Raw genomic sequence first — 70,997 nt, 5'->3', positions numbered from 1 at the left:
ATCTAGAAATATTAAAATTCCACCTCCAAAGTCCAACCTCCTATTATGGCCGATTAGAAATGACTGAATCTCAATTAGACAAAAGACTTTTACTTAATTGCGCAGCCCTAAATAAGTCAATACTATTGTTTTTGTTTATTTGGTCGGATTGCATGATGGATGAGTCCACATGATGCTGATGTAAACACGCTGGATGGATACAGTCGGCATCGGACGACACGCCCATTAACGTACCTTTGTTTGGGAAGCAATTCATTAAAATGTAGAAGAGCTGCTCTATCACCCACCGTTCAACAACTGCAGGAGCAAACGCAGACTATTTGAGCTATAGTGTGCCAAATACAGACATAAAAACATGGATGGGATAATTTGGATAGTTATCTACAGTACTATGAATGCTAATTGTAGCTAAGGGCTAAATGCTACCGCGATGCTAGTGTTTCAACATCTACAGAATAGTTAGTTAACTTTTTTTGCAGTAACATCAGGTCAACAATCTCCATTAAGATGCAATTTTGACTCAACTTGTTATAATTGTGCTTAAAATACACGTAATCCAACAGGAAACGTCTCAAAGAGAGTTTTCAGTCGACTTTTAGAAGACGTGCTGTAGCTCAACATTTCTACTTGTTAACTTTTGACAGTTCATGTTTAATTGTTTAACACAACCATGACAATTCTCAGCTCTCACGTCAAATTTCTAAAGTGGCACATTGCTCAACCACTGGACCTAAAAATGTAAAGGAAAAGGGCAAACCAAAAACAACTCTGGCGGAACATGTCATGAGACCGTCGCACGATGTTATCAGCTGGCACATGCAGACACGCACAGAAGAGCCTGTCTCTTATCTCCACAGCCCGTAGACGCCTAGACAATACTTGTATGTGAGCAGGTGTGCGCCGCTCTGTTTAGCACACACTGTACAGGAGATATGCCATCAGGATGTGCCATGAATGTGTACATACCAAGGCGTCTCGTGACATTAAAGCTGCCGGGTTAACCATTATCTGCACTATTAAATCTAATGGACCTTACACTCATTTTCTTTAACCTTGCAGTCTGCACTAAAAGCCGCGGTCTTACGGTCTTAAATATGAAAAGCAGAATTATCTATTATTTTATTTAACGGTTTGCAGCGGTCCAGAGTTATTCTTCAGTTAATAGGCGCGTATCACAGCTTTCATTGGCTAGTGTGAGTATCGGTAAAGCTAAAAACAAACAACTAGCATGCTAAGAGCGCACTTCCTCATTCTCGGACAATAAAATATCTTGTGTTGGCTTAAGTAGATGCAGACAGCACACAACGGTCTCATTTTGATCACTTTTTTACAATCCATCTGTGCCTCTATAGATCTTCTGTAGTATTTGGGAATGTTTTAGTATTTTTTTTATCACTTTAAGAACAGATATGCTATACTTTTTTAATGTTATTGGTGTTTAAGCTTGCTCTTCAATACCTTTGCTATACTAAAAGCACACATGACTTTATATCACTCAGGCGCTTCCCATGTCAGGAAGTGAATTTGAGCTTCATCTACAGGCAGCAGAGGGAATTTTTAAAAAGCTAGCTTGCCCCTGACATGCTAATACAGACATACAATTGTAAATAACGTGATCTGAGGCAGAAATGCACAGAACGATGATAAAGACAGTGATGATCTGACTTAAAAACAGCAGACGATCTTGGAGCTCCATGACGACTCATATCTGGACACGTCTGAATGTTTTTTGAGGCTCAGACGGGAGAGGACTTACTAAACAGGATGAATCAAACAAGTGTGTATGAAGCTACAACTGCAGGTGTGTTTTGGATGGGGGAACAATGTTATTACAATGTTTGAAAGCTCAAAAAGGACAATTTTGCATAATATGTCCTAAGTCCTAAGGTTTACACACCCGTTTCCGCATAATAAATGAGATCATTATTAAGTAAGGTACATTCTGTCGACAGCTAGGTTCCCAAACGTTGGAGTTGCTGTTATCTATGCAATGTATATTAATATTAACAAATTGACTAAAAATGTGAATTGATTTTATTTATTTTCTATTTTAATTTTGTTCATATGTGGACAAATGTTTTAGAGGGCAATGGCATAACATTTATGATTTTTTGAGTTATGATTCTGTCAATTTTTATCATTATGTCACTTTACATAGTTACATTTAAAGGGAATTATAAATACAACTAACATTTAATCATCTATATATTATACAACAATGTTGAGTTGCACACTCCAAACTATCAGTAAAAATACACAATGTGCTTGATATATTTTATGGGTTTAAGTTACGCTTCCACCTTCGCTTTGGTTCGCCCCAATTTTAAACATTATCTATTCTATCACCAAAATGTCACTCTTGTAGTAAACTCAATAGCAATATATATCTCTTTGAATTTGAATGTTTGGAAGTGAACTGGTCTATCCACATTCTGCAAAGCACCTGCATGCTGCCCTCAGGCAACAATAGAACTGCAAAGAGATGAGCCATGAAATTATTCACTTTGGACATGTTTATGTGAATGTATTAAGCGAGAATGAAATGTTAAATATCAATATACATGGAATCCTATTTAGTAATAATACATGGGAGAAGTAAATGTCTACTTAAGTAAAACAAATATTGAAATGCACTTAAGTAGTTTTTCACACATACTTTAGAATTTAAAGCTTAGTGATTAAAAACAAAATAATAATAATACTTTAATAAAATGCAGAAGAAGAACATGCAGCAGAGTATAAAGTGTCCACTGTAAAATGTACTTATGTAGTTCAGCACCATGTGTATTCCCCCAGCAGGTTGTAAAAGCCGCTCTTAGGGTCAAAGAGAGTCGGCTAAGTGCTGTCTGCATTTGAGTATAAAGCGTTTTTTTGTATTAACCAAAAACCAGGAAGTGTGCTGTTAGCATACTAGTTTTTGCTAGCTTTATCCAATACATCCATGGCTTTATCACACTGGCAAAACCGTGCTCTGGCCTCTGAATAAGTGTGTGGAATGGACTGCTGCAAACAGTTTTAAATGAACTACTTCTGTTTCTAAGACAAAATCAGAGACAAGCACTTTAAGTACTTTACTTTGTACTTTTGTACTTTACTGTACTTTCTCTCCACCACCGTACGTGGGTTTGTTCGGGACACTGAGGACTGGTTGTCTTACCCTCTAATAAAAGACTATTTAGAAAAGCAGATGGATGCGGGGCCATGTTTTCCATACAAATTGAATGGAGCGTTTCCCCAGATTGTTCCCGGGGCAGAGGGGTTCACACGAATGATCTGCTTATGTAATGAGTGCAGGCCGGTCAAGCTTACAGAGCCAGGATCACACCGGGACATTTAGAACGGGATGGATGGTGGTGGTACGTGTTAATTAGGTTATGCTAGGCTAAAGCATTTTCAATTCTGTTAATTGTAACCGGCACTATTGATCTAAAACAGCTTAGTAATAGAATCAGAATCATTGTCTTCCAGTCCAAAACTGCAGAACTGATAAGCCCCGCCTCTTCATATGTGACAGTTATATATTTCACTGTAACAAGCAGCAGATTGCAATATACATGATTTTTTATTTTTGAAAAGTGGCTACAGGACATTTTAGAACCCTACATGTGTCATTCAGAATTGTGGGCGGGGATAGGGGTGGGTGAAAACAGGAATTTTCAGAGCCTCTGTTGCAGGACAATACAGGATTGCTAAACATGTAAGGATCAATCAAAACACAACTTTGGATAAACCAATGGTGAGGGAACACTGCTGTAACCAGGCTAAACGCTTATTAAAGTTCATTTTCCCCTTAAAGAACCACAATTTACTAATAAATTACCCATGGGTTTCAGAATGTTGAAAAATATGAACCATTTCCACAGTGATTAACAATTTAAAACAAAATATTAGATATTTTAAGAAAATGTATAAAACAGGAAGCTGAAACATGAACTGACCTAACAGGGACCTGGGCCCCTGTCTCATGTTTGGGTCGAATTGATTGTATTAAAATGGTGCACGCTGCTTGGTCTGATTACACAGTCACTCCTAATAAAACAATTTCGACCTCATGTAGTTTGAGATGTATGTGGGCTTTCCCCTCGCCTGAGATGCAGTTCAAGTGCAATATGTTTTTTTTATTTTTTTTTTACAACTCACCACAACAATGAGTTACTACAGTATATTAAAATACTACACTACACAACAATATGAGTTACAGTAGTTGCTCATACACAAATACAGGGGATTCTGTAATAGAAGAGTTCTCTATACCATGCTATGTAAAGTTTAACTACACTTCAATAGGTAAAATCCTCCAGCTAAGGTAGTTTTGATCAAGCCTTAGCTTAAGCCCATGTACCTTACCATCCAATACAGGACGATCAGATACATATCCTGATACTCAGAGCTTAAGACAATACCTGTCCTGATTCTGATACAGAGATTCCTTGAAACTTTGCTAAAATTCTGTTTTGATTATGTAGAATACCAACTTCCATTTCACAATACTCTCAATATCAGATCTCTAATTGTCTTATGAAAATGGCTTTGCAGCCCAGCAGATTAGTCTTAATACAGTAGTGCAAGTTAATAAGTGTAGCACTTGGCAATTTAGAATGAATTTATGAGGCTTAAAAGTATCACAAATCCATCATGATAAAACTTACCCAGCAAGGACCAAATTTCCCCAGAGCAAAATTAGTTCAAATTTAATAAAGTTTTAACACGTGTTGACAGTTGATGAAGTAGTTGTCTCTTTTACTATTATATACTTCTCAACACTATACTTAAAGGTTCACAATGTCATTTTAAACATACCTCTCTTGCGTTCATTAATTACAGGGATTTTATTGCTAAAATACTTTGAATTGACCTGAAATTTGTCATTAGCAGCTTGACTCAAAGAAGAAAGACAAGGCAAAGCAATACAAACATCTCCACCAGGAAAGTTACATAGTACATCTGTAACTTTTTGCTGTACTTTACTGCAATACTCTGTCTATGCTACACTGCATGGCTTGAGGTAAAACTTTTTCCTCTTGTTGACAGTGTTATTGCCACAGCACTCACTGGGGTAGCGGTAGTAGAAGTCGTTTTCAATGTCGCTGGAGCGGTTGTGGAGATGCTCGTGCCAGTGCTTTGCGTCCGTCTCATGGTCGTACTGCACCAGGGTCCCAAACAGGATCATGAGGATGATCTCCAGGATGAGGCAGGTGGCGGGCAGCTTCAGGCGCATGTTGGTGGCCGCGTCCGTCATGCTTCAGTCTGGGTAAAGTTCCGGTGGGGCAAACGGGACGGGACGGGGCACCAGTGACAGAGAGCAGCAGCAGCAGAAGCAGCAGTGTGAGGAGCCACGCGCAGGTTTTGTGCAGGAGTAGCAGGACACTCCCATCAGACCGTCCCCCTCCAGGAAGACCAAAGACAGTTAAGAGGAGTGGAACAGGTGGAGGAGTACCGACTTGTCTTTGCAACTACCGACTACACCAGTTTAATGACCTTTGACCTTTGGACTTTGGAGATAGAAGTTACAGCAGCACTTAGGTTTAAAGACCACATATTAGTCACTAACTGAATGGTAACTGATGTGTTTATCAGTGATGGTTGTGTTATTAGTTAGTATTTATCGAATACTTATTAATATTTATTGAGATTATAGTGAAAACAAAAGAATCTGTCACTTATTGGCCTTTATTCATCCAGGAAAGTTAATGAACAGCTTTTTAATGGAAAGAAAACAGTTTATGGCTAAATACTTGTAAAATGCGGTGTCACACACACACACGCACACACACACGCACACGCACACGCACACACACACACACACACACACACACACGCAGTAAATAAGTATTTATTATGCCTAGTTAACCGTTAATATGTGGACTTCTATCTAAAGTGTTACCATAATTATTTACTTGAACATTTGCCCAATATTTGATGCATTGCAGTTGATTTTTGTAATAAGAAAGAAGTAATAAGAAATTGTGTTTCCCTGGGATATAGAACAATTTGTGGCATGATTGAGTAAACATATCATATTAGACTAATTGCACTTTTGTTTCCATTGGGGACAAACTGGGAATGACAAATGGACAAATGGACGCACACTGGCCACAAAATATCGGCGCCAAATATCGACCGGTTCTGATTTTGCTGCAAATTGGTTGATTCATCCCTCTGAATCCCATATACTACTACTACTACTACTACTACTACTACTACCACTACTACTACTACTACTACTACTACTGTAAGTACTTATGTAAGGACCCAAAACCAGTTTGCATTTCAGTGAGTCATGTCACGGGCCTTTGCCAAAAATAACAGTTAATGAACCTTAATATAATAGTTTGTGATAGATTTATGAATGATGCTAGTAAAAGTAAAAGTGTATTTTGATATAGAGCTGCAACAAAAACTTTTTTTTTTTTTTTTTCATAACCGTAATCATTATCTGGACTACAGACCATAAAACATATACAAAAAGACCTTTATAACAAAGACAGTGACATAATTAAATAAAGAACGCATGTGTTATGTATTTAAAAAGTATCAATGTATAATAAAACGTATTGCTGACTAGTCGAACAATAAAATTTGCTAATAATGTGACGTTAAAATCCCTTTATTATGCATTTGATGTACAGTACACCATGTGAGAGCCACTGCTATGATTCACAGGTTTCATTCACAGGACGCCTTTTCCTGTTATTGGCTCCAAATTGAGGAGTTTGGACCATTCAACAGGTCGAACAATGTTTTTTGTTAAGTTTAATTCATGCATGCATCCATTACAACCCACAGGACACTATGAGACACCACTTACTAGAAACATTAAAGAAAAGCCAATAGTAATGTCTGTGTTTCAGCTCGTTCAGAAGATTCACGACACACCTGTCACTCAAGGATAATACTTTTTTGTACTGTTGACTTAAAGAGTTCCTAATTTAGGATGAGGTTTTTGTCTTCTGTCTCATAAGAAGCACAGACTGACAGGAGGAGGTGTAAAAAGTTGCGTAAAAGCAGAATTATAGGTTCGGACTTCCAAATAATATTCCGTGAAGCAAACTAAGCATGCTCTTTTGCATACTTCTCATGGTATGTTGTGGTTGCAATTAAAGGGTAAATGTGTTTTCTGTGGATTAGTCATGCTTAGGAGAGAATATTTATGAAGGAGATATAAAAAATGGGATTCAATTCAATAACTATGCTGTAGAATAAGCTATTTCAAGACTTTTAACATTTAGACATTAATGTTTTTACATATAGTAAACAATTCTTCACAGATGTTTGATTGGAGATTAACACATGGATTCAAATAAAGACTAAAATAATAATCACATTTTTCAAAATACAACTAAATTTTAAGCTATGTCGTCGATATATAAAGAAAATGTGAGCTTTATATCTCATTGTCCTTTCAAATGAAGTCTAAGCTAACTAATTCATGCGTTATGGTTGTATAGCATTTTCCTGTTATGGACGCATTTTTGGATGGAATAAAAAAACACAATATTTTGTTTTCAATTGTTAATTTCTATGGTTGAAAATGGCTATTTTGACATTTTGCAGCTCTAGCATTCTTTGTTTGAAATTAATAACTTTGCTGAACTTTTGACTGCTGCAATAGAAACACATAAATTCCGTGGTGACAGGCTTGTTTTCCTCCAGGAGCTGAGTGTGAGTGCAAAGTATTTAGGCGACTTCTGGTCCAATCAGCGCACGCTTCAGCTTTTGGAGGATAGTCAACAGCCACAGGGGGTTTATCTGATATCGCTTTAATTTGTATCCATAGTCAACACTTTAATATAATTTAACCACTCACTGCACTGTTCACTTTCTGCACTACATTTGTAAATTCAACTGTAAATGTGTGTACATTTGTATTCTTATTTCTTATCTTATAGTTTATTGTCATTCTTATCCAGAAGCAGATTTAAATTGTTTCTCTTTTTGACTTATTCATTGTACATTGTTTTATGTTGCACAGAATCACCAAGACAAGATCCTATGTTTGTGAATTCTGTTCATTGACAATGGGAATAAACCTTTTCTGATTCTGATTCTGACACTAGCATATGTCGAACATATTATACAAAATCAACTTAAATGACATTTGGAACTCATTACGACAGTGTTTCTTCTTCATTAGTTTATTTAAATTTGTAATTTGATTGATTCATGCATGTTTGAGTAATCCTGTATGGTCCTGTATTCACCTACCCCCTATCCCCACCCACATCCCTGCACTTAGTTGTGATTAAATTAAATTAAAAACGAAAGCTGAGTTATACGTGTAAGGTTCGAAAATGTCACGTAGCTACTTAAAAAACAAACAAACATATAAATGACCTGTTTCTATTACTAAGCCGTTTTAGATCAATAGTACAGTTTACAATGAACAACATGTTAAATGATGATCTCCTTGTGTTATAGTACAATACTAAGTACCTGAAAAAAGAACAATATGTCTCCTTTATTTTAAATTTTTTGCAAAAAAATCTAGAGCGTTATTTTACAATTACTTTACAGCTCTATTTTAAAGGTTTGTCTGAGTTTAAGGTACATTATGTAAGGGATCTTCTCAAAATGGGTTGAAGCTGAAAAGACTTAATATTTTTCGTCTCTCTCTGGACCCCCTCCCCCCTCAAAAGACTTAAGTCTGGCTTCACATAAAATTTTACGCGTTGATTTAACGATAGTAGCTTGATAGACCCTGCTCACCTCTAGTGAACATCCCTGAACATCCTTTGGTAAGTTTATCAGTAGAAGTTATGAACTCTCCTAATAATGTCACCTGTCGTTTGTTTACTCAACCCACACGGGCCATGGTGCGCTGTGATCCGCGCACGGGCCACGGTGCGCTGTGATCCCTACACAGGCCACGGTGCGCTGCGATCCGCTCACGGGCCACGGTGCGCTGTGATCCCCACACAGGCCACGGTGCGCTGCGATCCCCGCACGGGCCACGGTGCGCTGTGATCTCCCGCACGGGCGAACATGGCGCCCGTGCTCCCCCGTATGCACTCCCCGTGCTCCGCGCCCGCACTAATGTTGGCCTAATGCTCGTTGCTGAGAGAGTTTTTTAGCATTTCAAAACAATTACTGCCACAACGAAGTATTGAAGCTTCAAAGCAACAAAAAGACGAAATGTAGGTTAATTCCCATTTTGAGATGATCCCTAACTTTTCTGGTGACAGGATGTTCGACTGTCTGGGATATCCATGGTGACAAGCTGGGGACGCCACCATGTAGATTACAGACCAGATCTTTGGATCAGAATAGAATCAAAAATACACTTGTAATTGAATCAAGGCAAGACAGAGAAGTTTAATGCCGTTCATAATAGTCCAGGCAAAACATTTTACGTAGTTTAAGTAAAGAAATACTGTAAACCTTATTTTTGAGTGCATATACAATATATGTTCCAGACGTTTGTGTACAACAACAACATAACTAATTCATTTAAATAATTCCTTCCTAATTCCTAATTTTTTTGTAATGCCTAAAATCACAACAGCCGTTTTAATTCATTACAAAATACAAATGTCGCTCTAATTATTAAACTTTACATATCCATGTACGCAGCTTTCTTATGCAATATTTTACAGAAAATAATTGTGCAGTTTGGCATTTGTGGAAGCGCTTTATACTGCATGGTAGGATTACAGAACTGAGATGTCAATTTAGCAAACTACAGAAGTCAACTAAAGATTTAAGTGAATTATCAGCACATGTCGTCCTTAGACGCCCTGAGTTCAATCACAAGGTCAGTGTTATGACAAAGCTTTCCAACAATGTTCTCATGTGTTTCTGTGCAGAGGCTCAGTCTGAAGCCAAACTGGAGAGGATGTGGGACATGTTTTATTTCCAACTATTGTAGCAGTCGTTCTAAAACAGCCCTCTGCTCGACTGCAGCTATAACCTTGTGGCCTCTACTTTCCATTTTGTTAATATCAATAAATATATAAAGCAGGTGAACAGTACCATCAAATTCTGCCCCCCCCCACACGCTTTGGACACAGTGGCCTAACGATTCGGCTAATTTATAGATTTTTACGGTTTCTAAGAGGGTTTGGGCTGGTACTAAACAAAACGATCACATTTACGTGAAGTCAAGGCCTGCAACAAGCACACTTGAAGTGTAGTTTCAGTCAAATTTATTCTGTAACTGTAACAAGGGAAAACATTTCTTACTGTGCGAATCATGCTCTGTTTTTCCGTAGGAAAGTTTTCTACTTTGAGTAGACACCCTAGTTACGCAGGCGATAGAACTCCTGCCTGTGGTATGGCATAGGAACTACACTAATGCAATGTATTTTTTTAACAAAAAAAGTCATTACTGAGTGTGTAATCATTTTGGTGTTTCTACTGGCAACTGAGCTAAAGGCTAACTCATTTTAAGGTGAGACTCATTTTAAGGTTCTGAAGTTGCGCATCTTGTAGCAGCTAGTGACAACTGAACATCCTCTTTTATGTGTATTAAATACATAAAAATCATGAAATAAACATGTTATACTTTTATGGGGGTTGAATTCACCATTTATTTGTATGTGATGACACCCTGATATGATCTGGTTAGCATCAGCAGTATAAGGGTTAGTACCCACACATATTTATACGTTTTTGTAACGTTTGTGGTGAGTGTTCGCCTGCAATTTTGCACAGTGTGGCATTTTGGTAAGTAATAGTGCACCTTTAAAGGTGCCATAACATGCTTTTTTCACGTTTCGTAGTCTATCCTAAGTGTATAATTGATAATATTAAGGGTTGTGCAACACCCTTAACATAATAGTTAAGAAATATCACCCAGACCTTGGACCCCCTCACCAACCAGGAAATGCAGACGGCTTGGTTTGATATTCGCCCCCACCCTTGCGAAGAGCGATCTGGCTCCCCCGCCCACCCGTGACGTAGTCTCAGAGCGCGTGTGTGCCCCGCCCACCCGTGACGTAGTGTGTGCCCCACAGCTGTGTGCTGTAAGCTCCGCGCCAGTGAGTGAGAAACGATAGAACTTCAGATCAACACTACTTTGAGACTAAATAAATCTGGTGTTTATTCTACAGTGTGCGCAGAACAGATATATATATATATATATATATATATATATATATATATATATATATATATATATATATATATATATAAAAGTCTTATGTCCATCGCGCTCTGGTGACGCGTGCTTGCCCTTATGACGCGGTCTTGCAGCCACCGCCCGTCAGTTTGGAGATTCGCGGAAAGGAGATAGTTTGTAATATAGCTAAACACTGCGGGAATCAATAAAAAAAAACACTCTGGGTACATATATGAAGCACAAATAGCAATGTAAGAAGGTTAAAAGCTCTGAATAGTCGATTTTGCATGTTATGGGACCTTTAAGTACAAGCATCACACATGTTTACTGATCGTTTCCGCTAAAGAAAACCCCCGACACAGCTCATTTACTTTGTCCTATGAAAGTGTAGGACAAAACGCTAACAACATTTAGAGGAAAAGACACAATAGCAATGACTAATAAACTGCACAGTGGTTTTGGAGGAGGTGCGCCCTTGAGATAAGACTCAGCGCATTATCATCCCCCTTCATCTTAAAACGGCCTTTTTCACAATAGTTTTAGAATGCTGCTGTGATTTGGGGAATGTGAACTATGACCACTTGAGACAGGCATGAAAGGAGTCTGTGGGGCACACTGCGTGTTGTAACTAATGCTATGGCAACACTGACCGCCTGAAAACTGTGGACACTTGGTCTACAGCTTGTTTATCTTTCAAAGAATGTAACATAAGACAATTTCATATAAGATAGTGTTGTATGTTTACAGTGACTTAAATGTGCTTCGGACATTTCCAAGAAGAACATTTTCCGGGTGAGAGTTCTAATACAGAAGCCAGAACCATTTAAGAGTTGTATTGGAAAGGTTTTGATCTTTATTTAACCAAGAGAGTCCCATTGACATTAAAAACCTCTTTTCAAAGGGATTCCTGGCCAAGAAGCAGCAACGTTTATCACTGTTAGAACATACTGTACAAACCAATAACAATAAAATAATAATTGCACATACTAAGGCAGTTTGAATGCTTTTCAGATGGGTTTTAAAGGCATTTAAGGACAAGAACTCAGTCAATTTCCAGTCTTTCCGTCACATGTTCCAAGTTAAAGTTGAGTGGACAAAGTTCTTCTTCCTCAGCTCGGTGCGGGCGACAGGAACAGAGAGCAGCAGCAAGCATAGCCTTGTAAATAAAAATGTCCCAATGTCCCTGCCTCCTAGTGGCCAGACAAGGCCATTGTAAATACAAGTCACTGGTTTATCATAGAGCTACATTTAGAAATGAACCTCAGAGAAGATACACTATGTCCACCATTTGAAGGCATGAAGAAGAAGCTTTCATTTACAAAATAGATCACCATAATCAGCAGAGATAAAAAAGTACTTCAAAAAAACAAACTGGCCAAATTGTAATGTTCTATACACACGAAACAGAAACACAGGTAGTATATTAGGGGTAAATAACAATTTTTGTTCAATTTGAGTTATAATATCGCACTGCATTAGAACAAAACAATGATTTGTTTGCAAAAAAATACAAAACTGAAGTGTTAAACTTCTTGGCATTAAAAAACAGAAACACACAAGCACGGTTGTTCCAATTCGAAAGGACTTATATAACCACATGATGAATATGACAAATGTGGGAAGTCATATTCAGTTTCTAGTTGCCTTTTTAAAAATGCTTTCAATATTATTTTCCTAAACTTCTAATCAATGCCATTTAAAAGCTCACATTTCTTCCTCCAAAGACTGAACCCTGCTCGAAACCACAACAAATCAAAAATGTCATAATGAAACCTTTTGCCAAAACCAACAATCAAAGTGTCATCTTTAGGCATATAGCTTGTTTCAGTTCAGCTGCTGATATGGGATTCCATGTATTTTCATTTCAAACATGTCAAAGGCTTGGACTCATTTGCTCTTAAAGCTACGACGGACTTAGACTTAGGTTTTACTTTATGCCAAACTAAGAAGAGCCTTGTGTATATGAACTAATGCACTTAAGCATATTAAAACATCAATCAAGTGCTGTCATAGTATTAATGTGGGAAATAGATTAGTAATTTTCTCTTCTTTCGAGCGCAGAAGGCCCTTGGGCCCCTGCACATGGGCCAGTCCCATCATGCCTCTGCTCGGCTCTTTCTCAGAATTATTTTAAGTTACAACTCTCACCCACGACAACAAGCCTTTCTGCCAAACCGTTTCACTGGATTGGCCAATTAGCAAAGGCCTCTGGGTAAAGATGAGATGGGATACGACTGACGTGTGCAATGGGAAATGTAAACGTATATTTTTGTTTTTTTTAAAAGTCTGCTGGTTAAAAGTTGCAACTTTATCATGTTTCACAGCCGCAATTTTGTTATGGAAAAGTACAAATGCACAACTGGGGGAAAAATGCTGAAATAAAAGTGAAAGTAGCACATAGAAAAATCAACTTGAAGCAAAGTACCTGTTATTATACTTAGTAAAATGTATTTCACACAGATTTTGAAAATTGTTAATAATAGTTTTTTATTAGAATATTATGGTTATATATTTGTTGGCTCAAAGTTGTTTTCTGGAACTTTAGTCACCATGAATGTGCTAAAAAGAACGAACGAAATAAGTATTTTTATTTTTCAGTCCAGAAGGAAAATGCAAACGGGTTTAGCATTAAACAACATGTTTTCAGGAGCCTGTGATCACAGGGGCCCGTTCAGGGTCTGGATTTTGAACAGGAAGGGTTTTTGCACTTTTTCAGTTTCTGGTGCTATTTTGAGTTCCAGTTCCCATTTGATGCAGGAGTAGGAACTAGGAACTGGAGCCACACTTTGGGGATGTTTTAGGCTCCTCTGGGACAGTTTTTTTCCAGTCAGACCAGGAGCCTTTAAGTACACAACACTGCCTTTGTTGGAAACGATATTCATTCATTTTCAGACTTTGACAAACCGTTTTGATCCACAAGGGAAACTGCTTGGACGCATTAGTTTCTCCAAAAATACAATTTGTAATAAGTAGCATTCACATGACATCTCAACATTTTTAAATTCCTATCTTTTACATCTTAGCTGGAGGATGATTTAGACTTCTCTGGTGGAATTCACTGTTGAACTGTCAGATCGCAGATTTGTTGAGCTGATTAATGGTTCATATCTCTGTAATTACTCGCCCTGTCCACATGACACAAAGTTCTGACACAAAGTTTAACATATTCTTTATCAGCATACGTGAACACAAGTAAAATCATTTTTTCACAATAGCCTCAGAAAGTGGTGCCATTATTCAAAACCAAAAGTGTGATTATTGTCAGTTGAAAGGACTTTAAACCGTGACATTCATTTGGCAATATCAAACCAATAATGATAAGGTTCAACATCTGTGGGTTGCAATTTTGGATGTTTCTTTCTAAATCTCGGAAAGAATTACAAACTGCAGGCGTTTGCTCACCAGAACATGAACCTATCGCAAGTAATAACTCAAACTGCTGTCGCTGTATAAACGCAAAAGTGGGAGGTTCCTCTGAATAAATAGGGAGTTAGTTCCTGATACTGTTATGTGCGAAAACACCTAAAAACGGCGAGTGTGACTAACTGAAATAAACAAAACAAAAAAACTGTTAACTAATGCTAACTTGTGACTGTAATGTAATTTTAAACAAAGAAGGATTTTAACTGTCAGATTATGTTCAAACAAAAGGTCATATTAAAAAACAGGCTGTCAAAAAACAGCCCTGCGAGCAGGGCCTCATTTAATGCCAAACATAAGCATTAACATCTACACAGAAACTGAAGTGTAGCTTTACATTCTTTGTTGACAAAAAGGAGTCTGGTAAAACTGAAAATTATAACTGTTTGCTATATACTTAAGACGTATTGTGCAAAAGATGAAAATGACATAGTGTTTGGTGCCATATGCAGAGGCCCTCTAATTATTAGGAATCAAACTTACAAAAATGTCCGAAGTTTACAGCCTGTTCCTTTGTTGAGGAAGATAAATATCAACTGCTCAAATGTTTAAAATGACATTGCAAATGTAACTACTGCTTCATGGTGTAGTAGCAGTGATGATGAAACTACATTTTTAGAATTCATTCATTCACATCCTGTGGCTCATCTCCAGACTGGAGCCTAACCAAGGAACCTAGGGGCTTTTAGCTGATGCACTCGGGTCAATCACAGAAACAGATTCAACCATTTCAACCAACGCAAACGCGTCTGTGGTTTCAGCTTCATCATCCGTGTTATCACTGGCAGGTGACAATTTATGTTCAATAATCATAATTCAATCCATCATTTACAACCCAACGGATTTAGGATGAGGGTGGTTTGGTTCCGAGTTTTATTTCTGAAGTATTTATTGAATTCAAGTCCACTTTGACCTTTTAAGTGCACAAGAGCACCATGAGTAAGAATCAGTATGAGCGTGTCTTGAAAAACAACCACTATTTATGTAATGGAGTTTTGGTTTTGTGTCGGCGATGGCCCCTGGTGGTTGGACCAGGGGCATTAGTGACGTTCCACCGCCTGTGCCATCTGCTGTGTCCTCTGAGGTTAGTGTGGTAGCATCATGGGCCCGGCCTTTGTGTGTGTCTAAGTAGTATTTACTAAGTGTAAATACTAAGGTTCTAAATATTATAACTTTTGTGTTTTGTTTTAACTATCTTTAAATTTACTAACTTTTTAGAATAAAAAATAAAAAAATCATTCTCATTTTTGAAATCACGCCTGTCCTTTTATTGAAACCTGATGAGTGTCATTCTGTGTTTCTGTGACATTTATTCATGTGTTCATACTGAGCCCACTACTCCCACAACTCAGGGTCCAAATGTAAATGTAGAATGGCTACAGTGCCTTTTGCTGGCCAGTGTTACAGTTTAAAAAGACTGAAGTTGGATGCATGTTGTACTGAACAATGCTGTTTGTACAGAACAAACAGAAGGCAAACACCTGCCCGTTGACAGAAGCCCTGACACAGAGCAACCGCCTACACTACACTAAACAAATAACTCTCTAAGTTTAACAGAGTCATGACACATTCTGAACAACTAGCACGTCTAATTAAACTATGAATCCAAACACTTTAATAAAGTGCCGCGTGTCGGTGCTCATCAGGTGTGGGTGTGCATGCCACGGAGTCATGTGGAAGGGGATGTCTCTTGTCAGTGGCTGAGGGCAGACTGGCTCCAGGGCAGAGCCGATAACACAACTGTATCAGATGAAAGCACTGGAGGTTTGGCCAAAGATCTAATCGATGTGCACAAGTTTAGACCTGCTTCTTATGTAACCACATGCTCACAAACTGTATTCAAATGTGCACTCATTTATACATGACATATAGCCGTCTCTAAGGGGAAATCCTACGTGCCTGTATTCATTACATTAGAAGCATGTCTGTCCAAAGTGTATTTTGGCAGTTGTTTAAGTGCATAGTGAAGGAGCTGCAGAGTAAACACCACGAAGGGAATGTGAACTTATCACACTCCCATCTGCGCTCCGATGTGAATCTGCTGCGACTGTCACAAGACTGCACATGTGAACCAACACTACGCCTCCAGGTTCCAGTTACTTAAGTCAAGGTCAGAGGGTCATGCAGCCTACAGTTGCTTTGTGTGGATTATATATACTTATCTATAGAAGGCAATTTTGAATTAATTTATAGGAATGTTTACTTTTATGTTAACTTGAGAATTGTACAAAATAACACATCACCAGCTGGTTCAATGTGTGATAAACTTCAAAAAGGTTTTGGTCTGGTAAATATGACATGTTTTTCCATTGTATTTCCTACAGTCAAGATGAGTCCGCCTCCAATGGTCACCAATGGAACTACAGCTTAGTCACTAAACTTCATCCATTATTTTTGAAGGATTATTTTGAGGAAGCTAAACACTATTTTCTTTAAAAGTAGACTTTACAATTATTATGGTTATGGTTCCATTCTAAAATAGAAAACTGATAGCTACTTAATCTGCATGCTCTACATTCAAGATGTTTTGATTATAATACTATTATAATTATACAATTATATAAGCCTTTTATTGTCAACAAGCAAAAACAACTGACCGGTAACTCACTCCATACGTTCTCCTTCTTGCAGTTGTTCATAGAATTCCTTCAAATTGAAATAAAATGATCAGTGGACTCATAAACATCCACCAAACGGCAAAGGCCTACAGCCTTATTTGCAAATGTGCTTGTGAATACATCAATCTAACCTTTCAGACATTACAAAAAGTTGAACAGTTTTTTCTACAGACTCCATAGTTCAAACTCAAGTTCACAAAGTTCAAGTCCAAATCCATCATGTACAGGAACGCACCCGTATCTCTTCATCGTGGGGAAGCGGGTGAACCCTCACTTCGACAGGGGCCCCCTCCAGCCTGTCACGGAAAACCTACGAGAACGAATCAGTCACATTCAGCAACTGTCACTCCAGGACAAGGGTCACTGCTCGAATGTACATGTACATTCTCCACCAAGAATCTGAACAAATATAGTGAAAAAGTAGATCCTGTTTGCCTTCTTCACCCTGCCGTGTTTTCATCGGGAACGTCACGCGCTGCTGCATCACACTAACACGGGCATATCCAGCCGTCACAAGCGCAGATTCCAGTTGTTTTAAGACATATTTTAGATACCTGTGACAATAATAATGATTCTGCTAAATCAATGTACTCAAAGTTGTTTTGTATGTTTGAGTTAATCCTATATGTTTTTCAACTCTCCCCTATCCCCGCCCACATCCCTGTACTTAGTTGTGATTGTTTAAAAGAGTGATAGCTGTTTTAAAATGTCAGGTAGCTACTTTCTCAAAAATAAATACATATAAATGACAATCTGCTGCTTGTTACAGTGAAATGTCAACGTTTTAGATCAATATGGCGGTTTACAATGAACATGTAAAATGATAATCCGCGAATGTTGTCATTAAATGTCTCATTCCAAGTCCTTGAAAAAAAAAAAAAAAGCATTATCTGTCTCCTTTAATGCAAAAAGAAGTCATCCATCCTTCAGTTGTGTAGGGAAACACATGGAACAGCTCACCGGAAGAAATATGTTAACAAGATGAAATGGACAAGGAGGCATAAGGTAGGAGGCATAAAGAAGGGGAAGGATGCTAGTGCAGGGCGGTGGGGTGTGTCCATTTGTGTCGATTCACAGCAGAGGGCAATGTTTGTCCAGCCGCAGGATACAAGCTATTTGAACATAGAATCATTTGTTTTTTACTTGTAATTGTTGTTTGACAGTACTTCCAGCTTTCAAATCCACTTTAGTATTTTTTGATAAACAAAACACACACAAAAAATCAACTAACCACAAAATAAGTACCAAACAGTCAAAATAAATCAAAGCAAAAGCATGCAACCAGAAAATAGCAATAAATAAGTAAATTCATGAAATTACCGGTAAATTGAAAGCACAGAGAACAACAGAACTTAGATGGTAATAAAAGCCAGAGAATGCCAATCTTAAGGTGAGTGCTGCAGAATCCTTGACAAATACAAATGTTTGTACAAATGGTAAATGAACTCGCTCCACCACAGTTAAAATAATTTGTAAAAAATAAATAAATTGGCCAACAAGAGAAGGTTATAAACGTGATTTTTCTGTGCCGCTCAGAGAAACATGCTTCGGGACAACTGTTGTTTGCTTCTGGAGTTCGTATAAGAGAGCGTCAACACCAGCAGCATTTTCTAAGGCTCTAAAACAAACGGATTGCTGGAGGGTCAATTATGTCACCATGAGTCACATTTGAATATTGAGGAGTTGTCGGTTGAACTCCAAATGAACTGTTCCTTTATTTATATGTACACTGAATGTGCTGGTGTGAAACCTTTGCCTTTGTGTGACTGCAAGTGTTGTTTTGTCCTGAAGAGAGTTTGACATCAACCTACCAAGCAACTGAAGATGGAAATTAGCCATATTAGCGATCATTTTTACATATTTACATGCCTAAAGTTCATTCATATGTACCCTTTACAAACTACAAAATACAAAACACTCGAGGGCCGGGTCGTGGAGGCAGCAGTCTGAGTAGGGAGGCCCAAACTGCCCTCATCCCAGACACTTCCTCCAGCATTTCCAAGAGGGTCCCGGGGCATTCCCAGGCCCTGTGTCCTGGGTCTTCCCCCGGGCCTCCTCCTGGGACATGACCGGAAGAGGAGGAATCCAGAACAGATGCCCGAGACACCTGAGCTGGCTCCTTTCAATGTGGAGGAGCAGTGGCTCTACACCAAGTTCCTCCCATGTGACGAAGCAATCTTGTCTTTTAGGGCACTCCTGACTGAAGACGTAGATTGAACGATAAATCAAGAACTTTCGACCTTTCGACCCAGCTTTGAGCTGGGAAATAAAGTTTTATGACTGAAATTTAGCCGTTATTCCATGAAAATTATGTAGGAAATGTGGACATTTAGTGTATTTGATGAAAACACTCCAACAGCTTCAATTTACATCACAGATTAATCTGGGTCAAATTTAGTAACATGTATTTTCATTGCGTGACTTTTGCGTTCTAAACAACTAATCAATTAATCGAATAAGTAATTGCTAGACTAATCGATTAGCAAAATGATTGTGAGTTGCAGCTCTAATATGATGTACTTTCAGTTAGAGATCGACCGATATGAGTTTTTCCATGGCCGATTTTGATAATTTTCCCTGCATTCAAACTGACCACAGACGAACTCACAACCTTGTTATATCACAAACCTTCAAGAGTGCAGTGTAGTCCAGTTCTATGGTGCCCTCTTTGCTCTAACTGTGTTAAAGTAAAGCTTTATGCATATTCTTTAGGCAGCAGTTAATTTCAAAACTAAATATCAGACTTGTGAGAATGGAGACCAATATCCAAAACATGCAAATATCGCCTTGGTATATTGGATTATTTTTAGTGTCAGTGTCAACATAGAGAGATGATCAAGGATGTCTACAGTCGATGGCTTCTTTTACTCCAATACAAACTCCCTTTGCATCAAGATCAGAATACACAGTGAGAAAAAATAATATGCAAATGCCTGAAAACCTACAGTTGTCCAATCTCCTCTTATAGGACAGTTCTCCCGGGAGGACAGTTCGCCGTTGTCCCACATAGGTGTTTGGGTGAATGCTAATTGCAGAGCAGAAAGAGCCCCATTGATGTCTGTGGACAATGGGGAGGCGGCGCGGGCACAAGCTGAGCGCTGCTATTATTTCATGTTTATTCCGCATTGGCCGCTGTTTGTGTGACCGCTGGCTCTTGTCACCGCTCACAGTACGGCCTTTGTCCCCCTGGAAACTAGAGCTTCCTCTCCCCAATGCCCCCCAGCGCGGTACGGGCGCAGCATGGGCATGGGCGGGCACGGCTGAATGCCCGCTTTGGTGCATATTGGCAATAGCGCTCCATGGGAAAGGCCAGCACACAGAGGCTTGTCACTGTATCGTACAATATGCTGAGTGAAAGTTATGTACTATTGTGGAATGTACAGACTTTAGGCAAAACAGGTTTGTGCAAGGTTGGATCTTGAGAAAAGAATATACTTGATGTCAGGGTAAATTATTTCACTTGACAAACAATATCATCAGCGGTTGATAACTTGAGACATGTAAAATGGACCAAGACTTAGGACTCGACTTGGACTTGATGCTTCACCTTTTAAAACAGTTTTGATACTTAGACGTAAGCAGGACTTTGTTTTAAGAAGAAATCGTATAAATTGCAAAAAATGTGAGCTCTTTTTTGAAATTTGATTCAATGACTTGAAAGGACTTGAAACTCGAAAGACAGGACTTAGACTTGACTTGGACTTGTGGTCGATTGACTTGGGATTTGACACCAAACACTTGAGACTTACTTGAGACTTGCGAATAGACCATGGCATGAACCACAATATATTCTAAAAAAGTGTGGGTGCTATGGTTTCATGTGCATATTTATGTTTCCACGTGTTTCCATCGTCTTTTAATGGTATTGCAGAGGGTTGGGAGAGTAGTCTGAGCATTTTCCATGTTGTTCACGAGCAGTGCACCATATGACCCAGGAGCAGGGGGAGTGAGCCGAGGGCGTGGGGCTTGTGCTTGTGCAGATGAACCCAGAATGACAGATGATGCTCCTGGATCAGGAGCCAGTGTGGTTTTCAAAATGAGGGCCCACTCAAGAAGATGTTATGGGGATTCTTCAAAAGACAAAAGCCTTCACTGAAAAGCGCAGGTAATACTTTAACAAAGTCAGCCAAGATGTGAATTGTAAATTGTCTTTCTTACAGTAGAACATCAGCTTCTATAATGTGGTCGGTTGGGGTGTTTCTCCTAATATCAAACTGGTCATGGGCCATATCTGCGCCTCTTCAAACAGGTACAGTTGTGTTCAATGATCACTCAGAAGCTACTGCTAATAAAACATATGTCATCTTTTCTACTGTATATCATATTTTGTGTTTGTTAGCACAGCTATTGTTAAATGCAATCAAAAGGAACAAAACAAAAGTATTACAGCTTAGCGTATTACAGCTTACACGAGTTTATCACGAAATCAGATATACATTGTACAGTACATATGTTTTGAAAGTGATGCATTTCAAAGTTCATATGGTCAGTTTTATAGTTGCTGAGAGATTGGATTGAACCAACCAACATATTGACTGTATTTATTATATGAAATAGAAAAACAAATGAGTTTTATCTTCTGTAGTTCTGCTCATGTCTTTGTGAGCTTTTAGCGTGTGTTTACTGCATTTTGTTTCATTGCTGTTATTTTCTAGCTGGTAAAGGTGCACTATGTTCTCTGCGTAAAGTTTCTGTCACATGCTTGTCCCAGTGAAAATGTTATTGCTTTGTCGGGAATGTTCAACAGTACCATATTCCAAGCAATGCAATAACATCTCACTGGAGAAAAGAAGGTTTTGGACCACCCTTCTAGTGTATGTGAAGTATTTTCACATTTCCTGACATTCTTTCAGAAACCAAAGAACTGCAGTACCTTATCGAGCCCCCTGTATTCGCTGAAGTAACAGGTCGCAGAGGAGACAACGTCACTTTGCCATGTTTACTGAGGAACAAGCCTAAACATTACAAAGTGAAATGGACTAAACTGGACTCGGAGCAGACAGGAGTACAAAATCTAGTCATGATGCTCAGCGCTCATGGCTTTAAACCTTACGGTCGCCTGGGAGAGCGCGCTTCACCCCGGAACGCTCACGCCATGGATGTGTCCTTACAGCTCAACCATCTGACCCTGGAGGACGGCGGCAGGTACAGCTGCGAGCTCATCGACGACATTGAGGACGAGCATGTGGTCATCACTTTAAGTATTGAAGGTATGTAGAGTTTAACAAGATGATACTGAGACTAAGATCAGAAAAGGACAAGGGGGTAGAGCAAATGCAAGACTAAGACTTTCAGGGAACACGTGGTCAAGAAAATCTAGACATTTAGGGGAAAGTTGGCGTAATCCCTCATTCGAATAATGCAAGGGTAGTCATCTGACTAATGTTTTCAAATCAAGATGTTGCAACTTCCATCTGAAAGTTTCCCCAGATTGAAAAGGACTTTCGCAGGGAAGTTGAAACATTTTGATTTTAAAACTTTGTCCAGATGACCTTTAAAATGTTTTGTACAAACGACAAGGGTTTTAGACCAAGTTTGAAGAGGTTTATGTTGTGTTTCCATGTACAATTTTATGTTAAGTTTCATAAAAGATTCAATTTAGCTGACCGATGAAACATTCTTGGGTCAAGGCTATAGAAATCATTAAGGATGTGTTTGTGCTTGCATAAACCCCCTATCAAAATTGGGACTAAACTCTGCTTAAATCCAAGACAAGATCAAGGTTAAGCTAGGACTGGAACAAGTCCAAACCAAGGACAAATCTGGACAGAAATGGGCGAGAGCCAGGACCGAATCAACATACTATGGGAGTCATAACAAAACTGAGACCAGGACTTTCAGGTGTAAAGAACAGATCAAAACAGTGATACTCAGTGATGAAGTTAGGATATTTTTGGGGATTGGACCAAAAGAGTACCAGGACGTTCAATGGTCAAGAGCTAGTCATATCCAAGACTTTCATGGATCAAGACAGAACTGAAAATGGTAAACTCTTAGAAACCATACATTTCAGGGGAAAAGACCAAGAACAAGCCATGAGGCCATGTCAAGAGCCAGACTTTTTGAGAACCAGAACAAGTTAGACCAATACGTTCATGGGTCAAGTCTACATGAAAACCAGAACTTTTAATGATGTTTTGACCATCCGGGGTCAAAACCGAATCAAGGCTTTTAAGAATGACAATCAAGTCACCAAGACTTCTAGGAAATACAAGCAAGATTTGGTAGGAGACAAAAAAGGGCTTGAAAAGCATGACTGACTTGCTGGTGCTGGTTTTAGGATTGGTGTTCCCATACCAGAGCAAGCTCGGCCGATACAGATTCACTTTCCATGAGGCAAAGGAAACGTGTGCCGAGAATGATGCCACGTTAGCTACGTTTGACCAGCTCTACAGAGGTAAGTCAACTCTATATCAATGCATGGGCTGCAAAGTACATCGTGATTGAATTGCAATTTGAAAAATAAGGTATATTCCAGGGTACTGGAGAGGATTCAGGAGTGGTTTTCATCCTGGTCGTGGAACACCAGACCAGCTCTATACCCTCCATCGGGTGCTGGAGGGTTCATGGGAGTTTGCCCAACCAGTCCACATGTGCTTTGTGGATCTGGAAAAGGCTTTTGACCGTGTCCCTCGGGGTGTCCTTTGGGGGGTGCTCCGGGAGTACGGGGTTCGGGGCCCTTTGCTCAGGGCTGTCCGGTCCCTGTATGACCGGAGCAGGAGCTGTGTTCGCATCGCCGGCAGTAAGTCAGACCTGTTCCCAGTGCATGTTGGACTCCGCCAGGGCTGCTCTTTGTCACTGGTTCTGTTCATAGTTTTTATGGACAGAATTTCTAGGCGCAGTCAGGGGTCGGAGGGTGTCCGGTTTGGGGACCACAGGATTCCATCTCTGCTGTTTGTAGACGATGTTGTCCTGATGGCTCCATCAAACCTGAACCTGCAGCTGCTCTGGGACAGTTTGCAGCCGAGTGTGAAGCGGCTGGGATGAGAATCAGCACCTCCAAATCCGAGTCCATGGTTCTCAACCGGAAAAAGGTGGCTTGCCTCCTCCATGTGGGTGGGGAGTTCTTGCCCCAAGAGGAGGAGTACAAGTATATCAGGGTCTTGTGCATGTATGAGGGAAGGATGTGACATAAGATTGACAGGCGAATCACTGCATCGGACTGTTGTGGTGAAGAAGGAGCTGAGTCGAAAGGCAAAGCTCTCGATTTACCGCTCAATCTACGTTCCTACCCTCACCTATGGTCATGAGCTTTGGGTAATGACCAAAAAGACAAGATCGCGGATAGAAGCTGTCGAAATTAGTTTCGTCCGCCGGGTGGCTGGGCGCTCCCTTAGAGATAGGGTGAGAAGCTCAGTCACATGGGAGGAGCTTGAAGTAGAGCCGCTGCTCCTCCACGTCGAGAGGAGCTAGCTGAGGTGGCTCTGGCATCTGTTCCGGATGCCTCTGGGGCGCCTCCCTGGGGAGGTGTTGAAGGGAACTATGGGGGGACTATGTCTCACGGCTGGCCTGGGAACGCCTCGAGATCCCCCCAGAGGAGTTGGAGTGTCTGGGGAGGGGGAAGTCTGGGAGTCCCTGCTTAGACTGCTGCCCCGCGACCCGGCCCCAGATAAGAGGATGAAAATTGATGGATGGAAATAGTAAATCACAAAGACTTGACTTAATAAAGTAACACAATGTATTCTGCAACAACAAAAGAATCCACTTTTATTCAATGTAAAAGCTGCTAAATATGCAATTTAGACCTCTACAAACATACATTACATACATACGTACATACAATACATTAGGATTAGTATTTTTTAGCACTTTACTCATTTAGTCATTTAATTTATCTTTTTTAGGGGGGAGTTTTGAAGGATTTATATTCACAAAACAGAAAGAAGAAGAGTTCTTTATCTTGAGATTTAGGAGTGATTTGGGATTTTGTTCTTGCTTTTTACTGATAAATTCAGTGGTTGCTTGTAATTGCGTGATCTCTTGTAGTCTCGTGGCCTTGACGATGCAGTCTGGGTTAGCTACACAGTCAAATCTTTGCAACAAGAATGTCTTTGATCAACTGCAGCTTCACATATTTCTCTCTTCTCTCATGTCAATACCCCTGAACGTATTTAAAATGTAAACTTTGAACCGAATTCTATATTTAAAACACAAAAAAATTCCAATTAGATAGTTTTCCAAAATTGTGCAACTCTAATAATGCTACTAACTTTCTTGAATAAACACTTGAAGTAACGGTTCTGTTGTGCAGCCTGGACAGAGGGCTTGGACTGGTGTAATGCTGGTTGGCTCCACGATGGGACCGTGCACTACCCGATCATCCAGCCTCGAGCGGCCTGCGGAGGAGGGCTGCAGCCGGGCATCCGCAGCTATGGACCCAAGGACAGGAAGCGGGACCACTTCGATGCTTTCTGCTTCACCTCGTTCGCTGCTGGTGAGTTGTTTGTCAAATGTTAATTGTGGTTTGGTGGGTGCAAGTGGTGTATGTCTTAATCACCAGGGAGGCCACACATAGTCCATGAGTCAGACAAAAAAAGGTCTTTATCTTTTTGAGTTTTGGCGGTCTAACAGTTGTCGACCCAGTGGCAAAAAATGCAGGTTCATATTTTGATTTAGACCATGTCAGATCAGATAATAATGTAAAGGCTCTACTCCAAAAGCACAACAAACCTGACCAGAACTCTAATAGATGCTTATCATAACTGTTCTACTGTTGCCATAAATACCTTCATTCACACAATTCCCACAAGACGCGATTTTGAGTTTAGTTTACACTTTTGGCCTTATGTAATTCAAAGTAGCACCGTGTAACTTTCTAGAGGTGGAACGTCACCTGCATTCCATGGAATAATAGAATTAAAACCATGCAGCTTGATAGTTGTATTATTCCATACTGTAAGATATGCAGTACTCACAGGTGTTTATACATTATTTTATACAATAAAAACACAGATATTTAGCTTTTATTTTTGGTGTAGTACTCATTTACCCATGAGTGAGCCATTGTTGAAAAATGTATTCTATGATTTTTATTTTAGTCTTTTATTTGACTAAAAAGTTTTAATATTATTGCACTGCTTTTTATAACTGGAGTTTCTCAACATGTGTAACTCACCTCACTAACTTAAATCCTTGCTAAATTTAAACACTAATCTCACAAGATCATTTTCCACATTTGTGCACAATCAATTTTGTCTTCCGAGACCTTAATCCCATCCCTAATATACATTCTTGTAAGTTATAAGGTACACTTATTTTATACTCATTTTCTTTGTCAGGGTCTGTCATGTATGTGCGGGGCCCCTTCTCCTACGCGCAGGCAGAGCTGGCTTGTGCAGAGGAAGGGGCAGAGCTGGCTGTAGTTGGACAGTTATACTCTGCCTGGCATTTCCACCAGTACGACCAGTGTGACGGTGGGTGGCTGAGGGACGGCAGTGTGCGCTTCCCTATCAGCAACCCCAGGGGGCGCTGTGGAGGCATGTCAGAGGCTGGGGTGCGCTCATTTGGTTTCCCGGACAAAAAGGCTCACCTCTATGGAGCTTACTGTTATAGGTAACAACTGCACTTTTGAGTCTGCACTCCTGAATGTAAATCTTGATGCTTTCTTTTGATCAATATGCTTTGACTGTTGTATTCTGCCATCATTAAGTATGAAATAATGGGACTAAATCAAATCAAGATCATGTGATTATTTTCTGTCTTCTCTTGAAGATATATATATATTATATTTATATATACATATATATATATATATATGTGTGTGTGTGTATGAATGTATCTTATGTAATATAAGATATATAAATGTCATAGATGACAAATGGCATTCACTGTATCTTTATTTATTGCTAATAAATCAACTACTAGAACATTCAGTTGGGTCCTTCAATTATCTTGTCAGGAGTAAAGAAATATGGAAAGTTACTAGATTTCCTATGCATAGTTGTGTTTTTTTCACTTGTTTAATATCAGTTTAATATAAATGTTATTGAAAGTTTGACAATTGAACCTACTATATGCAATAATTATGTAATATGTGCCATTTGGTCAAAAAGTAAGCAGTTTCAGCAAACACTATGTCAGAGACAGCTCTAAATCGTATGAGCTAAAATCAACTATAAGTATAATCAGGTCTTGTTTTTTGTCAGTTCTCAGGAAGAGTCCAAATCTAGAGAAATACAACCAAAATGTTACCCATAACAAAACTGCATTTTATTTACCACATGATACACATGTAGATGAATGTACCAATGGCATTTTCCACAGATCAACAAACATGAAATGATTACAAATTATTATACTATTTAAATTAAAATCTCAAACGTTTGAATTTAACCTCCAAAGTGATGTGTAGCATCTTAAAGACACTTCAACTGATGCCAAACTAAGAAGTGAAAAGGACTTTGAAACTTATTCTCAAGTATCAAAGCTGATTCACATGATACAGATTATGCTTACAGTTTCTATGTGGTAATGTATGTACATTGTGCAACGTGCAAAAAATACAGTATAAGCTTTCCCCATTTCCAGTGGGTCATCTTAACTGTCTCAATAACACACTGACAATTCCTAGAGTCCTCATTTTCTGTTACATCAAGAAGACCAGAAAAGTGGTGTTCAATTTCTGTAGATTGTCCAATGAAGTTTTTAACAGCTACAATTACATGTCATGATGTATGATCTAACCTTCAACTCGATTTAGATGCAGTGCTCTGGTTATTAAGACAATACACACAATTCAATATTGCAGGATTCGGGCCTCAGACGTCCCACTTGATGTACCGAAACTGTGGAGCAGAATTGTGTGTGGCCGCGCTCTCGGCTGGACGTGTGGTGACGGAGGCCTCTTTCATCAAATGTGCAAAAGCTAAAAAAGAAACCAAAACGAAATTAAGAAAGTCAGCATTTTAGTCTTGAAGTGTGCATGTTTTAATGGTGGGCAAAACAAACTGGACTCACGTGGAAAGCATGTGACTCGCGGCTCCTCCCAGTGGCCGCTCGGCAGACATTTGATGACCGGGTTGAGTTTCTGAACGTAGCCGTCGTCGCAGTAGTATCGCACCATGGAGTTGGTCTCGTAACGCGATCGCTTCCTCCCAAACACTTTAGCGTGCGCCACCTTCGGAGGCTCGCTACAGGAAGCTTGTAAGAGCACAGACAAAGAGGGAGTGATTTGTGATTAGTTGGGGAAAAAAGTGAATCTAAAATCTAAAATGTATCTAGTTAGTTAAATACTGTTTCAGCAACAAATTAAATATGTAAAAATCAAAAGTAGTCCTCTAAACACGTCAATTTTTGCAGTAAAAAAGACAATGTATAAATACACTACAGCCTGCAATAACAAGTTAATTGTACTTAGATTAGGTTTAAGTGTAAAATGTATTTATTTTAACAAGTTATTACACTAATAATAAAAATAAAAATAATAACAATTAAACTAATGAAATAAAATAAAACAATAATAATGCATTAGTCTTATATATAGTGCTTTTCTAGACAGTCAAAAATACAGGTGCTTTTTTCATTCACTCACACCACATTCATATGAATCATGTTTTTACTGTTACCGAATTGTTCTACGCAAAAATTTTTTTTGTGTGTGTGTTTTTTTTTACCTGAAATTATTAAATTGTTGTCTACCACACTAACTTGTCTAAGCGCTCACAAACCCTTTGGCACTATAGGTTTCTTGTACACACATTTTCTGAAGCGTGCAAAAGCTCTTTCTCACAGGTTAGCGATCACTGAAATATATATATATATACATATATATATATATATATATATATATATATATATATATATATATATATATGCACAGTATGTTAAATGCAGATGGTTCACAGTGGTGTGATTTTGTCAAAAGGTTTTGCTTTTACAATATGATCAATTGATGAGAAAGGACGTTTATAAAAATAAAAAATACAAATAAATACATTAAAACGCTTGCATTAAAATATATTTTGTAACTTACTCCAATCAGAGTTATATATTCTGAATGCATTCACACTAAGTTGCATATACTTATAGACATATGAACTTACCGTATGTTTGTTTCAACATTTGCTCTGCTAGTTTGATTTAATAAGGAAAAACTGCACATGCATTCACTCCGAGACTGGTGTTTTCTCTTTTTCTGTAAGTACTGCAATGTATTTCTTCTACTAGTACTCTGAATATGAAAGCTCAGTATGGCAGAGAGAGTTATGCAATGTTATGACGCTACAGATGAGGCAGTGAGAGGAGTAAGTTCAACTACTGATTGAAATGAGGACGTTTCTAACAATAAAACGGTTGGATTTACAAATACAGAGACGGGTCTTTGCTAATGTTCCCTATTGGCTTTGCTGCAGTGCACTCACAGACTCCCTTCTTGCAGGTGTAGGACAGGTGGTAGTTGCAGGGCACGTCGCTCCAGTGGCCTTGCTCGTGCCACACCATCACAGCACAGTCCTCTCCAGACAGGAAGTAACTGTCCGGCTGCCCTTTAAACCAGTTCTCATACAGCTGACACAAAAGAGCAAGCAGGATTTTAAAAAGATTGTCCTATGTACAAACAGATGTATAAAAAAGAAATACTGTAAATGCTGACCAGTGGGCTGCCGTCTGACCAGCGGAAGTCTCCCTCAATAGTTCTGTCATTCAGTCCAATCCACTGATCTTCTTTGAATTTTTCTAAAAAGAATCTTGTAATATTATTAAATATACTATGCTACATTATTTTAAAAAATGTACAACACTTGTATGTGGGACTTGTGACGTAATTTTATTCATATTTTGTCATTATTATTATTATTTTATATTATTTCTAGTATTATTAATACTGTTGTACTGCTCTCTAGCCGTCTAGTCGTTTTTGTTTACATTTCAAAATGTGAAAAAATTATATAAAAATAAAATAAAAAAAACTTATGAAGCAATTTAATAAAAAACTGCATGGAATCAGCACATATTTATTTTATTTATTTTATTTATTTTATTTATTTTATTTATTTTATTTATTTTATTTATTTTATTTATTTTATTTATTTTATTTATTTTATTTATTTTATTTTATTTATTATGGTGCACCACCCTTTAAGGTCACCCCAGCAGAAGGATGGGTCAAATGCAGTGGAGAAATTTCCCTATGAGGACAATAAAAGCTTATGTAATCAAATCAGAGAAAAGAAAATAACCAATTAAAAATGTATTAAATTGTGAAGATCTGGTATTTTCTTGTCTTGTTTTCTTGGGTTACCTCTGGGTTAATACTAGTTAAGCCCTCTTTGAATTCTTACTTAGTCCTGGTGTGGTCATTATTTGGCTTGGGTATTAATTCTGGGTTTGTCCTGGTTTATACCTGGTAGTTACCAGTGTCTAGTTCTTATTTAATTCTGCAGAGCGCTGTTGCTAAAGCAGTTTGTACTTAAACTTGTAACAAAAATATAATGTAGCAGTTGTTATCAAAATCATTATAGAAACAGGTCTAGTTTTGGGGATATTCTGTGTGATCCCAGACTGTGTCAAAAGCATTGTGCATCTATCTGCCCCAGAGACCACGACCATCAGGAAGGATATGCCAACAACACGCTTTACAGATTCAATGTAGTCCCGACTGAAGATGAGAGGATTCCACAGCTCCAGCCGCCGTTGTGCGATGACTGAGCCAGACCTGATACCGACCGGAACTGGAGCATGAGGGAGGGACATGAAACGTTTTGTTGTGTCTTTCCTGGTAATATCTCCCACTCCATCATAACGTGGTGTCGGGATAAGCAGCACCCAACATTCCTAAGGCATTTAGACTGAAGCTGAAGTGCGGCTTAAAATGGAAGGCTTTGCGAGGGAGTTTGGAATGATCAGTATCAGAATTATAACCTCAATATTCAATAGTTGTTGTAAATCTACTTTAAAGGCATTTGTCGAGTCATATCAATGAATGAATTTGTGAAGTGAGTCATTTTTGCGTGATTATATTTTGAGCTTAATATTATCATCACAATTCGAAGACAGTCCCCGAGAATATCTGGCTCTACCTTGTGGTCTGACATGGCATCACATGCAGTTTATTTGGTGGTATTGATTTAAAATTTTAGTCCAGCTAATTTGTATGATATTGGCCTAAACACGAAAAATAAATAAATACAATAAAAATAAAAAAAACTATACATATTTACAGCCTTTTTAAACATTTCCATTTATGTCAGATGGAGTGGGGGCTTTGGTACTATTGGATAGGTCCTATATTTAGTTTGTGGCTGTATCAATTATTGCGTCAGACCATATCATGATAGTTATAATTGTGTAGCCCTGGTTTGAATGTTTTTGAAACGTTCCGTGGCCTCACCGTTGATGTAGTGCTGCTCTTCTGGGGTTATGACAGACACCAGGTGCCCTCCACACTGACGGCAGTGTTGTTCAGCCGTGTCCCAGCTCTGACGGCTGGAGAAATGACGGTAACAGAAGCCGTGGAACTTATCCCAGCCTGGCTCACACTGCTCCACGTCTGGATCCAGCGGAAGAAAAGAGGAATGAATAAATAATAAATGTTTTCAGTTATAAATGAAGTGAAGAGATACTCCACCTAAATGGCACAGGAGCCCAGTGTACCCAGGCAGACAGATGCATCTGTATTCACCCGATTCTTCCTGAATACATGTTCCTCCATTCAAACAAGGGCTCACAAAGAAGGTGTCTGAGAAAAGAGAAGAGACAGCTTTATAAAACATCAACAAAATTGAATTCACATTGTCCACACATGTGTGTTACTTATAGGTGATACAAAGTGACATAGTGGTAATGGAAGGATGATCCAGCTTATCACACCAGCCCAGGTCGGCTCTGAGAGTGAATGGTGGGCCAACATAAACCACGTTTCAACTGGTTCACTCGGGATGGTCCAAAAGTGTCTCCACTGTCTCAAGCCATCAAAAGAGCCGTGATAAAAAGCTGACAATAAACTGGAAGAATAGCAGGGAGTGGAGTGCTGGAAGTATGAACTGGAATTAGTTTTCTTTTTACTCCACAAACATGGAAATACTCAACTTTTTTTTGCAAATTGCCAAAATTGGCCTTATGATTAATATATATATAATTCAAGTTTGATTTTGGTTTGATTTATTGAGAAGACATTTGCTATCTTTGTGTGATGTCAGCTGACCATGTGTGTTCTCATGGGAAGCACCAGACAAACCTGCAGCTGACATCCTGACCTCAGGCACAGAGGCAGCCATGGCCGGGTGCTCCTCCACATTCTCCTCCACATGCTCCTCTACATTCTCCTCCACATCCTCTGACACTTCCTGGGGAGTGGAAGTGGAGAGGGATGGGTCTTTGCCGTCTGTGGTGAGAGAAGCTTCTGATGTTTCCTCATAAGGATGCCATGGACAGCTATCTCCTGATGACATCGAATCGTCCTCTTCTGACCAGGGCTCTGTCAATGCAACATACTGTATCACAAATTAGGGGTAGGAATCTGGAACTGCATCGCACGATTCAATTAGATAACCGTTCAAGAAATATTTTGGTTTATATATATGTATTTGAAAATGATGGCATATAACTGAAATGATCTGCCCCAAGGGGAGGAGTTCAAGTATCTCGGGGTCACGAGTGAGGGAAGGATGGAGTGTGAGATTGACAGGCGATCCCTGTCGGCAGTGATGCGTCGCTGTATTCAACCGTTGAAGAAGCATCTGTGAGTGGAAAAGCAAAAGTCTTGATTTACCGGTCAGTCTACGCTCGTACTGTCACCTACTGGCATGAGCTTTGGGTAATGATCAAAATGACAAGGTCGTGGATTCAAGCGGTTGAAATGCGTTTCCTCCACAGGGTGATAAAGTGAGGAGCTCCTATGGGAAAAGTCACTGGAGGCCCCAGGGAAGACCCGGGACACGCTGGAGGGGCTTTCTCTCTGTGGCCTGGGAACACCTCGGCATCCTCTGGAGGAAATGTGCGTGGAGAGGGAAGTCAGTTAAGACCCGCCTCCGCGAGACAAGCGGCAGAAGATGGATTGATAACACTACCTACCATGTTTATCCAATGTTCTATATAGTTTAGTAAGCTTTTTAAGGATTTTCAACGTGTACACTGATTTACATACGTTTTAAGTGGTTTTAAGCTGCTTTAGACCTTTTTAGATGAAATACTAATATTTTGAATCTCACCATTAGTATTGGTGTCGGCGGCCTCTGTGAGGCGCTCGCGCTCTGGCTCTTCCTCGGCCCCTCCTGTGACAGTGGTGAGTGGGCTGTAGAGCACCTCAGATCGGGACTCTTGAGGTGGCTCTGAGGACTCCAGCTCCCACCCGAGCGTCACACTCTCATAAGAAACCAGTGTTATCTGCTGCTGGACGTCTGAATCTACTGTGGTGCAGTCGGCTGTGGGCTCTGGCGTAACATCGTGTCCATTCGCTTCCGTTCCTTCACCAGAGAACTCCCCTGAACCGTCTTCAAACGTCGTGGCGGTCGGCGTCCCAGCACGGCTCCCTCCTCCAAACCCTTCGCCCGATTCCTCTGCGTCTTTCTGAACGAGAGGGGAGATTTGCAAGCTGAGATCTTCCTCCACCGGGGTAGGGAGCAGTGTCGCAAATGTGTTTGAAATGAAAGTAACTGCGTGGAGGAGAGACTGAGACGTGTAACTGTGGCCAGAGTCTGCAGTTGGTTCAGACGTGGGCTCCTCAGAAGGTGTAGAGGAACTTTGGAGCGTGGGTAAGTCATCAGGACGCTCTTCTGTGGTGAGGTCGAGCTCTTCAGAGGAGTGGTGATCTGTGGTAAAGACACAATAATCACAATAATGCCTAATATTTATGGAGATGTGATTGCTATGCCTGGAATGTTCCACAGCATGGCATTAAACGTATCTATTTTGCATGTATTAATTGCTGAACGTGGACAAACCTGACCTGTAACTCGTCATCTGTCTTCTGCATGGGCATTGACAAGTTTAATGCCATACTGTGGAACACTCCAGACAAAGCAATAACATCACCACGGAGACAAGCAGGTGATGGACCCACATTCAACAGAAGTTTCATAGTGCACCTTTAATTGCGTGAGAGTCATAACTATTGACGGCTCCGATACAATACCACGTAAAACCGGCAGGTATCGCGATATCGATCTGATACCAATACCAAGGAGTTTTGTTTTCAAATGCACTGAAACTCCAACTATAAATAGTTTTACGTGGGCATCGTCATCTTCACGGCTCCAGCTTGAACTGATCTAAAGATGAAACTAAAATATAGACAATGAATTTCAAAATTGACAAAATTTGCATTAAAATAAATAAACAAATAAAATTCTTGGAGAAATGTTATGTATCTGTCCTTAGACATGATAATCTTCTATAAGTCTATATTGATACCTTGATATTTGGTATCGGTTATTATTATTATTTTTTAAAGCATATCCAAACAATTGCATATTATGCATCCAAAACTCGAGAAAAATAAAATGTTTAATGCGTTGCCATACACACAAGTTTTTCTTCTTCTCACTACTACAACTACCGTTATATAAGTAAGTTTAGAACCCTTCTGATGCTGAAGTCCGCTTTGGAATACTTCCAGTTCTACGTCACAAATATTCAATAATAAACACAAACAAAAACCCAAGTGAAGTTTTGAAATGATGATAAGTATTTTCTGTTTGTGTTGTTGTTTTTCACATGGACGAACACACATTTTCTCTTCATTCTTTGCTCATTTTTCTTAAGTGTTCCAATTTGAGTGAAATAAACAGCTGTATGAAACTATAGCATGTTTACATCTGTTGGTTTAGAGCTTTTAGTAAATCCTACTTCACATTTACAAACCTGACGTGGCAGTGGCATGATGAGCACCAGCCACATCATGAGTGACGAGACTTCCAGGTGCAGGGTTTGTGCTCTCCTGCCCGGCTTCCTCTCTTGTCGCGCTATCCTCTGATTCAAACGCTCCTCCTGAATCCTCTTCTTTTACTGTCGGAACAGTCACCTCGGACATCTCATCACAGAGAGTAGTCTGCTCTTCTGGCTCCTCCGAAACGTCAAGGAACGAGAGTGAATTGTTTGTTTCAGATTCTTCTATCAAATGCAAACTGCCCGTGGGGTCTTCAAGTGAAACAGCAAGATCTCTTTCAGCATGAGATTTGAAGGAGGAATCTTGTGTTTCATTCATCTCTTTCAAAGTATTAGATCCGCTGGTGTTATGGTGCAATTGTTCAAAGCTTTCTACATTTGGCGAAGTGGATTCTGCTGTCCCGTTTCTGTCATTTGGTTTTGTTGTGTGGTCATTCGCAGGACTCATTGGAACTGGTTGAAGCGACTCCAGATAATTGCTCTTTACTGCTATATCTTCATTATGTGTTAAGGTCGAGTGGTGTTCAGGAGTATGATGGTGATTGTCCGCAGTATAGTCTTGTTCTGATGTGGCGGAGTGGTTTTCCATGGGCCCCTCGGTGTGTTGGACCATTGTGCTGTCTTGAAATGTCACTTGGCCCACGTCTTCTTCCTCCTTAAATGACTGAGTGAGTAAAATGATGTGGTCCATATCCTCCGGCTGTGTGGCAGGCTCGCCCTGAGGGGAGTCTGTGTAAGCACCATTCTCACCTGGAATAGAAAGAAACATAGACGCAAAGTAGTTAGCAAAGTGCAAACTGTGGAAACTTTTCTCCTGAGCATTGGTATTTTTGGGAAAATGCATGAAGAGCTTTTTTAAGGGCTTTACTGCAGTGTTGTTCAGGCTTTTCATTAGGGCTTTAGTTGTTTAGTCCCTGAAGCGATCAAGGAAGTATTAGTCACCAAATATTTTCATTGGACTTATCATTTTATTGGAATTCTAAAGTTGTATATGGACCGGAGCAGAAAGGACAAGGTATGGAGTGAGTTTGAAATTTAAAATTTGCCTTTTTACAGGTAGATACACCGTTCACTAGTAGTTTCACTATCAAGGACCACAACCCCAGCTACGACGCAAAGTGTTCATTGGTTTACGAGAAACATGAACAACACGAGTCTATGGAAATGGATGCAGTTTTGGGGCTTCTGGCGATGAGGGCTGTAGGCATCCAGGCTCGATACCCCCATCTAGGAAGGGCTGTGAAAGGGGCGTGGTCCTGCTCCCGAACTTAAGATAACAAACTTATCTTCATTCTATTTCAACCACTTTAAGCACTGTTTTAAGCACTGAATGATTCCGTTTGCACATGAAATAATTTAGAACATTCATAGATATTTTATAACTGCAGTTTGGGAACTCTTGTCCACCTTCCTCTGAAGCAGCACACATCATATTGATTAGTTTGTCAGTTTAAAGGCCTATTTCAGTATTTTCTGTCAATTTCCCACCTTGGCATACATATATATCTTGGCAATTTCTACAAGAGGGAGAATCAACTCATGGGATACAGTTCTGAAGAAGTTGGACTGCAAAATCAGCTGAGCAGACATGTTACAGCAACATACGGTTGAAGAAACTGAAGAAAAACGGCAGAGTGCGGCCGAAACTATCAAGGTATAATAAAAACAGAGGTCTGTTCATAAGAAACTATTGTATAATTATATCAAAAGACCTAATGAACTATTGAACACAAGCCTTTTATATCGCAATCTTATCGCAATCGCAGTACTTAGATGTTTCGTCACATTGTGCAGCCCTAGTCACCGGTGACCTTAGATACACTTGCAGTTTTCGACTTCTTGTTCTCCCACCTCTGAAGCAGTACACAGCATGCTGAGTGTGTGGCTCTGGAAATCCAGTCTGGTTACTGAAGCGGTACAGCGTCCTGACCCCAGGGTCCCCTCCTCCACAGCGATCTCTAGGGGCGATGATGGGGTAGCGCACACTGCCGTCTGCCAGCCACCCGGGGCTGCAGTGGTTCAGGCCGTCGTTCCAGGCGGCGTACAGCTGAGCGGTGGAGGCCAGCTCTGCTCCCAGGCCCTGACAGAAGGACTTAGCCTCCCAGAAGGTGAAGCGCTCTGGGGCTGTGCCATGGAACACCTCACCTGTCAAGACAACACTTCTATGTAATGTTAAAGAATTAATATTGTGCATTTTTTGTGATGTTATTGGCCTGTGAACATGCTCTTGAGTCATTGCTTTGGCATCTCATGTTTTAGATCTTAAAATAATATCTTTAGGAAGGCGTACAGGACTTTCTGTTGGTGGACCTTCCCACATCAGGAACTAAGTTAGAGCTCCATCTACTTGCAGCAGAGGGATTACAAAGGGGAGATAAACCAAAGTTAGCTTGATCTTGACGTGCTAAGGCAGCTATGCAGTTGTAATGAATGTGATTTGAATCTATCTAAAGTCTATTTTGCATAATTTAATCCTCTAAATGTACTTCAGATCGTATATGGAAAAGGCTGCAAAAAGAGAGGATTAAAAATAAAAAATACAAAAACTTGCAGTGTGATATTTTACTTTTAGTGTAACACTTGAATCTAATTAATAATGACACATGTTAGCTCATAAAATATTGTTGTGTTGTAAAACAATGTTTTATCATCAGTATTATCCAAAGAAATTATTACATTTTTGGTCATCATTCTTCATTATTTAGACTTAAGCATGAGCAATATTGACAAAGACTTTTTTGGGACACAATTACAAACAAGAATCCTACAAGTTCACTGTCAGGATAATAGTGAAATACTGTCAATAATTTTGATATAATCTTGTTGAAATTTTTTTGCCCATATGTACTTTTTATACACACGAATAAGGACATTAATTTCTTATAATGTCATCAATGTCTAAATTTTTTTCAGTAAAACAATGCTGCTCACCTCTGATATTTTCTACATAGCAGTAGACATCGTACAGTTCATCTGGTTCTAAGAAGCCGTAGTTCCTGACTCCGGGCAGTTCATCCAAATCTCCAGAACAGCCTTCTCGGGGCATCTGAATAGGATATCTGTCAACAGAAATCAACATTTGGGTTAAATGGTATAAATGGTATATCACAAAAGTCCAAGCACTTTAGACTGTGACAAAGTAAATTATAGACTACTATTAAGGGTATTTACAATCCAAACGTAGGTCAAATCAGTTTTGAAAATCAGAGTTTTACATATCTGAGGCATGTAGTTTTGTTTTAAAGACGATTTTGGGAGAAAAGCCCTGATTTTCAATGTATACTTAACAAGATTCCATTATTTGTATTTCCTCCCAGCTTCACTAGAGGACGCCAACATTACAATAATCCATGAATCAATGCTTCAACAAATTACTGACATTATAAGATAAGATAAGATAAGATATTCCTTTATTGTCCCACATGGGGAAATTAAATGACAGTCCTTAAAAACGTTTTATACATTTTTAATTGATGAAGCCCATCTTTTCATTTTAAAACTTGTAATGTGTTTGTTGTCATGGTCACCTGACTGAATGGTCGGACAGCCAGCCTGCGTCACACTGCTCGTATCCGCTGGTGTAAGCTGCATTCAGCTGCTCTGGAGAGGCCATCTCAGCCCCGATGTCCCCACAGGCGTCCCGGGCCTGCTCAAAGGTGAAGGCGTATCTGCTGGAGGCGTCACGGTAGTGAAAAACAACACCTGAGAAACACAGAGTGGAGACAATCAGGCCAAGGCTAAAACACATCTTAATGAGTGCATTTTAAAAACAATATGTTGGGTATTACTGGGTTTAGATGACATGGTAACATTCTGTAGGTTGATATTTAATACAGATGTTACAAGATCCAGGGTCCAGTCAGAACCAGGTTCAACATGTGGATTTTCTGTTTGGTTATTTAATGGGAAAAAACTCTGCTGTCCCCTCATCATTCTATATATTATAATATATATTATTTAGTCACTAATACATAGAGTGTTTATTTGACCGTTATTATTAGTATTATTCAATTTTGTCTTACGCTTTATTTTTCCCCTCCATTCCTTACTAAGAAATGAGAGGTTTTGTCTATAGGAGTTTTGTTTAGAAGAGTTCTTCTATTAAGAGTGTTTTTTAAACTTCCTATAAGTTATTTGTCCTTTTCCTCTGTATCTTCCTGCGTTGCAAAAATGACATTGCCCCATGTGTGGACAATAAAGGAATATCTTATCTTATCTTAATACAGGAAAACACCTAGACTATTGAATCAAACTAGCATTTAGCACACAGTATAAATGCCATGGAGGAAGCGACATTCAAAACTTGAAATATTAGGTCTCAATTGTATGTGGTCAGGTTATCCATAATCTGTTAGTTTGGGGGAGCAGTGAATGAGAAAATAATCAATCACAGATGAATTTTCACAAAGAAGGGACCCAAATGAGTTTTGTAACACCGGCAAAGGGTTTTGTTTTTCTTCAAAGAATCCCCAAAGCAATAAGCACCTCAACGCTGCATTCTGTTTCACCTCGGCATATAAAAAATCAGTTCTAAAGCCAAATGTTACAAATGTGCTAAGGGTTTGTTCGTTTTGCTGTCTTAAAATGGGGTAATGCAGCTTCGGGATAAGGTACACTTTATCATCCCCGTTGGAACAATTTTCCATCCTTCAATGTTGCTGGGAGTAACCTATCAGGAGCAGTGGTCACTCCTGATCTAGAGGCTTGGTCAAGACTTGCTGGCCAGGCAAGAACACACACTTCTACAATACTTTACTAACTGACAGGTTACTTCGCTAATACATGCATATTTCTGCAGTATCAATGGATGAAGTTTAAAATGCTATCAATCTGAAGTGAGAGAAGTTTGATTATGTTTTAAACTAGGATAAGTGACCAATGAGCTCCTGTTTCCCACCCGATATGATACATATGTAAATATGCCAGATTTGAGCCACAGGCTAGTTTCCATCTGCATAATATGTGCATATTAATGCACATATTATGTTCATTAATATGCACTGTCCCCTTCTAAGTAAATAAATATAGAAATACATTAATTCTGCTCATTTGAAAAGTCTAACATGTCTTCAGTAACATCCACCCACACATAAGTGTTCAGCGTCTGATCTTGAAGTAGGTCTATTCATTTTAGCGTGACTCGACAAAACCTCCATATAGAAAGAACCGGACAGGAAGAAGTGATGCTAACACTGAGCTAGCCAGGCGCCGTTGTACACTGAGCTTACAGTGACACTGTTGTTAAACCTGAGGTACTGCAGGTGGGCTAAAAGGATTTATGACATTATTGATGTTTTCTTATATAAATCTAACTCAAGTATTCAACTGTAATAGCATTAATCTTACAAAAGCAATTTGTTGTTGGCTCAGTTTTACAAGCAGTGCCTCACCCTTGACTTTGACCAGCACCAGGTCGTGTGCATCCTCCAGGCCCTGCTGCACCTCACAGCGGTAGAAGCCTGTGTCGCTGTGCCTCAGCCGCTCCAGCCTCAGGGTCAGGTCTGCGGGGGACGAGGCGTAGTTCAACAGGGACGCCCGCTCCTTGTACGCCTCGCTCACCTTAACTCTGTCCCCACTGGCCACCAGGATCTCAGTCTCGCTGCCATGCCTCAGGACCGTCCACTTGACCCGGGGCAGCCACAACACGGCCAGGCGACCGTTGGAGGAGGGCGAGGGAGGCGGGTGGGCAAAGGACACTAGGCAGGGGAGAGTCAGTTCGCCTCCAAGCACGGTCAGGACGGGTGGGTTTATTGGGATGGTCACCTGCAGCAGACTGGAGTCATCTGGAAGCACAAGCACTCTTTAAACTCTTTTTTTCCCTCAGAATGTTGTACATTCCAGAATGGAGGCAACTGGAGGTTTTATCCATGTGACTGATTAGTTTTGAAGAAGATGTCACACATGCTGTTGCCTCTCTGCTGCTAGATAGTCATGAAAAACAGGGCAGAACATTTAAAATGAAAGTGTTGATACTTCAATTAGACAGAAGTTATGGGCTTTGATCCTTATCTACAGCAGTGAGTCACTGACAACAGCAGCGACAACTTGCCACAAACCAACTTTTGCAGGCATTTCCATCTGCTCTTCCTCGTCCACAAGCTCTCTGCCCTGGACAAGCCCTCAAAATTTTCAAGAGGAATCCTTTGTTTTGAGGCAGTCCACAGTGAGCATGCAGTTTTCATCCTCAAGATGGCAGTAGCAATGAGACTAACATGAATATAAATGACAGTTTATTTTCTAGAACAAGAGATTGACAAAAAAAATATTTCTAGTCATAAAATTGTAATATTTTTTTTTTAATAACTTGTGGTAAATTATCTAATTAATCTGTAGATTTGATTCGAAAAACTATTGTGGCATCAACATTATTTTTCAGTAAATCTTTTTTTCTCTTCAAAATGTTAACAAAATCTCTTAAAGATGAAAGAAAATAAATATGACATGTAAAATACAACTGTAATAGTCTTTCAACTATAAATGAATGGATTTCACATATTTAATCAGGGTTCTGTAAAATGATACGGAGAGTGCATTTATATGAACTGTTTAAGGGGTGATTGGTTGAAAGGAAAGGTTAGCTGGCAGTGATTGGCTGACAGAAAATGGCAGGGGTCTCAGTCAGCATGATGTACTGAACTACAGTGATATAATGTGTGTAAGTTACCGGACTCATGGTGGAACGTGGAGGTCAAAGGCAGAGCCAGCAGACACATGGTGCACCAGAGCACAGACACAGATGCTCTCAGCCTGTGAACAAACACTCATGTCAGGATCGGTCACAAGTTCATGGAACCACAGAACTAAAATTAGAAAAGAAAACATATTGTCCGTTTTATAGGCAAAGTAGGAAATAAAGAAGTATCAACTCTGCCAGTTAATGGTTTAGATTTATATAACGTTCCATGTATATAGACTTTTTACATACAATAAATAATATTATCAATCAAATATATTGAAAAATGGTGAGCGAAGGCTTCTCGATAGAGAACATTTGTGAATAAAATGTATTATTATTGACATTTTTCTTGCTGTCATCATAACACCACTTTTTGAAACTACCGCTTCTCAAACTGTGTAACTTATGTGCAACTCACCAGTGTCTAACCCTTTTTCTTTCTAAACATAATGTAATCACACAGGAAGGAAAAAATATACAATATAATATTTTTGAAAAGCATGTGAAACAATCGTGCTAAAAGGAGCTGGTTTGGTTGTGAGAAATCAAAATTCTGCTCACTCTCCTCTGCTCCTCAAGTGCGACTCAAAGACACTACAAAGGCCCAAGGACACAGCGGAGCCTCTGTCCATCTGCTGCGCCCGCCACACAGAGGAGGGCTACACAGTTAACCATAAGTGGTGGATGATATTTACACACACCAAAATGACAATAAAGATCCTCGTGATTCTTTGGAACTGGCTTAGCAGTTAGCCCGTAGCACACATGCAGGCCTCCTTGAATTCCTCTGCTTTATGATATATTTTTTTCAAACCATTTGCAAAATGTCCATTTGTTTGATTGGTTTCATATGATGTTGTGTCCCTGTTCACCTGCATCCCGACCTCTGATGCAGTAGCAGCAGTGAGGATCAGACTGCAGGAAGACACCACCCTACAGGAAAGGACCAAACTGACACCTGAACACATATGTAAACTGTTGGACATCTGTCTGAACACCACTTACTTTCAATTCCGGGGACAATTTTACAGACAGATTCATGGCTGTGCCATGGGCTCGCCCGTCTCTCCCATAGTGGCCAACCTGTACATGGAGCACTTTGAGAAGAAGGCACTGTCCTCATTCTCAGGCATAGCCCCAAAACTGTGGCTTCGCTATGTCAATGATACTTTTGTAACAATCAAGGAACAAGAGCTGGAAACCTTCTCTGATCACATCAATGCTGTGGACCCACATATCAGGTTTACAAGAGAAGACGCTAAGGAGAATCGCTTGGCCTTTCTTGATTGTTCCACGATCAGAGGAGAGGACGGGAAACTCCAAATAGAAGTATATAGGAAACCTACACACACGGACCAGTATCTGCTCTTTGGTTCCAACCACCCACTACAGCACAAGCTGGGTGTGATCAGAACCTTACAACACAGAGCTCAAGGTGTGCCCACCAGCTCAGAGGGCAAGAAGAAAGAGGAAAAACTTGTCCGAAATGCCCTCTCAGCCTGTGGTTACCCCGCTTGGGCCCTCAACAGAGTGAAGAGAACCAAGAAGCAGGACAAAAGGGAAACTGAACAGAGAAGGAAGGGTGTTTCTATCCCTTATGTCTCTGGCCTGTCGGAAAAACTGCAGAGAATTTTTAGACAACACGAAGTCCCTGTTTATTTTAAACCAGGATACACTTTAAGACAAAAACTGGTTCGCCCTAAGGACAAGTTGCCGACTCAAAAACAGAGCAATGTAGTTTATTCGATCCAATGCAGTGAAAAAAGCTGTAAAGAACGGTACATAGGTGAGACAAAACAGCCTCTACACAAGAGGCTTTATCAGCACAGAAGAAATACTAGTTCAGGACCTCAGAGCGCCGTGCATCTCCATCTTGAAGCCTCTAATCACTCGTTTGAAGACGGTGAGGTGAAGGTTTTAAGCAGGGAGAAAAGATGGTTTGAAAGAGGAGTTAAGGAAGCTATTTTTGTTAAAAAAGAAAGACCTTCTTTAAACAGAAATGGAGGGCTAAGATTTAATCTTCCTGGTATCTATAATGGGTTACTGAACCCCTGGAAAGGTAAAGGACCAGGACCAGGACATTTAGATGCTAATCAGGTACTCAGGGTGGTTGAGCCAGGGTCTCACAAAGACAAAGAGGATTCTAATAGGCCATTAAAATTCTGAATAGGCTAGCTCGGTAGATACAAGGGGGGAGTTTCTGTTGAAACAAACAACTCTTTCTACTTCAGGAAGGCTCCGCCCAATGGGCGGGTCTTACCACAGAAGAGTATAAATATCGGAGTTCCCGATCTAAATTCTTTTATTGACAATGACTCTTGGATGAGAGTCGAAATGTCTATTTTTTTCTAACTGAGTCCAGATGACTACAACTGAAGCTTTTTCTACCATTTGTTTGATTGTTCATGAAGGCCAATAGGCTAATGTCAGTTTCAGTTTCAAATTGTACTTTGTGACCTGTATACATATGTGTATTTGTATTTTGTTTATTAAAAATGTGTTTGCATGCAGCAGCAGCAGCAGCCTGATGGCAAAGACACATTTCATCTGACGGTTTCATTAAAATGCAGCAGATGCCACATCTTTGCACCGAGGGAGACGGGCAGCAGAAACTATGTGGAACTACAAAGTGTAAATAAAAGTTGAATAAGAACTTGGAGGCCTGGTCTGCAAAATGTGAAGTGATTGAAAAAGCCTAAGTTGTTATTTTCCACCTTGCACAGAATACAGACCACCACTCACTGTTGGCCCAGCACCAGTGTCACATCACGCCACCTCAAATGACTTGGTCTGGCCATCTCCGAGGCAACAGCCGTCCCTCGCCTGGCCTTACAGGAAGGAAGGAGTAGCCAAAGAGCAGGGGAAGGAAGGGGAGGCGCCAGGACGACGGGCCCTCACAAGTTAATATTCAAGAAGAATTGTAACTGTTCACTCTGTAGAAATGGTCAGTCTGAGTGAGGTGCTGACTCACTGCTTCAGGGGGGAAAGAATGGACAAGTCATAAGAACCAAGATCTGCACAGGATTCTGCTACAGTGACCAATCGGCAAAACAAATGTGCAAAGTAATGGCCAGAGTCATTTCTCCTCTTCAACAAATGATAGTGTAGGCCTGCTCATTTTATTTCTTAACTGTCTGTAATTTCTTTGTGATTTGAATGCATTCCTGTTGTGTGAAGCATTTTGCCTGTGTATGAAATGTGCTCCACTAATAAACTTGCCTTGCCTTACAGTATAGAGGTCTAGAAAATCCAGTAAAAATGCAAACAACAAAATGTAGTTTATTTAGCTACCAAAATTACAGTTTTTTTTCAACTAGCCCTAAAGGCTAAAGGCTAATAGCATGCAGCCTATGTTTATGGAGCCCCCTAAAGACGTGGGTAAGAAAGTTAAATGGAAATTGTTCACACATATTAGTCCATTTGTTTCCCTGAATAAGAAATTGACCGCCAGTTAAATAGGGTGTTGTTTCAGATTAGCATTTATCCAGCAGGAGTAACTATGCAAATAGTTTTAACAATGTCCTAGATAAAAACATAAGACCATGGAAACCTCAATCAGTTTTGAATGTTATACAGATTACGCAATAAACAGAATTATCTTTCTTATTTGGATTCAAAATAGAAAAGAAAAACTGTAAAGTAATTCTCTGTCCTCTTTATTTCTATTTGTTGATTACAATACAGTACATGTGTGTAAAAAAATGTTAATTAGTGGGAACAACCTAGGTAAATCATGGGCACAAATTAGCAAATTTGTGGGAAGTGAATGAAGTTTACAAATTATGAAATTTGGTAAATTGTGGAGGCGAAATTCTAAATTAGGTTAATTGTGTGAATAATTGTATTAATTTGTGCTGACAAATTAACCTGGCTCACAACAGATTGATATGTGTATCACTTGGAATTGAGTTCTACATAATAGCAGTTTGTGAAACAAACATCGTGAGAATCATCTGGCTGGCCAGGTTACTCTGGGAACTCAAATTTTCTGACGTTATCAGGGTTAGCAGTGGAAAAATAAATCATTTAAGCCAAAGGTTAATGGGCTAAGTTTCAATCTTAAGTGTAGAATACCTTTTCCTCCAGGTGTGAGGGTCCATTTGCAAACTCTGCCCCGTCCTCTCTGCACAGATGTGGCTTTTGTGTGTCCGCTGTCGGCGCCAAACACTTCGCAGCTCCACCACTGCTGCTCCCTGTTGCCTGGACCCGAGGAGGAGAAGAGAGCTGAGGGAAGAGGCGCTGGACCCTGACCTGAGGAGGAGAGGAGGAGAGAGCTGAGGGAAAGGGTGTCGGACCGGTCCCTATAAATAAAGCCCCCCTCCTCCCGAGCCCTGCCCCTGCTACAGACCCCACAAGTCCCCTTTAGAGCAGACGACTCCCTCCTCACCACAGGAGATACACCCTGAGCGTAATTACAACCTGCAGGTTTTTTAAAGTATTCAAATTAAACCAGACATACTTCTACTTGCTACAAAAAGGCTATTTTAATTCAAAAAGTTATGCACAATGCGCTGTAGTCTCTGTTTGTCCCTGGCTGTGGCTCCAGCGTACCACACGGTGATGGAGGAGCTGAGGATGGACTCCATGATGGCCGTGCACCATCATCTCCGGTGTCAGCTTTGCTTTCCTCAGCTGCCGCAGGAAGTACATCCTCTGCTGGGCCTTCTTGATGAGGGAGCTGATGGTGGGCTGCAGCTTGAGGTCCTGGGTGATCTTCTTCTTCTGTTACATTTAATGGCATTTAGCAGCCAGCTGAAAAGGTGCATTTACTGCAATCTAATTTAGTTGTATGTCTTCAAAGTATGTGTTTTACACTATACCATAAAAAAAAAAGAAAAAAGGAGAGAGTAAGAGCGATAGAGAGCACAGGTCCTGGGTGATTGTGGTGCCGAGGAAGCGGAAGGAGTCCACGGTGGGGATGGGGCAGTCTGTGACGGTGAGGGGGGGCTGTGACTCTCCTGAAGTCCACGATTGTCTCCACTGTCTTCTGGGCATTGAGCTCCAGGTTTTTACCGCTGCACCAGGACACCAGCCGGTCCACCTCCCTCCTGTAGACAGACTCATCCCCGTACGAGATGAACCCGATGAGGGTGGCTTTGTCTGCAAACTTGATAATTTTTATGGAGTCTTGGCTGGAGATCAGGGGAGAAAGTACACAGCCCTGTGGAGATCCTGTGTTGATAGTCCAAGGAACTCCACAGGGCTGTGTACTTTCTCCTCTGCTCTTCTCCCTTACACAAACTGCTGCACTTTCAGCCACGAAAGGCGCAGGACTAAGTTTATCCAAACAGTTCTTGAACATTGGTTGAAAACAAACCCACAAATTAACTTATTATTTTTCCCTGGGCTCTTTCTACATCTAACTGTTGCTTTTACTGTAAATAATCTGTTTTCTTTGTAACGCCTCAGATCTATTGGCGTAGTATGTGCCTGTGGTCTCTTCAATGTTTAATGACTTTTAATGTAAAATTATGCGTCTGTTCTTGCCGAATTAAATGTTTAGTGTTTTACCTGCCTTAGGACAGCGGGTGTAACTTAGCTACTGTGCTAACACTGCGTCAGATGTATGGAAAAGCCTTCGTATAAGACACATTTTTTTAAAAACTTATTTAGGCTGGGGCAGATCACGCTGTGCTGTGACACGTATGAACAAGAACCAGATCTACATACCACATGCCAAATCACATTAAGTTGACGTTTGCACACTTTTTATTTGAATATCTGTGAATTGTAAAGTGGAAAATGAATGGAAAGTGTGTTAAAACATGTCAGCATATATAGTTTAATGTGAAAAATGTGTGAAAAGCAAAATTTTCAAGCCCAAACCTCCCTCTGAGAGTCTGGCTTACTCTTATTGTGCTAATAACAAGGTCTTAACAGGAATTAATGATATTGTTTCCCAAATGCAGGAGCTTAGGGGGATAAGAAGTGTGAGGATAATCCTGAGAGGGAAAATTACTTGGGCATTATTGCTTTTGAGTGTTGTACAAACTGCAAACACACACTGCGTCTTATATCAGACATTACAGGGAACTAGGGCTGTGCTATGAATGACATTTTAATCAAATCCAGGTCCAAATTCTGCAAATTGTTAATGATGAGCTTGGTTCTTTTGAATAAAGAAGTCAACAACCAAGGAGTCTCTAAACTGCTCCAAAACAGTGTCAATGTGTTTGCAATTTCAGGACAAATGTTGAACATTTTAGAGTACTTTTTTTTTTTTTCATTATTAAAAAAATGGATGATTTAAATATATAGGAGTAGTTTTGGACATATAAAGAAGACTACCAGGGTTCATTTGAACAGCTTTCGTCTTATGAGGCCATGTCTATCAGTAGATGCAGCAAAGTTTTATTTTCATGCAAAGATTTTGTCCCATTTTCCATATTGTACTACTGTCTGGGGCAAGGCCAGTCAGTCCGAGATGAAAAGTGCTGTCTCTTTGTACAAACGAGCTCTTAAAGTAATCGACTAAAAGCAAATGAGGTGGCAATGTTTTTCTATTTCTAAATTTTCTAAAATAAAAATGTTATATTGTTGTCTTTGTTGTTGTTGTGGGGACGAGGTCTGCAAATCAGCTCAGAGCCACAGGGGTTATGGACAAGGCATCTGCACTTTCAACCTTTTTTCTTACGACCGTGTCAAATGAAAAAGAATATAAAAACCCTCTGTCAGCAAAAGCTTGTGGTTTGGAGCAGAGTTCAGACATTGGACAAAACATTGTAGTATTGTTGGTGTTAAATGTAGGATATGTGTCTAACTTGGCTCACGCCGTTTTCTAAAGTTTGTGAACTCACAAAAATGCTAGAATTCATCTCAATGGCGAGGTTAATGTTTCAACACAAAGGCTGGTTCTGCCTGAGGGTCTTGAAGCCTCAACATGCTCATTTAGAATCTTTGCTTATGACCCAGAGTGAAATTGTACCAAACGTTTGTGTTTACTTTGTAAAAGAAAAATTAAGTGAAAGATTTATTTATTCGAGGCGAGACACTACAGGCAAAACAAATTGTTTTCAGTGATTTTTTTCCTGGTCAGTTTGCTTCCTCAACATAAAGGAAACATAACTGTCCAATCTGCTCCTACATTGTTTTATTATTTCATTGAATCCACTTCATTCATAGATTTCTCTGGGACATTACTTTAAAGGTGCATTTTTCTCCCAGAGACATAAAGATCAGCCCTACACACACACCAAACATTATAATCTTGTACATAACAAGATTTAGACGGATCATACCGACCGATTTGTTGATATCTAATTCTAATTCAGCCTGATTTAATCGAGTTTTAAGTCTAAACAATGGGAAATTGGAAATTTTAGGCCAATTTTCAGATGGATCGATTTTACTCAAAATAGGAAATATCCCAAATATGCTAGGTTTTTATACATAAAATGCATTATTTCTATTTAAGAAAACCTTAAATGGGGAAAAACTTGTGATATCATTTTTGTTACATTTATGTGAGTAAACAGGAAATGTTTTACACCGATATCTTTACACTGAGGATAAAACAAGGCCAGTGCACAGATAACACAGTCTCAAAGAGAAAAGAGACTCCGCCACAAGCTCTTTTTCATCTGTAATATTTGGGCAGGTTTAGACAGAAAAAGAGTCATCAATATGTTTCAAACGCCTCTACAATAAAAACTTGATAAACACTTGATCAAATGAATGTATATTTTATTGAAACAATACAATAATTTACTGATTGATGTAAATTTTCATTTTTACTGTAAACAGAGGTGGGTCGTACTTTTCAGACACCATAATTGTACTCTATCAACCTTTTTAATTTCTATGTTACCCCATTTTTTTTCTTTAAATGGGGTAATATTAAATGTTTTAAACCTTTTAAACCCGAGCAATATTACTTTGTCTACTTTCCCCACCTCTGACAACATAAGAATGAACAATCCTTGGCTGTTAAAAGTTGTTAAAATGTGGTCATAAACAAGATTGGAGACACTTGACTGCAGCATAGTTTGAGAAGTAACCTGAGAACAAACTTCTACCCGAGCAGTCCAAGTGCGTACACGACTGCAAAACTCACAGTCCAACGGCGCGCAATTGAACGTGTGCTCCAACTGCTGCGACTAGTATTGTCATTGGACATTTCTGTCATAATCTTTTTCGTGAAAAAGTCTGATTCACTTCTATTATGTCTTTAAAGCAGAACTAAGTAAGGTGAAAGTGCTCCCCCTGCAGGTCCCTTGTGAAAGTACACCGGGATTACAAAGACTTTCGACAAAGTACTTAGTTCTGCTTTAAGGTTGAGTTTAAACTTAACATCAGCACCTCAGTAGTTAGGCGTGCGCATTGTGAGCAACTACTTTCTGAATCTCAACAGGAGTCAAACAGAGCGAACATATCAGTACTGACACGTTTCCCTCACGGCGGCATGTCTCCTCTCAGGTCAGCGGTGGCTCCTGCAGACGCACACAGTCCCTCGCGTGGTTGACCTGATTTCAGATCAAACCCGCAGATATTTGCCAAAAGGTGCAGCCCTGATTCAACAGTCTGTGTGTAAAAGTCACAGTTTTTTTTACCACTAAAAGTCAAAGGTCATAACCTTCACGGCTCATTTATTTTCTCTTCTGTGTTCCTAAGCTGTGGAGATCTTCCTCTCCCACTCCACTTCAACCACTTTGTACAGATCCATCGTGGCCTTGGCATCCTCCACAGACGAATGGCCTTTCCTCCCAGTCTGAAGACACAAGAAAACACATTTGAACCTAACAATGACTTTATTAAATACTACATTAAAGCAGCAGACTTGAGGGGCTACAAAGTACTTTCATTCATCTGGGACCATGTTGTAAGATAATAGCCCTGTTGTCTAATTATATTATTACAACGCATACGTTTGTAGCAAGCCTCGGATTTGAAAGATGGCTGAGCTCATTAAAGTTTTGTGGGCCCCGGGCTTTAACTTTTTTAGGGCCCCTGTTCAAGCTTTCTGTTGACTAAAGTGGTTCATTTTATTTTATTCACACAGCACATTTATTGAGTCGAATAATGTGTAAAATTGGCCCGCTAGTTAACTACTAGTATTAAGTGAACTTTATAGCACACTTTCTTTGACGTAGCGGATGGCGATGCTACCTGAATGTCCCGGTTGAAGATGGCCTTGGTCAGCCTCTTGAGTGAAGCCGGCTGTTTCTCCGGGAAGCCGGCCTTGGTGTTGAGCAGAGGGATCCGGGACGTGTCTCTGAGCAGAGTTTTGGGGTGGCTGTAACTGAGCACTTTGAGGTCGTTGTGAACGGCGTGTCCAATCAGCAGCTTCCCCGAGAGCAGCTTCAGGATCTGACAATGAACAAAGAGGCTGTAAGTTCTAACAGCCACAGCCCGCCCGACTAATGATGAATTGTTTAGCTCGAGGAGAACTTCAGAAAATGCAACACAGGGAATCATCATGTAAAAGGGGTTTGACAAGAATGAGAATTGCCACTTTTTCAACAATTTCCAAAAGACACAGTTATTTCAAATGTAGTATTTAGTATGAATTACTTCTACGTTTGGGTGCATTTTCTGTTAGCCACTTTGCCAGAGAGTGGGCTAGACTATCTACTATCAAACTTAAATCATTGTTTCCTTTAAACATTAGCAATTGTATCTTAAAGTGACAGGTTAGACACATTTCACTAAAACACAATTATATTTCAGATTTGACCAAACATTTTGTCCATTTGTCCTCAGTTTGACTATTTTTGTAAAGTTTATAATTGTACTTCCTGGTTGGACATGGGCAGCAAATATGACATAGCTAATTCCACAACCGTTACCTAGCAACCACACTGTGAACCAGAGCTAAAATCCATATAAATTACACATCAGTTCGGATTTTCCACTAAATATTTTTTCTGATAACACCTTTATTTTGTGATATGATCATTTCATTTTGAACTTGTCTTTACCAAACTGAGCAAAAAACGGATGTAAAACTATTAGAAATATTTACCACATGTTCAATACCACCAAACTAAGTCATATATTACTCAAACTAAACACATACTCTTTGTTCCTTTCATGTACAATTTTCATTATAGCATTAAATACAATATAAATGTTCCCAGGTTTCTGGCTCTATTCCATATGTAGGAAGTTGTTTTATCCAACCCAGTATGTGTCCTAATCTTAATCTTGTTGTAACTACCTGCTTTTTTCTACAAAATTCCAGCATTTTTGCTCTCCCCACCTTTTCAAAGAGGAGGTCTGGTCAGTGGTCAGTGATGCTAATGAGTCTGAACGCTATTCTATTCTCTTCTATCTTTTTCATTACATTTCTTGTGATTGTTTCGCTCCGGTATAACAACTGCAAATCCTGTTTTCTTACCTCCTTCCTGGCCTGCTCGTACGGCATTGCCCCGTACAGATCACTCTTCCTGATCCCGCTCCAGCGCGTGCGGTAGTCCGTGACGGGCAGCGCCGGACGGATGAACTTATCGTACACCACGTCGCCGTTGTACGAGACTATGCTGCAGCGTGCCAGTTGGCTTATGTGTCCTTTGGGACCAGCGCCCACCATCTCACAGTCTATCGCCAAGCACTTTGTCGGCCCAGCTGCGGAAAATGAGCTAAAAGTCCTTTGTGCGCTACCTTGTGTGGACGGGCCGGCCATGGCGCTTGAGAAGTCCCTTTTAGAGTCAGCGGATGTCCCTGGATGTCCCTTTGGAGGTCCCTTTGAAGGTCCCTTTGGAGGTCCCTTTGGAGGTCCCGCGGCAGCAGAAGAGGCAGGCAGAATGTGCGCTGAGGTGTTTGTATTGACCTGACGTACGGGAGCAGAAGACTGGGAAGAGGAGCTAGACGTGGAGCTAGAAGACTGATCCGAACCGACTCTTGAATTCAACGTAACTTTATCCGCAAAACCGGTTTTATAAGTTAGTGGGGAATCCGGCCCGTTCCAATTTCTCTTCTTTTTACGTTTTGACTTCCAGTGCTTTTTGCTCGGATGTAGGTTGTTATCCGACATGGCTGCGACGTGTCAACCTGCAGAATGAAATAAAAAAAGATACATGTTTTATAGCGGATTTCAATATTTCTCTTTCTCTTTGTCAGTGACATTCAACACCCCATAGACTCATTAAATACAATGTTACAGTAATAATAACATGTTTTACCATGGTCAGAGGGAATTCTACGGGTAAACAAATGAGCCGCTGTCTATGTGTAGACCCTCAGTCATCCAGGTAGGTTCCATAGCAAAAGAAACTCCATTTCTGTCGACTGGACAAAGGTTTTAAGAGGAGTAGCTTCCTTTATTGATCTGGCAGAACTGGTTAGTCACTGCCTTATATCTGTCTGAAGGGAGGAGCTAACTCCACTCAAACTAACATAAAATATTAGTTTAAAGTCGGAGCATTTGTTGTTACATTAGGCCTATTGAAATACTCTAAGGTGTGAACTGTCACCTGAGTTATATTTAGCATAATTGTTCATGCCTATAAGCATCCTCATATTCAGATCAGCCTTATTGTTTTCTTTGTTTTGGTTTAGGCCTGTAAATTGGTGATACATTGTACCTTAAACTACCCTTTCTGTTCAAAGATGGAATGTCTCTTCTTTTGTCCAGTTGACAGAATTCAAATGAGCTGCTGTTAGAACTTTAGAATGGAGGGACAAGATTGAACTAAAAGTGAGATAATTGATCCCCGGATAAGCATATATATGCTATATATATATATATATTCACCAACTGGTTCTTGCAGTTTAAGGGACCATAGTAAAAGAGGATTAAACAACTCAGAGCTGCAGCCAGAGTCTTAAAACACATGGCTCCTCGTTGTTTAATGGTTGTTCGTGTTTGTTTCTCGCTCTTTTTTTTAAAGTGCATTTTAAATATTACATGGGTAATTGTATGGATCACCAGCACACTAAGAACTTGCCTATAGCCATCTCTGGTCTGTGCAATGTCCCTGTCAAATAAATACTTAAAATAATCCTCATGTAATAACTCAACCCTTCCAACACCTAACTCTGACCGCAATGCACGTTATTACATGAGTTATTAATATGGTATTTACCACAGCTCCAGCCTAAGCAAACAAAATCAAATTTAGAAATGATAAAGAGCTTTCATATGCACTTAAAAGAAAAAAAGTTATCATTTACAGGAAGTTGAGTTCTTAAATGGAAGAGGAAATACTCTAGAAATCACCCTCCAAAATGCAGGGACAATTATGTGTAATATATATTTGAGGGGGCAATTTGAGCAATAAAAATAAAGGTGTGATTTGTTTTTATTTGTCATAGGATTTGGCCATTGTTTACAGTATGGTTGCTAGGTAACAGACCTGGAATTTAACGGAACTGGAATTACAGCTTCCAACCAGGAAGTAAAAGTATTAACTTTAGAAAAAATGGTCAAACTAGTGAAAATATATACTTTTCTTAAACGTTTCTTAACTGCGAGTGGAATGTGTGGTCTACACTGAGTCTACCCTGTCTCAACTGTTCTGTGGGCTAAAAGTATAAGTGCACACGTAAGTAAGAATGTCCATTGACAATAGAAACAATCACACATACATTTGTTTATGGCTGTGATCATTTTACTCCATTTGCATTTTTGCCTTTCCGCCGGCTAGAACCATTGCGCTGAAACCAGTCTACAAATGAAACATGTCTTTGTTATCGTAATAGCGTTGGTACTACACCACATAACGACAGCAAGCTACTTTCATAATATATGAATGACGCTACCTAACGCTGCTCTTTCAATCTTCCAGTGCCGCACGTTGTTCTGGAGTATATTCAATCCTGCAACGATGCATTCATTCATTTAAGTGGTCGTTAAATATTTATATTTTACCGAAACAAAAGTTAAACCGACCTTTTCCACTCGTGAACACGGTCCCATGAACATGTGGTCCAGGTCAAACCCGCGTCTGATTGGTTCCAGGTTGTGCCGCCTTCAAGACCAATACATTGTCTGTGGAAATGTCAATATTGAGGTAACTAGTTATCGTCTTACATCTACCGTAAATACAGATTATACTCGTGATTGAGCTGGAATTAAAACGTCCTCACGATTAAACGACATGAAAGTTTTCTTAACGATACAAACACGAGCGTATCTTCATAATCTAACATAGTTTGAGTCAACTCAAGCTGCGGACATGTTCGGTAAACAAACGAATTGTACGTGAATGCAGCATGTTTCTCCGCCCACGAGTTAGCGCGCTAGCTGCAGTTAGCACTCGTCTTACTATTATCGCGTTTTGTAAGCTTTTGGCTTTCATTGTGTAATCGGATATTGCATCGATTGTATAGGTTTACGGTACAGCAGTGATAAAAGCTACAGTAATTGGCCCGATTTCCAACTTAACTTCAAAATTAGATTACCAGCTAGCTAGCGTCAAGCTAAGTCGGTGTTAGCATCAGTGTGATGTCAATAAATAACATGCCATTTCTTTCAAGTTAAGATGAAAACATGTTTACACCAAGTCTTTCTCCAGAACAACAAAGACAGCTGGCGACAAACCTCACCGCTTTCCTCTCACAGTACAGACATCTGTCCGACTCCTATATCATCGTAAGTTTTGTTAAAACACGATGAAGTTTGAACTCATTCATTTTATTTTGCTTATTGTAACCCTATTTAACAAGATACACATATTTCGTGTGAATTACAAGTTACTTTTACCAATAAACAGGTTATGCAGATGACATGCAACATTCTCAATTTGAGCAGTGAGTGGTAAAAACGAGTCAATAGTGAGCCATGTAGAAAAAGCTTCAGTTGTAGTCATCTGGACTCCGTTAGAAAAAATATTATTACTATTTTTTCTAACTGAGTCCAGACTACAACTGAAGCTTTTTCTACAATGGAACACGCCTGGACGAATGAGGGATTACACCGACAATAGTGAGCAATGACATTTCCTCTTGTAATCGACTAAAGAAATATTTGTTCGACTAAACCAGATCGATTAGTGGACTTAAAAAGTGGCGTGGCATAAGCTCCTCAAACTAGCTTATTGGCTAAATATCTTTATCTGCAGTCACAAAACTAAGACGGTACAACAACTATTTATACATAAAAGTACTAGGAAACTGTGTATTTATATGTACCATTACAAATTCATATTAAACTCATAGTTCACGCCCTAATCTTCAGCTAACTCACTCCTTTCTCTTTTCCTCTTTGCTGTTGTCCCATATAAATTGTTTTATCTAGTGAAATAAATTAATTACGACTAAGATATGATCAACCGATTAATCGACTAATGTTAATCGGCTATATTAACTGTTAAAATCAAAGTTAAAACCCCTAAAACTGTGAAAGACTATCTAAATTACAGTTTTATAATAAGTATAAAAGTATACAACTTTGATAAACATTTAGTTTGTATCTGATATTTATAAGAAGAAAATCAAGTTACTGTTTTAAACAGTTTGACATGCTGATAAACAACAGAACACTGCAGCTACACTCACATTGATCACTGATACAGACTTTGGATCACACACAGTTGCACTGATTAACAGTTACTTTTGTCTCCTTAAATATGATGTTTCTGAGTCCCTGCTTTGAGGAAATTAATTGTTGTGGGCCAAGTTGTGCTGCCCATATGTCTGCCACATTTTTGAAATAAAAGAATGTCGGTGCATAACCTTCAATCCACAAAAGAAAACAATGGTGAAAGTTTGAACTCTTATACAAATTTCTATGGCAACTGTGGAGTTTGAATCTTTATATGGCAATCACTTTGACAGTTTATCATGTTTTAATTTAAGACCATCAAACTGAATCATTTTCTGTTCCATAACATGTTTTCCCCCTCAGGAGTTTTTCACGGAGGACCTGTGGCAGACATTACCCAGCAGCTGGCAGTCCACACTCAAACACCTCTCATTTCCACAGATCGCAGATCTGTTACTCGACGCTACCTGCCAAGACAGGAGGTAAGATGAGTTATTAATGATAGCATCTATGCATTTTCAACAATATCTAAATCAAACCTGGGACAGAATTACCGTTACCATGGAAATCTTCCATGTTTATGTGTTCCAAACGTCCATGTTTATGTGTTCCAAACGTCCATGTTTATGTGTTCCAAACGTCCATGTTTATGTGTTCCAAACGTCCATGTTTATGTGTTCCAAACGTCCATGTTTGTGTTCCAAACGTCCATGTTTATGTGTTCCAAACGTCCATGTTTATGTGTTCCAAACGTCCATGTTTATGTGTTTCAAACGTCCATGTTTATGTGTTCCAAACGTCCATGTTTATGTGTTCCAAACGTCCATGTTTATGTGTTTCAAACGTCCATGTTTATGTGTTCCAAACGTCCATAAGAGGTACATTATTGAGCGTCTGCTCATGATGTCATAAAGCAGACACTATATGTTCTTGTATTTTAGGATTGTAGGATCTTTGATGCGTTTCCACTCCTTAAGGGGCCTCCACCCCGCGGCGGCCGAAGCGGCCAGTTTACATTCAAAGTCTTTGTAAACGCGTGTCAAGCACGTAGCAAACGCAGCAAATAATGATATTGACTAAACTCTGCCCACCTCTGAAGTATATGCGGGTCCCAGACAGGCCCCAGAGTCCATCGCCTCCGCTTTTGGACTTTGTAAAGTTAATAAACCAAAGCCATGGTCCGCCATTAAACCCCATTTACACCATGAGAAAAGCAACACAGCACAATTCCTCCACTGCGCATGTGCAGGACGACTCGGACGCACGTCTGCTGCCGAGTGTATTTTACGGACATGAGTCCGGGGCGTCGAGACCGCGCGTCTGGTGCGTTTGTCTTTCAAATGTACACGCGCTCACATTCTGTGTCGGGCGCGATTTGGCTTCCGCGGTGTATTTAACACTTTCACCAATTTCAACAAGTTAAACCTCTTTACGATCGCTTTCACCGTCTTTGGGAGGCTATTGCTTTTGACATTTTTACATAGCAGAATATTTTTCAGTATTTGCAAAGCGTTAGCTAATTAGTCTCTACAGGGAGGCGGGGGTGCAGCCGGGTCACCGAGGCTCTCTCTCCCTTTTTCCAGCACGATCTTGCAATTTGTCTGGACAAACAACTATTTGAGTCGCAAACTACGCAATCATCAACTGTGAATTACTGAGCGTCTTTGGTATGTCGCAAAACGCAGCAGAAAACATGGACAGGTGGGAAGGCTGAATATTTTTCAACAAATATTGAACATTTTCAACAACACATGTAGTACTCTGACACACGTGTTACACACATGCAGTACTTTCACACAAATGCAGTACCTTTTCCACAAATTTTGCACATTACACTTCTTTACACAACTAAACTACATGTTGTTGTTGTTGTTGTTGTTTTATGGCGGTTGGCATCCAAGTGTTGCATTACCGCCAGACTTTATTCCTCAGACTTTGTCGTAGTCCTCGCGGCTGGTATCCAAGTGTTACATTGCCTTCCATTACTTTGGTGTTTCAAAGCCCATGAGTTCAAAAGCACGTTAGAATGTTCATTCTAACGTAATTCTTGTAGTAAAGACTTTATTCTCGTTAGGCTCGAGCCATAGAATGGAATGTTCATTCCATGGAATGCTCGAGTCTATTGTTTTTCCCCTGGGGGCGCGGCGCCGGGCCATTTGTGCTCCTACAAGCTCCATTTTATTTGAGTTCGGGCCGAGCCGATGGCGTCTATGTCCCCATGTGTGACTTTCATTGATGTTCAGGGGGTCAAAAATGCCCGAGTATGAACATGAAGAATAGGAATAATAGGAATAAGAAACCAGGGGAAGAACAATAGACTCGAGCATTCCATGGAATGAACATTCCATTCTATGGCTCGAGCCTAACGAGAATAAAGTCTTTACTACAAGAATTCAGACACTAGCAATGGCTTCAGCCATTGCACATTATCTAGTTTATAATATTTATTTATTTAGATGTGGAAATAGCAATTGCATTGGCCGAACCAGATGCAGCGTTTCATGTGTCAAAGCAGAAATGGTACTTTTTCAACACCTGTTCATCGGAGGCAAAAACAGTTTAAAAAGTAGCCGTCGAAAAACCAGATAAACTGCTGGGTCACTACGGTTAAATACATTTATCAGAGTACTTTTGAATTAACATCAAGTTTAGTTTTTGGTAACTTAAGATCTCCATTGGTCTAACATTTGGCAAACTGAAAATTCTAGACATAATTTCAAGCTAGCTTTATTGGGGAAAATTATAAGCAATCAAAAACATGCATTACAAAGAACTAGATATGAATTGCAAAAGTCCTATTTGAGAGTGAACTCCATGGGAAGTCATACACATAAAGTATATTCCTTAATATTTTGCTGCTTAGGAAATATCAAGATTGTGAATATTTATTTTGTAATGACTCGCACAATTGTCCTTTATTCCAGGTATCCGTCAGTATGGCCTCTGTCCCTGCTGGCGTTCAGGGCCACATCTCATGCCTTGGCCTTTCCCAGGAAGGATACGCACATCAGAGACATCGCCACTGGGACGGTGAAGCCAGAGGAGTTCCAGGAGAACCAGAGTCAGAGCTCACTGCTGGGGCATATATTCAGGAAACACGTCAAACCAAAGAAACAGCATGAAATACGCAAGCTGGGCGCGGTAAGGCTTGTTTCCCCCCTCAAACATACAGAAATAAAGAATGTTGTGGTAACTCTTTTACTGTGGACGTCTCCAGCTGGTGAAGCGGATCTGCGACGAGACTGGGTGCAGCAGAGTGGTGGACGTTGGCTCTGGACAAGTGAAGATCTAATATTTTTGTCCAATTCACGCTTCGAAACATCTTAAGGAACTACTCATGCTCTGCTCCAAACAGGGTCACCTCACTCGCTTCCTGTCCTACGGTCTCGGGCTGTCGGTGACCGCAATCGAAGCGGATCGACACCTGGTTTCCATGGCAACTGAGTTTGACAAACAGCTGTTATTGGCCTTGGATAAAGAAAAGCAAAAAAGGGTCGGTTTAAACACTAGGGCAGTCAAAGAAAGCACACAGACTTGTTTATTATATTCATTTCATTTGAGCAAGTCTCGATTACAAGTAAAAATACATGCCTAAAGAATTACTGCTGCCAAAGGTTTACTTAAAAGTGCAGTTACTAAATAATTTCTTTGTCTTCATGGAGATGTTGACTTACACGTTTTCATTGCTCAAAAATACTGTGAAAAAACATGTAATTCTTACTGTTTGCAGGATTGTCCTGTCCTGATCTGACCTATAATTTATTAAAATAAAAACGTTTAAAAAAAAAAGTGAAATACCATATTGAGGAACATTCTGCACCTGCAAGTAAAAGTAAACGATTTATCTTTTTTTTTTTTTTTTTTTTTTTTTTTTTTAAAGTGGCCTTTTGGATAAATACTGATATAAAAATCTTGAAAAATGACATAATTGAAACTGAATCAAGTTCAGCACAATCCACACATTCCCTGAGCTCTGGTCCATCAGTGCAGGCGAGAGAAGCCACCGTGCTCTGGGACAGTTGGACCTGTGCTGTTCTCCATGTCAGACAGGATTTTGAAATTACGAGGCATGAAATCTGAGAATTGCAAATTGTGTAGTATGAGCTGCCTGGACATGAACGTTATGAATGAAGACACGATGTTGCTGTGTTAAAAATTAGAACGCACATCGCAGATTAGATAAGTTTGACTATTTATCCACTGAACTACTCTTCTTCTCAGAGGTGCACCTTCCCAGCCCTCGGCTCTTCTCCTCGTCATGTGGCCGGCTGGGTCGACCCGAACGCCTCCTGGAAAGACTTCGTCAAACAACTGCAGTCACCGCACAGCGTCAGACAAAGTCCCCCGACTCTCGGCCCACATAAAAAGAAGCTCAAAGCCTCAAAACAGGAAACAAAATCACAAGAAGCAGACTGTAATCCACGAAACACTGATTCAACGCAAGGACATTTGGCGGAGAATGAGCTTGCTTTGACCCAAAACGTCTCCGAGGACTCCAGGGACGACTACGTGGAGAGCGTCTCAGACTTTGTCCTCACGGGCCTCCACGCGTGCGGAGACCTGAGCGTCACTCTCCTGCGCCATTTCGCCAAGTGCCCACACGTGCGCGCCATCACGTCGGTGGCTTGCTGCTACATGAAGATCACCACCAAGGAGAACCCCGCGCCTCCGGGTCTCGTCCGGCGCCCCGCTTCCCTCGCCCCGGACGGCCCCTCGGAGTTGGGGTTCCCCATGAGCGCCTGGGTGAGGGGCTTGCCGGGGCACGAGCTGTCGTACAAGGCGCGGGAGGGCTCGTGTCACGCCATGGAGGACTACACGAGGAGGCTGAGGGAGGAGAGCGAGCTGCTGAGGATACACTGCTACAGAGCCGCGCTGGAGAGCTTCATACGGGACGCCAGGCCGGATCTGAGGAGAGCCGGGATCCAGACCATCAAGAAGGCTCATCTCTTACCCTTTACTGAGTGAGTCCACCTTTTTCACCCACTGACCTATTTTACACATGGATCTGTTGATGAATATTGTTTATTCTCTAATAAATATGTAACAGAACCGTATTGAATATAAAATACTTTAAACAAGCAATAACATGCCATCCTTTCAGTAAAAATCACACAATCTAGTTTGAACTTCTTTTCTATAAACCCTTGCAGACCCCTGAGAATCTTGGCAAGGACTGTTTTAAGCTTTTAGGTGAGACTGTGCAGGTAAATGAGACCAAAAATCAATTTGGAAATCAACTGCACCTGTAGATTGCAGACATAAATATAGCAACAGTGTATTGCTGCAAGTTTTGGCTTAAAGGTGGAATGGACAATTTTTTTCAGCAATTTTTTAATCATATTTCCTCGTGGCGTGGATAAATCATTTGTCCTGCCACGTATCAATCATAAAACGCACCTACCGCTCACCTGCAGCCGCGTCAGGCTCGTCCCCACGTTGACGCGTGCCTAAGCGCATGGATCTATCATAATATAGTTCCCTCAGTGTACGGGGCAAAATGAAGACGGAGAAAGACAGTTCGAGCTGACGCAGAAGTGGACAGAAATCTACGGGAGACGAGCGATGCGATGCGCTCCGTTGCGCTAATAAACAAACGCACGTGTGTGTTGTATCAGTCCTCACGGGGACTTCCTCCTGCGTTCTCAAATCGCCGAAAAATCGTCCATTTAAGCTTGTTTTGCGGGAATACGATGTTTTTTACAGAAGCATATTTTAGGATTGAAATCTGAGTAAGGTCGACTGCACGCGAGTTCCAGGGAGCTACGGTTGTCAAAAGTAGAAAAAATCGTATACTAATCGATTCTAAAACTAGTATTGGGACTGGATACTAATTTGAGCAAGTATTAATGCTAAAAATTCTTTAACAGGACAAAAGTCTGCCTTTGGACAGTTTTACAGTGATGGGGCTTCATCAGAGCTAGTTCTGATAAAGCTCATTCTAAAACTGTTTGTGGGATTTTTATCGATACTTGCTCAAAGTAGTACCTAGTGTCAATAGTAGTTTTAGTATTGATTAGTTTATGGTTCATGATACTTTTGACTACCCTCCAATCGAGTCAGTATATTCTTTTATTATGGAAATCGACCCTACGGGAAGGAGTCGTGCTTCTAGGGTCAGTGTTATTCTGTTCCCGCTTTTGTCGAGTCGCAGATCCAAAACCTCAAATCGAAAGGTCCAACATCGTCAACTTTGAGCGACTCTACAACAGCCAATCATGAAAATCACGTCTTAAAATCACAAAAGATACAAATGTAAGTGTAAGCCAGGTCTAAGGGTGTCAGGTTTAATACTTTTAAACATTTTATAGTGGAAGTTTTATTTGAACTGATTTAGTCTTTGGGTAAACTACTTCATATTGAAAAGAAAATGATTATTTATCATTGTTTTTATGGGGTTTGTTACATACAATAAATCAGACTTCATAATAGACATCCTTCTAAGCAAAAACTAGAACATGTATATAGTTTCTGGAACAGTTTATGTACATAGTCCTAAAGGAGAACTCTATGGAAATACAAGTTCAATGTCCAGTCTGCGTAGCTATGGAAACAACAGAAGTTCTAGTACAAGTTCGGGTCTGCGTAAAGTTTGAAGTTTGCTGCGTGACTGTGACGGCAGGTACGCTCGTCTGGGCCTGCCGCGGGTGGGTTTGCCCCCTGACCTCCCCCTGGACTCTGCCCGTGTGGAGGCCATGCTGGAGCACCAGGGCAGGGTGGTGGTGTTCTTCAGCCTGGCTCTGCTGCTGGCTCCGGCGGTGGAGAGCCTGGTGCTGCTGGACCGGATCATCTACCTGCAGGAGAACGGTGAGCGAGTCGGACGGGCACAGAGGCCACAAACGTTTGCCTTGTTCGATGTTTTCTGCCGAGAGCTTAATATCTCGTGTCTCATTGTGTGTTAAACCGGCTCACTCCATCTTATTCTTTTGTGGTCTCATAAGGGTTCACTCGTCAATGCCTTTTTGCGCCCTCTTCTGGTTGTTTGCTTTAAAACATAAGGCACTATTTTGCGTTAAACCGAGTGAAATGCTTTCCTATATTTTGTTCACTATTCCCCCCTTGAGTGTGAGACTTTTTGGATTAGTCATACAAACATAATCAAACTAGCAAATTAAAATTGAGCGTCAGTACTTTAATACTCAGTGAGATACAACAACTACAGGGACCATGGTTACTGTTGTCGTGGCATTTGCAGCAGCCGTCTTGTGACTGCGAGAGGAATTGTCTCAATCCGGAGCTAATTTCATTGAATTATAAGAATGAATTTTCACCCTGTCAGTACTTTGCTGATTTATATTTTATGCAGGATAACCGTTTCTTTACCTGTCAATAAACCATTTGGACACAATCATTGATATTGATTCAGTTTATTTCATACTAGGGTTGTCAAAAGCATTGAAAATCAATACTAAAACTAGTATCGAAACCAAATATGTCTTTGAACAACTGTTGATACTAAAAACTTAACAGGACAAAATTTGACCTTTCCATAGCAATCTTGAGCTTTATCCACTAGTATAAGCTCACATGGTTTCATAACATTGTGTCGAAAATTTGATTAATTTTACCCCCAAAAAGCATTTTAAATTAGATTTGTGGCATCAAGCCTTTTCCTTCGAGTTGGAAATATGGGTTTATTTATGAGTTTCTCGAGTTGAGTGACTTTCTTGTGTTTTGCGTAGCTGATGGAGCTTCTTGTATCTTGTGTTCCAGGTGTGGACAGTCAGCTGGTTCCTCTCTTCAACCCAAACTTATCTCCAAGAAACTTTGTCCTGGTGGCTCTAAAGCTGCAGAGATAGTTTTAGCACCTTTGTCTACATTTTACCATTGCACTCTTTTTTTATATATTTCTGGAAGCAAATCATGTGCTTATTTATTTGGTATGAAAATTTGGCAACATTTAGAGACTACCATTTTTTTCACCTTTGCTAAAATAAAATCTTGACCATGTGCTACATTTTTCTACCGTTATTAAACCATTAAAATCTGGTTGCAGTTTGGTTTTTGTTGAGTGAAGTAAACGCCAACAGACTTAAATCACATTTAAAAATTATTTTCAAGTCTTTCACCACTTGATGGCACTGTTGATGCACAATTCCACACTTTTCATTCAGATTAGAGTACATATTTACACATTTTAACATTTAGATGGTTAAATACTTTTACGATCCCTTTTCCATAATTGACATGAGCTTTTGCTGCTTTGTAAAGCTCCGTATTGAATTGCTCCAGACAGGATTACGTTCACGTTGGTGGATCTGGACAAAGAACGTGTCCGTCTGTGCCGAGGGTTTAGGCTACGTGAGTCTATTATGGTCGAGCCTGTGTATCAATGACACGCTTACAAAGAAATGCGGATCTTTTGAATTATGAAGTTAAATTTCTGGCCGTCTAAGGCAGCAGTGGGAGAATTTGTACTTTTATATCAGTTACTAGTCGCAGATATCGTCAGACTAATTGGCAAAACATTTAAACAAAATGCAGTTTTGGCAGAGATGGAAGTGCTCAAGTTTGTAAATAAATGAACAGATACTAAAAAAATAAAAATCATTTGAATACAAATCTACATGTATTTAAGTACCAGTTAAAAAGATTCATAATTTATGCGTGAAACATGAGCGTGCTAAAAAGTGTCAAAAAGGAAGTCACTGAAATAGTCTGAATTTTGTTTAGCCTTTAACTCAAATCTTTAGGCAGGATGTTCCGGACCATTCAGGCAGACTCAAATGCCCACAAGGTTTGTTATTTAAATTATTCAAATCAGAAGTAAAAATATCCACTTAAAAAAAAAAAAAAAAAACGTTATCATTTCACTGAGTCATCTTTTCATTTTTATAGTTCTTCGGAACTTCAAAGGCAAAAGTCTAACAATGGAATAGTCAATTCTTGGTTCAGGCAGAAGTCTAAAACGCCATGGACCCACACATACACAACATGCACCACACAGACAGTGCCACCAGCGCACAAAGACCGGTTATATGGTTTTAAAAATCACAGCTGCTGGTATCAGGTTAAGGCATAAACATTCACTCAAGGAACTTTTAAAAATGTTAGCAATGCATTTAGTCAATAGCGTTTCCAGTTTTCGAAACACTGGGAATAAACTGTCTTTACATGACGCGACCATTTTCTGACTGTTCCAAATGAGATTTTAATGGAAAAATATTTACGGTAATTAATTCCTCCCCCACATCTATGCAAAAAAAACTGACTTTTCCATTACTCTCCTGTAGCCTCCCCCTAGGAGAATACAGAGAAATGCTGGACATTTACTTCTACACATAAAATTGACTAGACATGGAAGTGCAAAACTGTTTATTAAAGACTGTGTACAAAACCACCAGACCGGTTTCTCTCCTGCCCAGTGGGGTGTGGCTCGTCAAGGGTGCGTCGTGTTTTTCATTACACAGAATCCCGTTCTTCGGTCAGGATTGTCTCGAGGAAGTCGTTGCACAGACACGCCATGGTAACCACGAACACCACATACTCCTGGAAGTCCACCTGCCCGTCGCCGTTCTCATCCAAATCCTTCATCAGCTCCTCAAGCTTGGCGGGATCCTTTGTGTTCTGGAAGCAATTCACGGAAACTATGAAAGCTTTGCCAAAATGTAGCTACAGAAAGGAAACGCCAAATGGTTGTTGGAAAATCTAATCTCAAAGACTACTTCAACAGGCTTACTCACTTCAAAGTTGAGTTCCTTCTGCAGTAGTTCCTTGAGTTCACGTCTGCTCAGCTTGAACTGGTCCATGTGGGCTTCCTTATTACACTTGCCCTCCTCGTCTTTCGACGCATACTCGTGGAACACCCCCACGAGAGTCTGGATCGCCATTGTGAGCCGGGAGTCTGTCATTTTGGTCCTGCAAACACAGAACACGTGGGCATTGTGCTTTCCCTCAGCTCATTGGGCAAACAAACAGCCGTAATACATTTTATCCATAGTCTAGAAAGGTTTACAGAGATAAATATGGAATAGTGACACAACTTTGCAAATGTAGCCCAATTTAAGCAATCTTCCTGACCCCAGTTTAACAGGCAGCACATTTTCCTCAATAGTCTGTCCAGCGTGGGAATGCTCACTGCTTGTCGCCCAAATATGATCGCGTCTTGGCCACGTCTTCGGTCACGCATCCGAAAGTGTTCAGGCAACATGACATTTCGCCAAATCTCACAGAATACAACAAGTGCGAGCACCGATCTTTGTTAAACTGTTGTTGACCGTTGGAAAGAGACACCGGAGAAGCCGGGGGGGGGGGGGGGGGCAGCTTCACCTGGCAACCGCCCCGACCAACAAAAGACAGACCCCCCAAAAAGGAGCTTAAGGCTTCTAGAGTTTAAACTGGCACAGAAGCATGATTGTTTAGAATAGACTGGTGGCGATGGCCTTTGCAGAAATACACTGGTTGTTCCCAATGAATCCTGTGATATTTGTTACAGGCAAATTATGTCAGGTCATATTTAGGGCTGTGCAATAAATAAAAAAAAATAATAAAAAAAAACACATTTTAAAAGAGTTTCTAAGCCTTAATGAGCAACTTGAGTATTTTTTAAACAATACAGCCAGTATTGATCCTGATGGCTTCAGTCAATAAAAATTTAGTTTAAATAAATTTAGTGCATTCGACAGGTTTTTACAATGTTCCAATTTTGACTTTGATGTATTTGTACAAATTAGTTTTATACCAATCAAGCAGATATTTGTGGAGAAAACTTCTACAATAATCTGTAGAATGACATCACACTAGGGGCACTCATTCCACTCAACGTTTATGCATAAATTACACAAACAACTTTGACCCTCTAAATATTTAACCAAACTAAAGTCTCTCATGTTTTGTCAAATACTAAACAATTGTGACATTAAGTTTTTGCTCAGTGTTTGCTGGGTTATTACAAACAGGAAGTGACTCTTAATCCAAACAATTTACTATTGAGATAACATACAAATTTCACAAAAAGATTTATCCTAGTTTTGTTCAATAAATCACAGTACTGAGGGAGAGCATGCATGTTTGTGCTCAGGAAATTGAAAGAGTAAAAAGCTTTTCCTGTTAGATATTATTGCTACATTTAGAACACTGTAGGCTGCAAGATTTATATATTTAAATTTTCCCAAAAATTGTTGAAACATTAAATAAATAAGAACCCAACACAACCTACGGCAATCATGTCGTCACCACGCCCCCAGTTAGCCTAAAGAACAACGACCACCGGACACCAATTAGCTTGATTTGAGCACTTGGCCTCGTGCTTAGTTCTTGTAATGCATTTACTTCGTCAACAACAAAATGTCTGTCTTCACGTAACACACACTTTTCAATCATTCCGGGCCATGTTTCGGGCGCACGGACTCACCTGCACAGAGCGCGCGTGGTCACGGAGATGACGGCGATGAGAGGGAGGAGGCGACGGCGGCGTCAGTGTGTGAGCGGTGCCGTGCGGACTGCTTTATGGAGCTCGTGACTGTGGACACGTGACACCGTGCGCTCACAGACCCCGCCCCCTTCAGCGCACCTGCAGAGCCTCTTGTTAGGCGAGGTCAGGTGAGGTGAGGTCATGGGTAATATTATAGGAATGAGCTAATGTAGCCTGCAGCATACGTTATCATCTGATGCTGCGAGTGCTGTAGGGCTTATCACGTTTACGTAGCATTGTTAGCATAAGAGTGGTCTTCTACTGGTCATCCAAGTAAGGCTCTGAGTGAGTGATTTAACCAATCACAGTGAAAGTCAACTTTTAAAATAATCGGATGACTTATTTTAACTCTTATAGAAAATACAAAGTGTACATCAATTGGGATAAAATCGATCTGGTAAAAAAGTAAATTGTGATTTACAGTATATATTTTTTGCAACACAATGCTTAATTATTTGCAATGTTCTGCAGTATAACCTTCTCTTGGAACCTTGGTGTTGTTGACAGCTATTTTAAATTTGAGAAACAGATTAATGCCGTTCTCAAATCGAGTTTTTATCAGTTAAAGGTTCTCAGCAAAGTCAAATATTACATCCCTCGTTTTGAAAATCTATAACTTTCCCAGTGGTGGTCGAGTGGTTAAGGCACAGCACACATCCCAGGGGCCACGTGCAGCCGGCCGCAGTGTCCTGTGATTGAATCCTGGCGCTGGCTGTTGGTAATAACGCTTGAAAATAGCAAATTGTAATTCAATTATGAATAATAAGACATATTATGCAACTAGCCTGCTGTTACCAATATATATAGATTCCACCACTGTTTTCCATGTTGTTGTCTGGTGTTGTTAAGAGCCTTATCAAACACTGTGCATGCTTATTAAGTTGGCACAGCCCATACTGTATCTAGTGTGTAATGATATGCCTCTGAACAGTGCTGCGGCTGTCATCACATCTCCTGGCTCCAGAATGAACACACACACTGGCCTCGGGCATTCACATTGGTGTGTCAGCACATGATGTGACAAAAACGAGGAGCAGCTACACAGACAAAACAACCAAAATGTATACAAAAGGAATAAGGTAACATAAGATGAGCAACTGATCTCACAGTGGGGACGTTCACACACTGTGGACATATCCTGAAAAAGGAATATCAAACATCCTCCAAAACATTAGGTCAATGTTTATTCTTGTAAATGTAGTGTTAATGTGTCTTCTGTAGGATGTAGATCTGCCCATTCAACTGGCGTTCACATTTTCTCTTTTCCAAGTTTCACATTCAGATTGTAAATTGAATACCGGTAGTTATTTTTCAATTTCAACCTATAAAGGACTTAGTATTGAACTTCACACATCATATACAGTAGATCATCATATTACATTTTGTTCATGGTAAACAGCAATATTGATCTAAAATGACAGTTCCATTTTCTTCAAAATGGCAGAACTGGTAAGCTCCTTCTCTTCTTAGCAACATTTCACCTCTGCAAGAAACTTGTTTTCTTGGAAGTATCGGGGCGAGCCTGAACTAAAACCGGTCTTTCCTCAGGGTGCATTGGCACGCCTCCGCTGTCCCAGCACAGCTGTCCTTTATTTCACTCGTAGTGCCGCGGTTGTTCTGACACATAATGTGTAGTATAACAGGCAGAAAGCACGTTTAGATCATGTAAACCCAAAATACAAAGAGGAGTGTGGTGGGCTGCGGGCGCTGAAGATACTCAAATGTAGATGCATAACATTTGCTGAATATTTACTGCTTTATGTTACTTAAGCACAAATGTATACAAGATGAAGTACTGAGAAGGGAAATACAAACACATTCCCTTTTTAATAAATATGACTTTATAACCAGAGAATGATTTGTTTTTGGCCTGAAACAAATTAAATAAGCACAATATAGTTACAGATAAAAAATAGCCCAGGTCTTATGTCTAGCAAAACCTCTAATAAGGTTAAAAGCGTTTTAAAATCGATTTTGCATAATATGTCCCCTTAACTGAATGTTGACAAAACCAGATTAACAGTTCACCAACGAATCCCCAACTTGTTAGGTTGCTTTCACAATACTAATAGAAACATTGTCTCTTTCTCTGAGCTGGTCCGGTTCTTGTTCACGATACACAATCAATCGAACCAAATGTCCAGAAAGACGCCTCCCCCTCGTCTGTAGAAGCGCTTTGTACAATATCAGCCAAAAGAATGAGAGGAAAACTCAACCTGCATCTAGTGATGGCCAAATGAAGCCCCATTGCCATTTGAGGCTTTAGCCAATTGTATCAAAACATCGATGCCACGCAAGGTGTTTCATTTGCTCCACTTATAGTCAAAAATGTATTGCATGTAAGATAGTAAAGTGTCACAAACCAAATCATAACCAATACACCAAATATAAATCATCCACCCGATGAAGCATGCTTATCCGTAACAGCAGATGGTGTCACATGTTACAACAAGGCCTGATTAAGCCTCGATCTCTTGCTCCCAAGCAACACCAGTCAGCCACACAGGCATCTATAGTAGCCATTTTTACAATAGTATTTAAATATTGCAATATTTCATGGACCACTACATTGTGATAAGGGAAATGAAACTTTATATTAGTTGAGAAACTTTTTAACATAAAACATTTCCAACTTGAGCTTTCCCAGACCCAGGCACGGCCACGGATTATGAGGCAAACCGTTTGCTTCAACAATTGGCCGCCTCATCCAGGCGGTGCTTCATACAATCCTGATGTGCTTTATATTAAAGTAATAAACCTGAAATACTAAACTGAACTGTTATTCTGTTTACCACTGACACTGACTGCAAAACTACTAACCTACGACTCGTTGTTTTTATTTGAAAGTGACACTAAACTGAACCAGTCACGTGACCAGTTACAAGAGCGAATTCTCGCTTTTACCAGTCACATGTTTTTAGCTACCTCGTAGCAGGGCTTATTTTGACACGCCACCTCCCCCGCAACCTGCCCCACATGTGCACAACCTACTCCAGATGTGTACAACCAGCACCACATGTGCACAACCTACACCACATGTGCACAACCTGCCCCACATGTGCACAACCAGCACCACATGTGCACAACCTGCACCACATGTGCACAACCTGCCCCACATGTGCACAACCAGCACCACATGTGCACAACCTGCACCACATGTGCACAACTTGCACCACATGTGTACAACCTGCCCCACATGTGTACAACCAGCACCACATGTGCACAACCTACACCACATGTGCACAACCTGCACCACATGTGTACAACCTGCCCCACATGTGTACAACCAGCACCACATGTGCACAACCTGCACCACATGTGCACAACCTGCCCCACATGTGTACAACCAGCACCACATGTGCACAACCTACCCCACATGTGTACAACCAGCACCACATGTGCACAACCTACACCACATGTGCACAACCTGCCCCACATGTGTACAACCAGCACCACATGTGCACAACCTGCACCACATGTGCACAACCTGCCCCACATGTGTACAACCTGCCCCACATGTGCACAACCAGCACCACATGTGCACAACCTGCACCGCATGTGCACAACCTGCCCCA

The 70,997-nt window shown here is 40.2% G+C and overlaps 6 protein-coding genes across 9 annotated transcripts in view; 2 read left to right on the top strand and 4 right to left on the bottom strand.

Moving 5' to 3' along the window:
* Window positions 1-5,322, bottom strand: part of rhbg (Rh family B glycoprotein) — a 20,975-nt gene extending 15,653 nt beyond the window's left edge. For both annotated transcript variants that reach the window (XM_072460293.1, XM_072460294.1), the window contains exon 1: window positions 5,053-5,322. In XM_072460293.1, coding sequence (XP_072316394.1) covers window positions 5,053-5,239 — 187 coding nt within the window. In that variant the 5' untranslated portion in view covers window positions 5,240-5,322. The remainder of the gene's footprint in view (window positions 1-5,052) is intronic.
* A 15,660-nt stretch (window positions 5,323-20,982) lies between these two features.
* hapln2 (hyaluronan and proteoglycan link protein 2) lies at window positions 20,983-26,775 on the top strand. The gene is made up of 6 exons (XM_072461275.1): window positions 20,983-21,199; window positions 21,255-21,343; window positions 21,948-22,304; window positions 23,375-23,491; window positions 25,346-25,528; window positions 26,373-26,775. The coding sequence occupies exons 1-6, from the start codon at window positions 21,156-21,158 to the stop codon at window positions 26,648-26,650; spliced, it is 1,068 nt and encodes a 355-aa protein (XP_072317376.1). The 5' UTR covers window positions 20,983-21,155; the 3' UTR covers window positions 26,651-26,775.
* A 651-nt stretch (window positions 26,776-27,426) lies between these two features.
* bcan (brevican) lies at window positions 27,427-45,904 on the bottom strand. 2 transcript variants are annotated; one of them, XM_072460376.1, is made up of 15 exons: window positions 45,665-45,904; window positions 41,579-41,661; window positions 40,305-40,697; window positions 38,442-38,616; window positions 37,846-37,973; window positions 36,766-37,059; window positions 34,891-35,664; window positions 33,240-33,839; window positions 32,267-32,506; window positions 31,658-31,768; window positions 31,421-31,579; window positions 29,684-29,766; window positions 29,454-29,598; window positions 28,051-28,233; window positions 27,427-27,958 (listed from the first exon to the last, which is right to left on the bottom strand). In XM_072460376.1, exons 1-15 carry the CDS (start codon window positions 45,688-45,690, stop codon window positions 27,852-27,854), a joined length of 3,501 nt encoding a protein of 1,166 aa, XP_072316477.1. In that variant the 5' UTR covers window positions 45,691-45,904; the 3' UTR covers window positions 27,427-27,851. The 2 variants fall into 2 exon arrangements, with proteins under 2 accessions (XP_072316477.1, XP_072316476.1); XM_072460375.1 differs by having other exon boundaries at window positions 27,429-27,958; window positions 32,258-32,506.
* Window positions 45,905-49,378: 3,474 nt separating this feature from the next.
* isg20l2 (interferon stimulated exonuclease gene 20-like 2) lies at window positions 49,379-54,491 on the bottom strand. Of its 2 annotated transcripts, XM_072460383.1 has the most exons (5): window positions 54,116-54,429; window positions 52,711-52,809; window positions 51,927-52,579; window positions 50,696-50,896; window positions 49,379-50,297 (listed from the first exon to the last, which is right to left on the bottom strand). In XM_072460383.1, exons 3-5 carry the CDS (start codon window positions 52,560-52,562, stop codon window positions 50,196-50,198), a joined length of 939 nt encoding a protein of 312 aa, XP_072316484.1. In that variant the 5' UTR covers window positions 52,563-52,579; window positions 52,711-52,809; window positions 54,116-54,429; the 3' UTR covers window positions 49,379-50,195. The 2 variants fall into 2 exon arrangements, with proteins under 2 accessions (XP_072316484.1, XP_072316485.1); XM_072460384.1 differs by lacking the exon at window positions 52,711-52,809 and having other exon boundaries at window positions 54,420-54,491.
* Window positions 54,492-54,739: 248 nt separating this feature from the next.
* Window positions 54,740-63,847, top strand: mettl25b (methyltransferase like 25B). The gene is made up of 8 exons (XM_072460381.1): window positions 54,740-55,121; window positions 56,376-56,494; window positions 58,937-59,153; window positions 59,230-59,292; window positions 59,368-59,505; window positions 60,234-60,973; window positions 62,632-62,816; window positions 63,723-63,847. The coding sequence occupies exons 1-8, from the start codon at window positions 55,020-55,022 to the stop codon at window positions 63,806-63,808; spliced, it is 1,650 nt and encodes a 549-aa protein (XP_072316482.1). The 5' UTR covers window positions 54,740-55,019; the 3' UTR covers window positions 63,809-63,847.
* A 1,438-nt stretch (window positions 63,848-65,285) lies between these two features.
* s100a1 (S100 calcium binding protein A1) lies at window positions 65,286-67,447 on the bottom strand. The gene is made up of 3 exons (XM_072460385.1): window positions 67,363-67,447; window positions 65,693-65,867; window positions 65,286-65,576 (listed from the first exon to the last, which is right to left on the bottom strand). The coding sequence occupies exons 2-3, from the start codon at window positions 65,858-65,860 to the stop codon at window positions 65,412-65,414; spliced, it is 333 nt and encodes a 110-aa protein (XP_072316486.1). The 5' UTR covers window positions 65,861-65,867; window positions 67,363-67,447; the 3' UTR covers window positions 65,286-65,411.
* Between the last annotated feature and the right edge of the window lie 3,550 nt (window positions 67,448-70,997).

Source organism: Eucyclogobius newberryi, unplaced genomic scaffold, assembly GCF_026437365.1.
Source record: "Eucyclogobius newberryi isolate DKJ021-1_F unplaced genomic scaffold, fEucNew1.0.hap1 SCAF_3, whole genome shotgun sequence".
NCBI classification, from domain to species: domain Eukaryota; kingdom Metazoa; phylum Chordata; class Actinopteri; order Gobiiformes; family Gobiidae; genus Eucyclogobius; species Eucyclogobius newberryi.
The sequence above is the reverse complement of the archived record's forward strand: the minus strand, read 5'-3'. Positions and strand labels throughout refer to the sequence as shown.

Bases quoted from the DNA above. Each gene is read 5' to 3' on its own strand.
- hapln2 (XM_072461275.1), top strand. From the start codon at position 21,156: ATGGGGATTCTTCAAAAGACAAAAGCCTTCACTGAAAAGCGCAG. The intron at 21,200-21,254 runs GTAATACTTTAA...TCTTTCTTACAG, and splicing joins GCCTTCACTGAAAAGCGCAG to TAGAACATCAGCTTCTATAA. The intron at 22,305-23,374 runs GTATGTAGAGTT...TGCTGGTTTTAG, and splicing joins CATCACTTTAAGTATTGAAG to GATTGGTGTTCCCATACCAG.
- bcan (XM_072460375.1), bottom strand. From the start codon at position 45,690: ATGGACCCTCACACCTGGAGGAAAAG. The intron at 31,580-31,657 runs GTGGAGTATCTC...CGCTGGATCCAG, and splicing joins TGGGCTCCTGTGCCATTTAG to ACGTGGAGCAGTGTGAGCCA. The intron at 28,234-29,453 runs GTGAGTGCACTG...TGCTCTTACAAG, and splicing joins CACCTGCAAGAAGGGAGTCT to CTTCCTGTAGCGAGCCTCCG.
- isg20l2 (XM_072460384.1), bottom strand. From the start codon at position 52,562: ATGTCGGATAACAACCTACATCCGAGCAAAAAGCACTGGAAGTCAAAA. The intron at 50,897-51,926 runs GTAAGAAAACAG...GTTCATTGTCAG, and splicing joins ACGAGCAGGCCAGGAAGGAG to ATCCTGAAGCTGCTCTCGGG. The intron at 50,298-50,695 runs GTAGCATCGCCA...TTGTGTCTTCAG, and splicing joins TCTTCAACCGGGACATTCAG to ACTGGGAGGAAAGGCCATTC.
- mettl25b (XM_072460381.1), top strand. From the start codon at position 55,020: ATGTTTACACCAAGTCTTTCTCCAGAACAACAAAGACAGCTGGCGACA. The intron at 56,495-58,936 runs GTAAGATGAGTT...CCTTTATTCCAG, and splicing joins GCTACCTGCCAAGACAGGAG to GTATCCGTCAGTATGGCCTC. The intron at 60,974-62,631 runs GTGAGTCCACCT...CTGTGACGGCAG, and splicing joins CATCTCTTACCCTTTACTGA to GTACGCTCGTCTGGGCCTGC.
- s100a1 (XM_072460385.1), bottom strand. From the start codon at position 65,860: ATGACAGACTCCCGGCTCACAATGGCGATCCAGACTCTCGTGGGGGTG. The intron at 65,577-65,692 runs GTGAGTAAGCCT...AATTGCTTCCAG, and splicing joins AGAAGGAACTCAACTTTGAA to AACACAAAGGATCCCGCCAA.